Source organism: Haematobia irritans, chromosome 1 (genome assembly GCF_050003625.1).
Source record: "Haematobia irritans isolate KBUSLIRL chromosome 1, ASM5000362v1, whole genome shotgun sequence".
Lineage (NCBI taxonomy): Eukaryota > Metazoa > Arthropoda > Insecta > Diptera > Muscidae > Haematobia > Haematobia irritans.
The window spans coordinates 82,942,229-83,014,317 of NC_134397.1; the positions used below are offsets into that span (position 1 = coordinate 82,942,229).

Consider the following 72,089-nt stretch of genomic DNA (forward strand, 5'->3'; position numbering starts at 1 on the left):
GAAACTGGATGAAAAAGAATTTGAAAAACTTGTAAATGATGACTCTCTTGATTTCCAATGTCATGTGTGCGCGCCATCAATTGTAAATAAGCTCTCAGCGATTGAAGCAAAGCTTTGTCAGCTAGATCAGCTGGACGAAATAAAAAAATCTATACAATACATGTCATCGAAATACGATGAAATGTTGAAAGGAATCAAAACAAGCAAGAAAAAGATTGAACATTTAGAAAAAGAAAATAATAACCTAAAAGAAGAAGTTATGAATTTAAAATCTGCTGTTAAATTTTTGAGTGACTCTAAAGTGCAAAATGATGTTATTATCAGAGGTGTAGAGCCCGCAGAATCTGCAACAAAAGTGGTTTTAAGTATTGCATCGAAAATGGAATCATCGATAACAGAAAATGATATCAATGATGCGTATTTTGTTGGTGGAAAACAGAGTTCAAAAGCGAATAAGTCTCTCGTTGTTAAATTCAATAATCAAAAAAGCAAGAAAATGTTTATGGACAACAAAAAGAAACTGAGAGATGTTGCTGAAACAAAGAATATATTTATAAATGACTTTTTGTCCAAGGAAACTCTCGACATACTAAACTATGCCCAATCTACAAAATCTGTCGGTTTTCAGTATGTCTTTTGCAAAGGAAGCAAAGTTTTTGTGAAGAAGAATGAACGTAGAAATGCTATACTTATAAAAACCAAAGAGGATGTGGATAAGCTACTGACAAACGCCGTTGGAGTTAATAATTCGAAGAAACAAGCCAGGTTGATTTTACCAGATAATCACAGCTCTAATGAGGATGAAGAGGAGGAGGAAAATTGATTTTCTTTTTATTTCTTTGTCATAAATAAATTTTTAAAAATTATATTAAATTTATGAGTAATAATTATTTTTCTAATATTAATCTTTACAATAATTATATTAATAAATTACATACAAATTATTTTGAAATTTTGTCCGTAAATGCCAGGAGTGTTTCTTCTTTGTCAAAATTTAATAAATTCAAGTTCGAACTTAGTAGATTTTCAAGAATACCCGATATTGTAGCAATCCAGGAATCGTGGTTTAGCGAGAACTGTACACAATTGTATAATATTCATGGGTTTGAATCTATCCATTGCTGTAGGGGAGACGGATATGGAGGTGCCTCTATATATATTTCAGACAAAATTAGATTTCAAGTCCTACGGAAGGAAAGCACAGAATTTGTTGAATATATCTGTCTCTTGATACCAGAGCTTATATATAATAGGAAGCCACTGGTATTGGTAAACTTGTACCGATCACAGAAGTGTAATCGGCTGAGATTTTTTGCAATGATTGAAGATATTTTGGAAAGTTTTGGAAATCGTTCATGTTTGTTTGTGGGAGATTTTAATATTGATATGAACGTTATAAGTGATCAATCGGCTACTTTTTTGAATCTGTTCCATGAGTATGGTATGGAAAGACTGCACAACTTTGTAACAAGGCCTTGTAGCGATACATCTATAGATGGTGTTTATGGAGCGTTTACGGATGCGCATTGTGTTGAGGTACATTGCATAGATAATAGTTTTACTGACCATAACTATTTATGTGTCGTTATTAGGAATGAAGTTTCTAGGAGAGATGACAAAAGACGTACAAAGATTTATTACCAAGACTACACAGAATTTGGTAAATGTATTGATCGCGGCTTACAACTGGATTTGAGTATGAATGATGCATCACAACAATGTGAGAATTTAATAGAATGTCTGAAAAATGCAGCATCAGATAGCTTAAAAAGCCATAATACCTTACGAAAGGATATTCGATATGATATAAACCCTTGGATGAATGAGAAATTGCTTGGCTTAATAAATTTTAAGAACAAATTATTGAGAAGAAGGAGAAAACAGAAACACAATGAATCTTTAAAGGGTCAGATTAAAAGAATTGGCCATATCATTAAATACACCAAGAATAAGTTAATAGAATCATATTACAATGAATCTGTATTATCCTGTAATGGCGATCCAAAAAAAGTTTGGAGATTTCTTAACAAAGAATTGGGGAGAACCTCCTCTAGAGTATGTCACGTTGAAGATGAGAATGGGCAAACCATATTTTCTGACGAGAATAAAGCGATTTGCCATAACAACTTTTTTCATAAAATCATCCAAAGTATACGCGGTGAAATTGCTTCAAACCATAATGAAAATTTTAAAGACCTTGGAACTATCTGTTATCACAGTACAGCTTTTCAGTTTCAAAAAGTAGATTTTTCAACTGTGGAGTCGTATGTGGCTTCAATGCATAAGGGGAAGGGATCAGGTTGCGATGGTATTACTGTAAAAATGATAAACGTTCGCAGAACGTTTATTTCAATGTTACTAACGAGGATATTGAACTGTATTATAGAATCCTCTATTTATCCCGATTGTTTAAAAATTCACGAAATAATTCCTGTACCTAAGATACGTAGTGCACATAGGGTTGAAATGTTTCGGCCTGTTTCTATGCTGCCCAATGTGAACAAAATTTTTGAAAAGATGTTATCAATTCAATTACTGGACTATCTTGAGTCGAACAAAATTCTTTTTGTTAGACAGTTTGGATTTCGCAAAGGTTTTGGGACGGAAGCAGCTGTTGTTACTCTGATTAATGATATATGTAATGGTCTTGACATAGGTAATTCAGGAGTAGCTGGTGTTTTTTTCGACTTGAGTAAAGCGTTTGACTTAGTGGATCACGATATATTGCTTCAAAAATTGCCATTTCTGGGTTTTCAGACCAAATCAGTGGAACTCATTAAAAGTTATTTGAATAATAGGAAGCAATATGTAAAAGTTGGTGAATGTAGGAGTGGTACTAAGCCAGTTGAGTGCGGAGTTCCCCAGGGAAGTATTATAGGGCCTTTGCTGTTTCTAATATATGTTAATGACATCTGCAAAATAAATTTCTTTGGGAAACTTTTCATGTTTGCTGATGACATTTGTCTTCTGTACAATTATAAAAATACTACTTGTCTAAAGGAACACATTGAATATGATGCTTCATTTATTTTTGAATATGCACGTTTGAACAAGTTGAAAATAAATACGGACAAAACAAAATTCATTAGATTCAGACCACAGGCTACTAGAAATGAACCAAAGATGTCAGTTTTTATTGATGGTATCCAAATTCGGGAATCTAATTCGGTGAACTATCTCGGAATTAACTTGTCTTCGAATTTGAATTGGGATAATCATATTGATATGATAAGATCCAAGATAGCAGCGGCCACTGGAGTTCTTCGTAAATTTAAATCAAAATTCTCTACGGATACAAAACTACAACTCTATTTCTCTTTGATTCACTCCCATTTAGTATACTTACCTTTAATTTACGGGTATAAGGAAACCAAATCATTGAAGTCTCTTCAAGTAGCACAGAATAAGGCATTAAAAATTGTATATAATTTGCCAATGGATTTTTCTACAAAAACGCTATTCGAGAAATATGCTAAATCCGTACTTCCGATAAAAGGAATATATAAATACAGCATCTCAGTGTTTATGTTTAAATGTGTTAGGAAGATTGGGAATCAATGTATTTCATTCCGTAATAATTTCAATCAGACTCAATGTAACACTCGTCAACGCTTAAACTTAATAGCCTCTAGATGTCGCCTAGAATTAACGAAGCAAACGATTGAATACGCTGGACCACATATATATAACGAATTACCAAATAGTCTGAAAAATATTGCTACAATATCAGGTTTTAAAAACAAGATGAAATTGTACCTATTGGAAACTATAGAAACACTTCTTTAAAATAATTGTATACGTAAAGATCTCTTACAAAATAAATTACGGTATGTTTGTACATAAACACAACATAATATGATTAACGTAATTTTCTAAATATATAATTTGATTAACGTAATTTTCTAAAATATGAATTGTTTTTTGTTGCCAATAAGTCTCTATAAAAGCCTTTAAGGCGCAGAGACGATAAAAATGTTGTATATATTTTTAATGAAATAAAGATTTTCAATAAAAAAAAAAAAAAAAAAGTACAACATGGTACTAAATTTTCCTGGTTTTAACAACACTTCGTGGAAATCTAAAAAATAGTTCAATTTTTGCGCGCGGTAGTCCATTCTTTTTATAAAACAGTTTACTTTTTTTCGGTGTGTACATGTATTATTAGTATTAGCCGATCGAATATTTTCAGAAATATGGATTTATTACCCACACTAATTGAGCGATTTCCTCTTTTTTAATAATGGACTCAATTTTAGTGGCATACTAATTCTGTAGGTTCAGAATCAACTATAACTCCTAATATCAGACATTTCTATTCAGATTGTGATAAAACTCCCATAACCATGTACCCCTTAATGTTCTTAAATATGGAAATGCGTTTTTCCCCAAACCTATACCATTGATACCCCAAAAACAATGTTAACTAATTCGGTAGGGGTGGTTTAGGGTATGATATAATCGGCCGCCCGACTTTCTTCGTTACTAACTTGTTGAATAATGGTCTCAAAATTCATTTTTATTATTCAACAACCTTCCAATTTTTTGATTTGGTAGTAATTTTGGTAGTACTCCTTCGGTTCGGCCTCAGTTTCGGCGATCACCTCTTCATTGCAGCCAAATTTTTCCCTGCGAGCATCCTTTTGAGGTCTGAGAACAAGAAAAAGTCGGTGGGGCCAGATCTGGAGAATACGGTGGGTGGGGAGCAATTCGAAGCCCAATTCATGAATTTTTGCCATCGTTCTCAATGACTTGGGGCACGCTGCGTTGTCTTGGTGGAACAACACTTTTTTCTTCTTCATATGGGGCCGTTTTGCCGCGATTTCGACCTTCAAACGCTCCAATAACGCCATATAATAGTCACTGTTGATGGTTTTTCCCTTCTCAAGATAATCGATAAAAATTATTCCATGCGCATCCCAAAAAACAGAGGCCATTACTTTGCCAGCGGACTTTTGAGTCTTTCCACGCTTCGGAGACGGTTCACCGGTCGCTGTCCACTCAGCCGACTGTCTATTGGACTCAGGAGTGTAGTGATGGAGCCATGTTTCATCCATTGTCACATATCGACGGAAAAACTCGGGTGTATTACGAGTTAACAGCTGCAAACACCGCTCAGAATCATCAACACGTTGTTGTTTTTGGTCAAATGTGAGCTCGCGCGGCACCCATTTTGCACAGAGCTTCCGCATATCCAAATATTGATGAATGATATGACCAACACGTTCCTCTGATATCTTTAAGGCCTCTGCTATCTCGATCGACTTCATTTTACGGTCATTCAAAATCATTTTATGGATTTTTTTGATGTTATTCGGTAACCACCTCTTTCGGGCGTCCACTGCGTTCACCGTCATCCGTGCTAATTGCACCACGCTTGAATTTTGCATACCAATCAATTATTGTTGATTTCCCTGGGGCAGAGTTCGGAAACTCATTATCAAGCCAAGTTTTTGCTTCAACCGTATTTTTCCCCTTCAGGAAACAGTATTTTATTAAAACACGAAATTCCTTTTTTTTCCATTTTTTCACGATAACAAAAGTTGCTTCACAAAAGACGCTCTATCTCACAAACTAATTGACTTACAGACGTCAAATTTTGACACGAATCATTTGAAGGTTGGTACTATATAAAAATAATATGCATTTATGGTTGGTTCTATATAAAAATAATATGCAGACCGGGGACTTACCAGCCAACCTGTTATAGCTCCTACTTGTATATGTGTGTGTCACAAGATTTGCATGAATATGACCATATTACCGATCTTATAGCAAAATATCAGACATGTGGTATTTAGCACATGGTAATACATTGCAACATATCGGATCAGATGTAGACTCAATTATTAGTGGTATGCTAACTTTGTAAAATAAAGTATAGCTCCTAATATCAGGAATATCTGTTCAGATTGAGATAAAGCTCCTACAAACATGTATCCCTTAATGGCATTAAATATGGAAATGTGGTTTATCTCCCAAACCTATACCAATGATACCCAATACATGCTTATGTTTGCTGATTAAATATGGGTGCACACAGAAAACAAATTTGTTGTGCCAACCAATTTTTTTGCCAACCAAATTATTTGGTCCCATCTACTATCAGAATATAACCGACAAAATTTGTTGAAGCAACCAATTGTTGTCTGACACAACAGTATATAAAATAGTTTAAAGAACTACATTTTGGGCACATTAATAGTCTAATTGGTAATCACAACCAATAAAATTGCATTCGTTTGTTAAAACAACTAACTATTTGCCCGATAACCAATGCTTGCGAATTTAAAGAAAAAATCCGTTGAATTCATTTTAGTTTTTATTTTATTATATATTAATGTATATTGTAGTTATTGATCAAAAAGGATCTTGTAAAAAGCCTTTTATGAATGGTAAAAGATAACCCCATGAAATAGCTAAGATGGAGATTTGCAAAATCTTCAAAAGCACAATCAAATATTTCCAGTTGTTGTTGTAGTACCATATTATCATAATTGGAAGCGTTCCATAGCAAATGAATAACATGGATTTTCCCAACTTCCGCCAATTCTCACGCCCATACATTAACTTTGTTAGTTCGACCACTCACAATCACGTGATCAATTTTCAGTGTGACTTGGGATTCAATCAGACTCATGAAATTTTTCTTATATATCGGCAGCAGGGGAAAGTTGAGATTTTGAGACCGATGATGAGGCAGACAAACCTTATATTTACCTTTCCCAACCTCGGTAATGGTCACATTTGCTAAGATATCTCTACATATGTTATGGAAATTAAGAGAAATGGTGAAGAGTGAGTTGCAATCTTACTTACCTTGAAAAAAAATCTAACTTGATTTTTAAAATTTTATGTAATTAATGAAACAAAAGATTATTTGTTGTCATATATGTAGTCCATAGCAACAAGTTCCCTTTATAACTATCAAATCTGTTAAAACAACCAACTTATTGGCCAGACAGACTTTCTGTTGGGTTTGGTGACACATTGGCAAAACAAATTAGTTATCACAACAATATGGAATAAATTGAAATGGTTGCTTACTTCAATATGTAAATAACGACCAATATTTAGTCGGGTGTACGAACTTTTAGTCACACAGCTATTATATTGGTTATAGAAACCATTAAACAAGGGAAGTAACTAACATTTATTCCAAACAACTAAAAATTTTAGGTCTCCACTATCTATTCGTTGTCGTACTTGAATTCCAACCAATTATTTCTCTGGGTGTGGTTTAGGGTTTGATAGAGTTAGCCCCACCCGACTTTCTACTTTACTTACGTGGTACAATTGTTACTTTTTTTAATACTTTAAAAACAGAGTAAAAATTAATAAAAAGTTACAAATTGTCGCAAAAAATGCTAAATCCTTTGTATGGATTCATGTTCAATTCATCGTTTCTTCTCCAATTTTGCATCACTTCCGGATCCAAAAAAAATATTTCCACTACTTTTTTGGCGACGTTTCTTTTTTGCTGGTTTATTAAAGAGCTAACAAAGTGAACGAAAAACTAACATTCAGAATGTTTATGATGTTAGATATTGAATTTACAGTGAATAGAAAACAAAGATGATGACTGTAAACATATTTGGCTCGAAATGTATTAAATCTTTCCCGAATCAACCTATGGCGAAGTCAAACTAACATCAGCTCGAATACTGATTTAATTTGATGTGATTGAATACGGAAAATGTCAAGATGAGTCTTTAGAGTTTGATGCTGCAAATGCAAGAAATGGAATTCTGGAAATCTCTTCTGTAATTAGTGATGCCTCATCGAAATTCCAAAAACAGATTTGAAAGTAAATACATCTCAGCTGCTCTTGTTCATCCATGTACATGACCCTCGCATCAAACTGCTTCTCGGAGGTTGTTATGATTGACAAGCAATTGGAAGTCAGAGGACACATGTTTGTGGTTTTTCAGAGCATTTCGTAGTGTCAACTTGTCGGGATTGTGTGACAAGTATGCGCAGATGTGGTCCGTATTCATTTCAGTGGAGAATATCGATATCAAATTACATCTTTGGTTACGGTCCATAAACAATCTTATGTATGATGCTAAAATGACATTAACATTTTTACGGAAATTTCTTGGAAAACTCTCAAATACGAAAATCCATAACGCGGATGAAAATTGTAACGAAGTTGAAAGGCATATTGTGGAATTTTTTAAAAATAGAGATATGTAATTTTTTTGTAATATACACAAACACATTTTGCTTCAAGCATATATATTTTCAGGATTGTTCCAAACAAAATATTGTTTGTATTGTTCAAACATATTATGTTTCACCGTAGGGCATACACTGGTAGAACAAAATTTAATGAAATTTTCTTTGTGTAAATATATTTTTAAGGCGCCAATTAGTTACTTCCATTCTTTTACTTGTAGCATACTCTCTAGGTCTCTCTTTCTAAACACATATATGTTTATAGGCTGTGTCTAAATTAATATATGTTTGCATCCAAACATATTATGTTTACAAAAATGTTATGTCCCAACATAATATGTTCTAACATATTCACATATATGTTCCAAACTTGTTATGCTTGTTTATGAACATTATATGCATTTAAGAATAATGTGTTAACAAATTTGAGTTCCAAACATATAATTTTTACTCCCAAACATATGAAAAACAGTCTTTTTCGTCCGTGTTCAAATCCCTGCCAGCATTTCAAATTTCCATTTCATTCTCATCCCTATTACAGACTCGTAAGTGACACTACAACAATCGCCAACTGTGATGGGGGAATCATATCAAAAAGTATGAAATGTACATGAAAGTATTTTGCCGTCACTATTGTTACAATAGCCATTTTATATTTTGTGAAACACCAAGCGCAATTACCTTATTATAATATATTTAAATAAAAAACGATAATGAAGTACTGAAAACATAGTTATTTCGCTTAAGATTGTGAAAGGTATATTGGTGAAGAAATTTTGACTTTCCAAATGGAATAAGACACCCTGCCTCCATCGAGAATAGAAACACTGGCAGATAGACGCTGCAACATGCAACGGTCCGCCCGTCCGTCAGTTGAAATCACGCTAACTTCCTGAACGAAACAAGCTATCGACTTCAAACTTGGCACAAGTAGTTGTTATTGATGTAGGTCGGATGGTATTGCAATTGGGCCATATCGGTTCACTTTTACGTATAGCCCCCATATAAACGGACCCCCAGATTTGACTTGCGGAGCCTCTAAGAGTAGCATATTTCATCCGATCTGGCTGAAATTTGGTACATGGTGTAAGTATATGGTCTCTAACAACCATGCAAAAATTGGTCCATATCGGTCCATAATTATATATAGCCCCCATATAAACCGATCCCCAGATTTGACCTCCGGAGCCTCTTAGAGGAGCAAAATTCATCCGATCCGGTTGAAATTTGGTACGTGGTGTTAGTATATGGTCCGTAATAACCATGCAAAAATTGGTCCATATAGGTCCATAATTATATATAGCCCCATAGTCCCCAGATTTGGCCTCCGGAACCTCTTGGAGGAGCAAAATTCATCCGATTTGGTTGAAATTTGGTACGTGGTGTTAGTATATGGTCTGTAATAGCCATGCAAAAATTGGTCCATATCGGTCCATAATTATATATAGCCCCATAGTCCCCAGATTTGGCCTCCGGAACCTCTTGGAGGAGCAAAATTCATCCGATTCGGTAAGTATATTGTCTCTAACAACCATGCAAAAATTGGTCCATATCGGTCCATAATTATATTAGCCCCCATATAAACCGATCCCCAGATTTGATCTCCGCAGCCTCTTGGAGGAGCAAAATTCATCCGATCCGGTTGAAATTTGGAACGTGGTGTTAGTATATGGTCGCTAATAACCATGCCAAAATTGGTCCATATCGGTCTATAGTTATATAACTTAAAAAAAAGATATTCATATAATCTCATGTGTAGAAAATTTTATTATGCATATATGTATACAATATTTTTATAATATTAAATTGAGCCGACGGGCTTTTTGGGCAGCAAATAAATCAATTACTTCTTCAGTCGGCACATTTATTCGGCGATGAACCGACATTAATGCCAATCCATTGAATCTACTCTCGCTAGTCGAATTTCTAAGATACGTCTTTAATATCTTCATTGTTGAAAATGAAAGTTCGGATGAGTACGTAGTAACTGCAGGGATGGAAAATGCAGTACTATAGTACTTTTTTCAATACTTTTTCACCCCGGTCAGTACCGTAGTACCCCCGCGAATGATTTAGTACCTTTTGTGTAGACATTTTTGAGTCGATATCAGATTTATGGTACAATAGCTTTGACAAAATATTTTAATATTTTGAGAAAGTCTTTATCAACCTTATTGGCTAATAGTCTTTTACAAATATGGCAAAACAAACATGTTCATGTGGGAAGAAAATCTCGATTTTGTAAAAGACATAGTCAAAAACCGGATTTTATTGAACTTCAAGAATGTTTTAGTCGAAAAAAGAATGTGATTCTATATTATCGATTTTTTATTTCGGTAGAAAATGTTGTCTAAATTTTATTTCTATATAGAATTTTTGCAAAATTTTATTTTTATAGAAAATTTTGTCAAAAATTTATTTCAATTGAAAATTTTGTACAAATTTTATTTCTATAGGAAATTTTTGCAAAATTGTATTTCTATAGAAAACATTTTGCAACATTTTTTTTCTACAGATTTTTTTTGCAAAATTTTATTTCTATAGAAAATTTTTGCAAAATTTTATTTATATAGAAAATTTTGTCAAAATTTTATTTTCTTTAAAATTTAGTCTCTTGACAATAATTTTCCAGTGAAATTTTTGTTGAAATTTAGTAAAAAGTACCTTTCCGCTCAAAAAATACCTTTTTTGCACTTTCTTACAAATTGTATTTTCCATCTCTGAGTAACTGGCAAAGTGACCATAATTTTTAAAATAATATGCACGTTTGGAAATATCTCTTTATTGCACTCTCCTAGTGCTTCCATCGCCGAATTAGGCAGGTTCTTTTCGCAGGTTTTGCGCCATTTCATTTACACATGTGTGTTTGGCTGTTTCGTTGTTGTTGCTATGGCCAAACAAAGCGAGTCATGTTCACAAAAAGAACAACATACACAAATAAAAAGCAGAAAGACATTTTCCAAAAATGAAATTTGTGGTGCGAGAACAAAAACAATTTGATTTTTTCGACCGTCGTTTGACGGGCTTTTCAACTAGTATTCTATGATTTGTGCAAGTTTTATAGGTAAGCGTTTTTCAAAATAAAACCTCCTGCTTTTCTTCAACATCTTCGATAAGATTTTTCTATGCAGCTAAAAATATATATTTATTTATATAAAAATATTCATTCATTTCGGTGGGGGTTTGATCCCCCTCATCCCCCCCCCCCCCCCCCAAAAATACGGCCTTGTACCTTGCCATCGGCAAGTGTTACCGCAACGAAAGTAATTCGATTGTGGATGACAGTTTTCAGTAGAAGTTTCTACGCAATCCGTTCTGGAGGGTACATAAGCTTCGGCCTGGCCGAACTTACGGCCGTATATAATTGTTAATATATGAAAGAAAACAGCCCTAATGATATTATTGAGAGGCGAGTTCGGCTCGGGGCCAGTGTATTGGCCGCCTAGATCGTGCGAATTAACGCGTTTATACTATTTTTTGAGAGGCTATGATAAAGCTTATGTCTGTACAGACAAGCCCGCTTCAACTGAGGAATTGGGAGACATTTATTGCAAAGTATGAAGTATTGCTGAGTATGCCACTCTTGGACCAAGAGGATGGATATTGAGGAGAAGGCGCAGGCAACATTTGTATGAAATTATCTTCAAACATTAAATTATATGGACCGTACTATCGATTCAAACAAAGATTACATGCATTTTTCTGAGTTTTATGACTTGTTTTGTTTAATTTCCTATAGCTGTAAAATCATCCTTAACTTTTAAATATCAATAAAAACTATATTTCATGTTAGCCTGATACCGAAACAGGCAATTGACGTCCAAATGCATTATATCTAATTATACAATTATTTTTCGAGCTTTATGGACAGATATAGATTAAGGAACATGGTTAATAGAGCCATTGAAAAGAAAACGCCAGATACAAATCTATACACGGTTCGGGCGAATGAACCTTTCCACAGCCTTTAGTATAGATCTGGCTGGGAAAGATAACTCAATTTTGGGCCCTTTATGCTAACTCCTTATGGAGAAAATATATCTGTCCATAAAGCTCGAAAAATAATTGTATAATTAGATATCAATAAAAACATTAAAAACTCCTCAAAATTCTTTTGCATTATCAAATTGCTACTTATAGAATTTTTATTAAAAAAAATCCAAATCGACATTTTAAAATAGCTAATAGGCGTTTTTTCCAAATTTTGAAAAGTTTTAAAGGTCTACAAGTCCACTTTTAGATTTTCATTGCAATACCTATTCTGGAGATAACAATTAAAGATGTAAATCACATAGTTATTGAATATTTGAAGGTCTGTGCAATGTGCACTGAAAAAAAGCATGCTTCGTTCCAAAGATGTTGTCTTTACTTTAAAATTGTTGGTATTGATTCCGAGCGAAAGAAGCGGAGAACACAAATAAGGATACATTTAAGACACAATTCTCTTTTAAATTTGGGTTTTGTGTACTTGCTTCTAGGAAGCAAATTTTAATTTTTCGCTTTCTCAGCTTTTTGTCTTCATATGCTATCAAAGTCCTTTAAAAACGAGTTAACGACAACTTTATTTTCCAAGTTAAGACTCGACTTCCAGTAGAAATTATGCTATGTTTCAAGTAAAAAGCTTCTTTAAAATAAAGTGTTGAAAAACATGTCCTATATCTGAACGATTTTTTGCTTTGTAGTCAAGATGCAAAAAGACAACAAATTTAGAGACAATTTCATTAATTTAAAAAAATTTTTCTGAATTATTAAAGTCAAGTTGACCTTAGCCCAAAAATGTTTTCTTTCATGTTATGATACCCATTTTTAAGTCAAGTCACTTAATTATAAGGACAATACGACTTCATTGAAAAGTTTATCGACATTTCGACAAGGAAAAAAACTTTATATTAGAGAAATGCGTCTTCTATGCTAAGCAAAATTTGCATTCGTAAGGAAGTTTGTTTGGAAGAAAAGTATGTACTTTCTATGATAAAAGTTGATATAAAACAATTTCATAAACACTAATTGCAAAAAAAAATATGTTTTTCTACCTAATTGCATCTTCTGTCACATCTTTCACATCAACCAAAAATAGTCAACGAATCTTTTTCTATTATTATTATTTCAGTTTCTTTTTTTGTATTTTTTCTCACACTTCGACAGATAGCATAGACCTAATAGCGCTTATTTTCGTGACCTCAATTGATCAATTTGCTCAATTTGATTGAGGTATTTTACTCATATTCAACACTATTTAATTTTAATACGGAAAACATTTAACCAATATTGTTCCATAACCACCATATTTTCCGATTCAGTTTATTGTGACTTTTTGCTTTTCCACAAACTAAATCGACTGCTCCGGGAAACCGTTTCGACTTAGTTGAATACGTTGGATTGACTTTTGCGAGAATTTGAAATAACTTTTGTATGAGTAAATGCGCCCGAAGGATTACTTTAAGGGGCACGAAATTGATTTACTGCAATAAATTAAAGAATTTTAAAATTACGAAGCTTAATGTTCTTTTGTCCTCATTCGAAAATATTCGAAACTTATAAAATAAATGTCAAATTAATTAATCTATTCGTGTTCATTAACTGCACAACGATTACCATCAACCACTTCTCATAGTTTACACATCTCAAAGCTCTATCCAAATATCATTTAATCATCGTAAATATCCCCAATATCCAATTATTGTTGGTATCTCCGATAAGCGTTATTATCGTTTGGCAAATTGATTGCTTATTATATGACGATGCGCTCTCTAAATTGCTAACTCACTCATTGTAAATTTCCTTTAATGGATTTTTAAGCTTTTGCTAATTATAGGCGTCTGCTTAAAACTACATATTTTCATATCCATTCATGGGGATCAAAGAATTTGCCAAAATTTAGTCTTTGCTTAATTGCTGAGGCGTTTTTTTTTTTTTTCAATTTGTTTATTTATTTAATTATTTCTCATAAGTATAAACTACCAATAAACAAAGTAGGTAAATATAGTACTTCAAATACACAGGTTCGACATCGAACTCTCTAGTACATTACATATATGTTTTCTACATTCATTCTTGTTTTTATCAATTACTTATATGTTATAAAGTTTACATTGGAACTACTTAATATAGTGTGCAATATAATGAAAAGCTGTACAAAAACATTATTTTATTTGCATTGTAAAGAGAAGTCAAGGATTAAAAAAGAAGTAATTTTATTATGGTTTATACCACCAAAATTTGAGTATCTTACTAAAGTCTATTCTATCCTTTTTAGTTATTGTTGTATCAAATCGTAGTTCGTTACTATTTCTGAGGTTAATGTCGAAAGATTTTACATTAGGTCTTCTGAATAAATGATAAAACTGTGGAACACCTTCACTGTTTTGTATGTAGCCCATTTTGTCTAAATACAGAAAGGCTTCTGGAGGGACATATCCCGTTTCAAGTGTATTACATATATATGATTCATCAGCATAATACGGAGCCAATATTAAATTATTTGTATCATTATTTGTACATTTGAGGATATGATTCCTTATTGTTTTAATTAAAAAGTTATCTATTCTGTTAACATTCGCTGAATCATAGAGAATTTTATTGGATACAAAGTGTGTATAGTTTGTGTGGGCTGATCTGAAAAGATTTGTACATGATCTCAAACATTTTCTCTCAAATTTTCTGAGCCTTTCCATATAAGCGGGAGAAATATTGAACCATATTGGTGCACCATAGCTTAAAATAGATCGAACCATTGACTTATATAACAATAACTTTACATCTTTATTAACATGTTTAGAAAAAAATATTGATTTGTGTGCAAAGAAAGAGTTTCTGGCTTTTGTTATTTGGTATTCAATATGATAATTGAAGTACAAGAATTTGTCTAATATTAATCCCAAATATTTTACTTCTTCTTTTACAGGTATTTTTATGTCTCTCAAGTTAGACTCAATTCCGAATTTTCTCCAGTTTTTTCTAATATTCCAGTTACATTTATTAACGGGGGGACGGAAAAGTATAGATTCACATTTATTAATATTTATTTTCATGTTCCAATTATTTGAATAATTCTCTAATTTATTGAACGAGTTTTGCAGTTTGTTATTTATGTCTTCTATTTCATCTCCGACTTCGAAAATGATTATATCGTCGGCAAACCCTATAATGTTATCTATCGTTTTAAGGAGATCATGAATATAAAGATTGAATAGTATCGGAGCGTTTACGGTCCCCTGCTGTAAACCATTGACCATTTTAAATACTCTAGAGCTTGTATATCTCTTGATAGAAACAACAAACTCCTTGTTGGAAATCATATTAAATATGAGAATTACTAAGTGAAGAGGGAAATTATAATCCACTAATTTCTTAATGAGCCCTGGTATCCATACGCTATCGAAAGCTTTCTCATAATCAATTAGGCAGGCACCTGTATACATTTTTTGATTCCAATTCCATTGTATATTAGAGACCAGCAAGTTAATAGCATGAATGGTAGAGTGCCTATGTTTGAAGCCAAATTGTTTCTCGCATATCAAATTTAGCTTTTGGCAATTTTTCTGTATTAGATTGTTGACTGCCATCTCAAATATCTTACTTATATTTGGTAAAAGACTTATTGCTCTTAGATTTTTCGGATCCGTTAAATCTTTATCCTTTTTCGGTAAGATTATTACCTTGGCTCTTTTCCATTTGCTTGGGAAAAAAGCATTGTTTATCATATTATTAAATAATGTAAGATATTCGAAGACCAAAGGTTTGGGAATATTTTTTAAAATAATGTTCGGTATTTCATCCAAACCAGATGATGATTTTCCCTTTAAGTTCGAAAAAATATAAGTAATTTCGTCCCTTGTTATGAACATATTCTGGATATGGGAAGATGTTATATTATTGGATAAAAATGTATCATTAAAGCAATTAATTCTCGTAGGAACGTTTTCATAATTCATTTTTTGTTCAGAAAATGAACTGAAAAATTCTGAAACTGCAATATGAGTGATATTGGAATCATCAATATTCTTTGAAGAATAAATGGATTCCATGTAAGCTCCGATAACGTCACAGATATCTTCCTCCTTCCTAAGGATGTATTTATTTGAATCTGGTTCAGATTCTAATGATTGAGGATTAATATCAACATTATTTAACAAAAAAACTTCGTTTGCTGGTATCTTTAACAAATCTATGTTAACTGAATTTTTTTTCTTAGTCATTTTTTTAGCTTCAAAAAATATTTTGGTAGGATCTGAGCAATTAATTCTCGATAAACGGTTTTTCAAATGTTTGTTTACTGATATGCAAAAGTTATCTAGCAAAAGTTTTTTAACCAATTTAAGTCGGTTTTTTAAATATTTAAGTTCGTTTGGGGGAACAATCCTTTGAAATCTGTTGTGGTTCTTTATTATTGTTAATATTCTGCTCTTTTCTTTTTGAAGACTTTTGATAGTCGGATTTAACAGATGGTCAAGTCTTTTATGATCCTTGTGGATTGGGACGCAATTCCCAATTGCATGAATTATAATATCACTTAATCTATCTAAATGCTCCTCAATTTCACTGTTGGAGAGGTTTATATTATTTGGAATAAGAGTCTCTTTTTTTAAATTGTCCAGTATTGTTCGTTCAAACTTCTTCCAATTAGTCTTCTTGTAATCAAGTGATGTTACATTGTCTTGTTCCATAAATTCGAATGATCCTAAATCTGGACTTTGCGAAAAGACAATTTTTATGGCATTATGATCACTGTCATAATCCAGTGTTTCCAAGCAGTTTATTGAATCATTTAGTTTGTGTATAAAAAGTCTACTGTCTGCGATGCATATGTCCAAATAAGAACCACTTCTGGGATATGAAGGCCAAATAGAGGCATATATCCTACATCTGTATTGAATTTCATTATCTTTTATCCAGTCATTTAGCGAAATACCTTTATCATTGTTAGATTCATTTCCCCAACATATATGTTTTGAGTTAAGATCTCCAGCTAATATATAAAAGTTATTTAGATTATCTAATTTTAGTTGTTCAAACAATTTCATAAAATCATTTTTAAAATGTTTATTGTTGTTCCCAGCTGGGTAGTAAGCAGAAATTATAAACATATGTTTATTAGCTGACATTGGTATTCTAATAATGCATGTCTCTAACATTGTCAAATTAAGTGAAAACCTATCGAATTCCTTAAATTTTATATTGTTTCTTATTAGAATACCTGTACCTCCCCCTGTTGTACATGAGTTTCTATCTTTTCTAATGAAGTTGTAATTTTCAAAAAATAATTTATGTTTATTATTAAGTTTAGTCTCATTGAGAAGTATAATATGAGGGTTGTGTTTATTTAAAAAACATTGAAGATCATATCTTCTATTTAATCTTATAATCGAGTTTACATTAATTTGTATAATAATGAGTTTATCTATTATTAAGTTGTTGTTGTTATTTGGATTCATATCTAATTAATTTCAAGAGCTGTGTATAATGCATCAATTCTAGCTGCTTGTTTCTCCATTTGTTTTTCTAGGTTTGAAAGTTGATGTACAATGTTTTGTATTGATAATTGTAAATTTTGAAAAATATCACTAGTCATGTTGGAATTGACATTTTCATTGTTTATTTTTAATGCATTTGCAAAACTTAAATTTTTATTGACATTCATGTATTGCTGACTGCGGGATTGTCCAATTGTCTCTTTTCTCTCTTTCAGTTTCTGTTTTATTCTCTTATATGCCTCGCAACCTTTATAAGAAGCAGGGTGACCATACTTTTTGCAGAGTACACAGTAAAGTTTTTCTCTTTCATCAGCTGTGACTTTTGACATGCTGCAATTGCCAATCTCATGATTCTGATCGCATTTTACGCATTTGGGTTCTAGAAAGCAGTTGGAGGCGCTGTGAAAAAAGCCCTGGCATCTTCTACATTGTGGAATCTGATCCTTTTGTATTGGTTCCCATTTAATAACTCGGTGTAATATGCCTGTTATTGTTTTTAACTCTTTTAATGTTCCTTCGGGTTGAATTTGAACTATGAACATAGGAAGAGCTTGCCCCTCCTTTCTGGATTTGTTAGTCGAGAATGGACTTACTTTTTTGAATTTTAGAGAATCTGTTTCGTGCTTGCGAAGTTCTTCAAGAATAGTTGTTGGATTGATTTTGGCTTCTATGCCTTTGAGTACAAAAGTTTTGTTTTTTCCACATTTAGGGGTATATGTAAAAAATTTCGTATCGGTTTTTTTAAGATGTGTCTTAACACGCACAAAGTTTTCGATAGATTTAAGAAACAAAGATATTTTTTTAATATTTTCATATTGTTTTATATTAAAATCATTTATTTTCAAACCATTTTTTAGAAAGTTAATTAGTTCGTTTGCGTCCACGTTGAATATATTTATTGGTGGTATTTTCATTTTTTCTTTATTTTGTTTGTTTTGATTTAGATTTACACTTTCCGCATTTTGTTTAGCACTGTGGGATGTTGTAGGTGTCTCTAATGAGTTGTCACTCGAAGAGTGAGAGGGATTATTATATGGATGTGTGTTGTTGTTTTTAAGATGTTCTTTGAACTTAAGTAAATGCTCTTCATCACATTCGAATCCATCATCATTGGTACCGTTGTCGAGCAAAGCATAATAATTGCTCTTTAGTATTTTGTTATTGTTCTCCATAATATCATTATTTTTTCTTTTTCTGTCCACTATCAGATTTTTTGATTTCGTGTTTGAGTTGAGAGAGTCTCCCAGACTCATAGTCACATGAATTAAATCAAAGTTTAAAGCAAGTAAATTGCTTCAAAATAGTTTTTGATTTACTTTTGCACTTATTTAGGAAAAAGTTCCAAAAAAAGTGTTTCACCAAAGATTTGCACACAATTAATTCCGAATAATTACCGAGACTTACAGTACGTCTGTACAACATGACGGTTTAAACAGAACTCCTCATTGCTGAGGCGTTTTACGAGGAGCGTAATTGTTTCAAAGTTGTAAATTATGTGGAATCTTTGGAAATCCATGTGACATCATACGGTTTGGATTATCTGGCGTGTGTGTGTGTGTGTGTGTGAGTTCCATAAAAGTGTCTAAGTTTCAATAAAGTTATTTTGTGAGTGGTGTCCCCAAACATAGGTACATAAATATGTCCATATGCCCATATCAAAATTAAATCCATCACCAAATCCATTAAGAATCCATATAAGACACAAAACATTAACGAACCAAATTTTATGCCAAGTAAGGGAGAGCATTTAAATCTATTATGAGCCTAACACACACACAAGCATCCACATTCAGATATAGGCCTACACATAGCCATCCAGACAGGGCCATATTGCACCCTCGTACTCTTGGCCTCATTCACACACACACACTCACACACGCATCTCCATTCGTACCACTCTAACTCACCACACCGCACAAATGATAGAATTATGATGAGCTAATGTTTCTAATGACCTATTTTCGGTGTCAATTTTACATCCATGTTTTACAATCTGAGGAACAACTTCAGACTATAAATAGCATTTTAATTACACGGAAAAGGGACAATTTGTATTAGTGTGGTTTCTGGCCGACAAGGGAGCCGAACGAATACCCAGTACCAATAGGGGGATGAAAGGTGTCTTCTCGTACGGGAAAGAGATTCTGTGGCTAAGACGACCACAACACAAAGTTGAGCTATCATGAAATACCAATTAACGCATACAGCGTGAAATGCTATTAATATCCCTAAAATAGTTACACTCTGTGTCGTTGGTCTTTGTAGGATTGTTGACTCTAACTAGAGAATGAATTTTCTCTGCAGAGATGACAAACAGAGTTGTGTTATACGCGCAAACAAATAATTCTTTCCACCCAAACGAAATTTTAGACTAACAAAGTTCGTTTCTCATTTGCTTTTCGCTGTAAGGAAGTTTATTTGGAAGAAAAATTTATACTTTTTGTGATAAACGTTTATTATTTTCCAGGATGTAAAAAAAATTGCATAAAGTATAAAGTTGCGGTAACACTTGCCGATAGCAAGATATCTTAAAACTCCCTAACACCGTCTTCTCAATTGTAAGTTAGTCCATACGGGGTATATATTAAACAATAAAAAGGGCGATTAAATACGTATATAATTCAGTTTGACAACATTTTATATAGAAATAAAATCTTGCCAAAATTTTGTATAGTAATAAAATTTTGACAAAATTTTCTACAGTAATAAAATTTTGACAAAATTATATTAATATATAACTAACTATAGACCGATATGGACCAAATGTGGCATGGTTGTTCGCGGCCATATACTAGCGGATCGGGTGAATTTTGCTCTTCCAAAGGGCCCCGGAGGTCAAATCTGGGAATCGGTTTATATGGGGCCTACATACAATTATGGACCGATATGAACCAATTCCTGCATGGTTGTTAGAGACTATATACTAACACCACGTACCAAATTTCAACCGAATCGGATGAATTTTGCACATCCATAAGGCTCCTAAGGTCACATCTGGGGATCGGTTTATATGGGGGCTATATATAATTATGAACCGATGTGGATCAATTTTGGCATGGTTGTTAGAAATCATATACTTACACCATGTACGGAATTTCAGCTGGATCGGATGAAATTTGCTTCTCTTAGAGGCTCCGCAAGCTAAATCTGGGGATCGGTTTATTTTATATGGGGGCTATATATAATTATGGACCGATGTGGACCAATTTTTGCATGGTTAGTAGAGACCATATATTAACACCGTGTACCAAATTTCAGCCGGATCGGAGGATCCGGAGGTCAAATCTGGAGATCGGTTTATATGGACCGATATGGACCAATTTTGCATGGGTGTTAGAGACCATATTCTAACACCGTGTACATTTCAACCGGATCGGATGAATTTTGCTCCTCCAAGAGTCGCCGCAAGCCAAAGCTGAGCGTTGGTTTATATGGGGGCTATACGTAAAAGTGGTCCAATATGGCCCATTTGCAATACCATCCGACCTACATCAATAACAACTACTTGTGCCAAGTTTCAAGTCGATAGCTTGCTTCGTTCGGAAGTTGCCGTGATTTCAACAGACGGACGGACATGCTTAGATCCACTCAGAATTTCACCACTACCCAGAATATATATTCGACTTTTTAAATGTTTATACCCTCCATCATAGGATGGGGGTATATTAACTTTGTCATTCCGTTTGTAACACATCGAAATATTGCTCTAAGACCCCATAAAGTATATATATTCTGGGTCGTGGTGAAATTCTGAGTTGATCTAAGCATGTCCGTCCGTCCGTCCGTCTGTTGAAATCACGCTAACTTCCGAACGAAACAAGCTCTCGACTTGAAACTTGGCACAAGTAGTTGTTATCGATGTAGGTCGGATGGTATTGAAAATGGGCCATATCGGTCCACTTTTACGTATAGCCCCCATATAAAGGGACCCTCAGATTTGGCTTGTGGAGCCTCTAACAGAAGCATATTTCATCCGATCCGGCTGAAATTTGGTACATGGTGTTGGTATATGGTCTCTAACAACCGTGCAAAAATTGGTCCACATCGGTCCATAATTATATATAGTCCCCATATAAACCGATCCCCAGATTTGGCTTGCGAAGCCTCAAAGAGAACCAAATTTCATCCGATCCGGCTGAAATTTGGTACATGATGTTGGTATATGGTCTCTAACAACCATGCAAAAATTGGTCCACATCGGTCCATAATTATATATAGCCCCCATATAAACCGATCCCCAGATTTGGGTTGCGGAGCCTAAAAGAGAAGCAAATTTCATCCGATCCGGCTGAAATTTGGTACATGGTGTTGGTATATGGTCTCTAACAACCGTGCAAAAAATGGTCCACATCGGTCCATAATTATATATAGCCCCCATCCGATCCGGCTGAAATTTGGTACATGATGTTGGTATATGGTCTCTAACAACCATGCAAAAATTGGTCCACATCGGTCCATAATTATATATAGCCCCCATATAAACCGATCCCCAGATTTGGGTTGCGGAGCCTCAAAGAGAAGCAAATTTCATCCGATCCGCCTGAAATTTGGTACATGATATTGGTATATGGTCTCTAACAACCATGCAAAAATTGGTCCACATCGGTTCATAATTATATATAGCCCCCATATAAACCGATCCCCAGATTTGGCTTGCGAAGTCTCCAAGAGAAGCAAATTTCATCCAATCCGGTTGTAATTTGGAACATCGTGTTAGTATATGATCTTTAACAACCGTGGCAGAATTGGTCCATATCGGTCCAATAATATTTATTAATAATAAAAAATTAAGTTTCATGCGAAGTCTCCAAGAGAAGCAAATTTCATCCAATCTGGTTGTAATTTGGAACATCGTGTTAGTATATGATCTTTAACAACCGTGGCAGAATTGGTATATATCGGTCCAATTGGTCCATAGCCCCCATATAAAACGTTCTCCAGATTTGACCTCCGGAGCCTCTTGGAGGAGCAAAATTCATCCGATCCGGTTCAAATTAAGAACGTGGTGGTAGTATATGGTCGCTAACAACCATACCAAAATTGGTCCAATCACACAAAAATTGGTCCATATCAGTTCATAATCATGGTTGCCACTAGAGCCAAAAATAATCAACCAACATTTTATTTCTATAGAAAATTTTGTCAAAATTTTATTTCTAGAGAAAATTTTGTTAAAATTTTATTCGGTTCATAATAAAATGTTCATCATTGTCAGAATTTTATTTCTATAGAAAATTTTGTCAAAATTTTATTTCTATAGAAAATTTTGTTCAAATTTTATTCGGTTCATAATCATGGTTGTCACTCGAGCCAAAAATAATCTACCAAGATTTTATTTCTATAGAAAATTTTGTCAAAAGTTTATTTCTATAGAAAATTTTGTTAAAATTTTATTTCTGTAAAAATTTTTGTCAAAATTTTCTTTCTACAGAAAATTTTGTCAAAATTTTTATTTCTATAGAAAATTTTGTGAAAATTTTATTTCTATAGAAAATTTTGTTAAAATTTTATTTCTGTAGACATTTTTGTCAAAATTTTCTTTCTATAGAAAATCGAGCCAAAAATAATCTACCAAGATTTTATTTCTATAGAAAATTTTGGCAAAAGTTTATTTCTATAGAAAATTTTGTTAAAATTTTATTTCTGTAGACATTTTTGTCAAAATTTTCTTTCTATAGAAAATTTTGTGAAAATTTTTATTTCTATAGAAAAGTTTGTGAAAATTTTATTTCTATAGAAAATTTTGTTAAAATTTTATTTCTGTAGAAAATTTTGTCAAAATTTTATGTCTACTTTGTCAAACTGAATTATATACGTATTGGATCGATCTTTTTTGATTTAATATATACCACGTATGGACTTACATACAATTTAGAAGATGGTGTTAGGAGGTTTTAAGATACCTTGCCATCGGCAAGCGTTACCGCAACTTAAGTAATTCGATTCTGGATGGCAGTGTTTAGAAGAAGTTTCTACGCAATCCATGATGGAGGGTACATAAGCTTCGGCCTGGCCGAACTTACGGCCGTATATACTTGTTTAAATTTTACCTTTCGCCCGGACGGAGAATCGAACCGCGGACCATGCAATTTGCAAGCCAACACATTATCCACTGAGCTAGGTAGCCGTTATTTTCATCAATAGACAATTATCTATGTAAGTCATATATATAGCATAGCTTTCGGCGCCCACGAGCCCATTAAGGGAAGTTCAAAATCGTTGGATCCAAGTAATCGTTTTTTTTTTGAGTGCACCTACCGAATCAAATGTTTCACTTCACATTGTGCTACGATGAACCTTCATTTCACTGAAAAAACAGTGATGGAAGACAACATTTAGTTATTTTTAGAAATTTTTTAATATTTTTAGAAAATTTTAACTAAACAGTATTACAAATGCTGACTTCGCGCCGATATCACAAAAATAAGTAAATATTTTTCGACAAAATCAAGAAAATTTATTAGACATAATTAATTTTTTTTCACTTGTTAAAGAAAATTTTGTAGTTTGAAAGAAAAAATTGCAAGAATGTCTTTAGTGACATACGAAGTTCATGATGGACACATTTGTAATAAAATTTACACATTTAAAGAAATAATGAACTATTTTGTGAGAAATACGAATTTAGTAAAACTTTTTACTTCATTTGTGTATATTTTTTCCGTTTTTTTAGTTCATTTAACTAATGTACGCAAAAAAATATTAGAGTAAAGGAAACCTTCTCCATATATAATAATTCCATGAACTAAAATAAAGTTAAATTGGCTTTAGTGAAATAGAGAGTTCACTTTTTTTGACTGTTCATAAGCCCGAATTCTTGGTTCGGTTGCTTTTTAACGTCGACCATTTCAAAAAGCGTTTAACATTTACTTTGTTATGATTCTTCCCGCACTGAAAAAAAGCATGCCCGGCTTCAAAGATTATGTCCTTACTTTAAAAATTTTGGTATTGATTCCGAGCCAAGGAAGCGGAGAATACAAGTAAGGATACTTTTAAGACACAATTCTCTTTTAAATTTGGGTTTTGTGTACTTGCTTCTAGGAAGCAAATTTTAATTTTTCACTTTATCAGCTTTTTTTCTTCATATGCTATCAAAGTACTTTAGAAACGAGTTAACGACAACATTCTTTTCCAAATTCAGACTCGACTTCCAGTACAAATTATGCTATGTTTCAAGTAAAAAACGTCTTTGAAATAAAGTGTTGAAAAACATGCCATATTTTTGAACGATTTTTTGCTTTGTAGTCGAGATGCAAAAAGATAGAAAATTTAAATACAATTTCATTATTTTAAAGATTTTTTTTGAATTTTTATAGTCCAGTTGACCTTACCCCAAAAAATTTTTCTTTCATGTTATGATACCCATTTTTAAGTCAAATCACTTAATTATAAGGACAATACGACTTCATTGAAAAGTTTATCGATTTTTTTCGACTTTTTGGACAAAGAAAAAAACTTTATATTTATCGGATGAAAATTCCGATTTTTATTGTATTTTCTCAAGAAGTAAAATCGGGAAATCAGTTTTCATGGGGGCTTTATCAATATAAACCAAATAAGTTTAAAGACTTAGACGTCCGTGGTGCAAACATCAAAAAGTTTTTCAACGGTGGATTATCCAGTAATGCTGGTGACATTTCTGAGTGTTTCAAAACTTCTCTAAGTGGTTTCAATGCAATGTGGAATGGCGTTCGGACTTGGCTATAAAAAGGAGGTCCCTTGTCAATGAGCTTAACATAGAATCCGGCAGCAGTCAGTGATAAGAGAGAAGTTCACCACAGTATCGCAATGGAATGAATAGTTTAAGTGAGCCTGAAATACAGGGGTGCCATTATACCTAACCTAACCTACACGTTTTGATTCTGATTTCAACCGCTAAATCATATTAGTTATTTTGGGTCATTTGCAAATGGGTCATATCGGACGAGATTCATATATAACAGGATGGTTGATAAGTCCCCGGTCTAACAAAGAAAAACACATTTTTTTGGTCAAAATTCGTTTTTATTATTCAACATAGTTCCCTTCAAGAGCGATACAACGATTATAACGACCTTCCAATTTTTTGATACCATTTTGGTAGTACTCCTTCGGCTTTGGCTCAAAATAGGCCTCAGTTTCGGCGATCACCTCTTCATTGCAGCCAAATTTTTTCCCTGCGAGCATCCTTTTGAGGTCTAAGAACAAGAAAAAGTCGCTGGGGACCAGATCTGGAGAATACGGTGGATGGGGAAGCAATTCGAAGCCCAATTCATGAATGTTGATGGTTTTTCCCATCTCAAGATAATCGATAAAAATTATTCCATGCGCATCCCAAAAAACAGAGGCCATTACTTTGCCAGCGGACTTTTGAGTCTTTCCACGCTTCGGAGACGGTTCACCGGTCGCTGTCCACTCAGCCGACTGTCGATTGGACTCAGGAGTGTAGTGATGGAGTCATGTTTCATCCATTGTCACATATCGACGGAAAAACTCGGGTGTAATACGAGTTAACAGCTGCAAACACCGCTCAGAATCATCAACACGTTGTTGTTTTTGGTCAAATGTGAGCTCGCGCGGCACCCATTTTGCACAGAGCTTCCGCATATCCAAATATTGATGAATGATATGACCAACACGTTCCTTTGATATCTTTAGGGCCTCTGCTATCTCGATCAACTTCATTTTACGGTCATTGAATATCATTTTGTGGATTTTTTGATGTTTTCGTCGGTAACCACCTCTTTCGGGCGTCCACTGCGTTCACCGTCCTCCGTGCTCATTTCACCACGCTTGAATTTTGCATACCAATCAATTATTGTTGATGTCCCTGGGGTAGAGTCCGGAAACTCATTATCAAGCCAAGTTCTTTGCTTCCACTGTATTTTTTTCCCTTCAGAAAACAGTATTTTATCAAAACACGAAATTCATTTTTTTCCATTTTTTCACAATAACAAAAGTTGCTTCACAAAAGACGCTCTATCTCACAAACTAATTGACTTACGGACGTAAAATTTTGACACGAATCATTTGAAGGTTGGTACTATATAAAAATAATATGCATTTAATACTAGCGACGCCATCTATGTGTCAGACCGGGGACTTATCAGCCAACCTGTTATATATAAAGAAGTTAAATCATGGATAGATGAAGAGCGCTAGATCAACTCAGGAGGTGAATCTGATTTTAAGGCAAATCGGGTGAGAATTGCAAATTCTCGATGCTTAAGAGGTAAAATCGAGAGAAAAGGACCGATAATAAGCCACTCCTTTTCAAAAATGTCAGGCAAATCAGATGAAAGTCGCAATTTCCAGATGTTCAAGTAGAAGTTCGTGAACCGACAATCTTATGTCCCACATTTCCTGTAGGCACTTTTAACGTGAGCAGTTTGTTGTTTAAAGTGTACTAATTAAACGTACTCGCCTGGTTCACTTTTTCATACCTTTAATGTGGCGAAATGTAGATAGCATTCTTCGAGCATATTGCTCATTACCATAACAAAAAAATTCTGCATTTGTATTGTGGTACGAGAGTTCAATGCGATTTAGCGATATCTCCTTATTTGTCTTTATGGCGACATCCCTATTTGGTCTCTCAAAGACCCAGTGTATGAATACGTTTGCAAGGAGACTTTTATACATAGACACAAAGCCCGGTGATTGCATGCGTGAGTATAATGAGAAAGGTGAGGTGTTTTCATTTCTAGGTTTTTACACTCATGAATATCCCGATAGATTGCCGAGTTTTGTTGATGTTTCCCGTGTTATATCGCAACATATCACGGGATACAGATAAATAAACGAACCTGCATATTCACGCTGCTATTAGCTAGTACATCTTCAGGTAGATAAAACGTGTAACCAAACATTTTGCCACAAGAATTTAGGATGCATCGGGCGAAGTTGATTGTTGCGTAGTAGTAAGGAAATTAGTTACATTTGTTCAACTCTTTCTAATCCTGTGGTGGCTCCATTTACATTTGTGTTAGTTGAAATTATTTGAATTTTCAGTGGTAGACGAATGAATTAACTTCATAAACTCAAGGAATAATCGTGTTTGGGTAGGATTATAGCGATTAATCAATGATAATTAGGAGCATCACATGATTGCAAAAATTGTCTTTACTTATAGTTAGTATTTCAATAAGTGTGTTGTGGTCTTCAAGAGCAACAACCGATTTGTTTTAGTTTATGTCCGGACGGAAAATCGAAGGCCAACACACTATCCACTCAGAGTACACTAACACAGGTAAGCCCTATGATTGGTTGAAGTCGATATGCATACCCAGTGGCACATTTGTCCATCATAAATATGTCTTCAAATCTGTCTTTAAGAAGATATTGCACAGAATTTGTAGTAATCTGTAGACAATTTCATCAACAACTGTCACCACTGACATTTTCACTGTCGGCATCCTGTCGTGGGTAACAATTATTTGCCTTTGTGTCAATGGAAGCTAACGAGATGCACGATGACGCTTATGTACCTCCACCATGGATTGCGTAGAAACTTCTACTGAAGACTGTCATTCCACAATCGAATTACTTGGGTTGCGGTAACACTTTCCGACGGCAAGGTATCTTAAAACTTCCTAACAACGTCTTCTAAATTGCAAGGTAGTCCATACGTGGTATATATTAAACTAAAAAAGGCCGATTAAATACGTATATAATTAAGTTTGACAAAATTTTTTATAGAAATAAAAATTTGACAAAAGTTTCTATAGAAATAAAATTTGTAATGGAAGTACTCTTAGACTCAGTGATGGAAAAATTGACTATAAAACCAACAAGTATACACGGCCGTAAGTTCGGCCAGGCCGAAGCTTATGTACCCTCCACCATGGATTGCGTAGAAACTTCTTCTAAACGTACCAAGAGGCTCCAAAACCAAATCTCGGGATCGGTTTATATGGCTATATAAGATTATGGACTGATATGGACCACTTTTGGCATGGTTGTTAAATATCATATACTACCACCACGTACCAAATTTCAACCAGATCGGATGAATTTTGCTTCTCCAAAAGGCACCGGAGGTCAAATCTGGGGATCGGTTTATATGGGGGTTATATATAATTAGGGACTGATATGAACCAATTCCTGCATGGTTTTTGGATACCATATACTAACATCACGTACTAAATTTCAAACGAATCGGGTGAATTTTGCTCTTCTATGAGGCCCCGGAGGTCAAACTTGGGGATCGGTTTATATAGGGGCTATATATAATTATGGACAGATTTCGACCAATTTTTGGATGGGTGTTTGAGGCCATATATTAACACCACGTACCAAAGATCAACTGAATCAGATGAATTTTGGTCTTCCAAGAGGCTCCGGAGGTCAAATCTGGGGATCGGTTTATATGGGGGCTATATATAATTATGGACCGATGTGGACCAATTTTTGCATTGTTATTAGAGACCATATACTTACACCATGTACCAAATTTCAGCTGGATCGGATGAAATTTGCTTCTCTTAGAGGCTTCGAAAGCCAAATCGGAGGATCGGTTTATATGGGGGCTATATATAATTATGGACCGATGTGGACCAATTTGTGCACGGTTGTTAAAGACCATATACTAACACCATGTACCAAATTTCAGCCGGATCGGATGAAATTTGCTTCTCTTAGAGGGTCTGCAAGCCAAATTTGGGGGTCCGTTTATATGGGGGCTATACGTAAAAGTGGACCGATATGGCCCATTTGCAATACCATCCGACCTACATCAATAAAAACTACTTGTGCCAAGTTTCGAGTCGATAGCTTGTTCCGTTCGGAAGTTAGCGTGATTTCAACAGACGGACGGACGGACATGCTGAGATCGATTCAGAATTTCCACGAACCACGACCCAGAATATATATACTTTATGGGGTCTTAGAGCAATATTTCGATGTGTTACAAACGGAATGACAAAGTTAATATACCCCCATCCTATGGTGGAGGGTATAAAAACAATGACAAAATATGTAGACGATCTGTTCTATATTTTGAATAAAAATGACGTTAAGGCTACGTTATCAGCTTTAAACGCCTTTGATAGACAAATTCAATTTACGATGGAAACAGAAGAGGACAACAAGTTACCATACTTAGATACTATAATTCTAAGGCACAAAAATGGAATAAAAATCAACTGGTATCAAAAGGCAACAGCCACAGGACGATTGACAAATTTCAACTCCAAACATCCTAGACGAATTATAATGAATACGGTTACAAATTTTATATGAAGAGTACACGATATTAGCGACAAAATATTCCATAAGGACAACGGGGATAAGATAAGGACTATACTGCGATTAAATGATTTTCCGAATAAAACGATTGACGACAACATATCAAAAATGACGAAATTGAACCCAAAATTTATAAACCCTTGACATATGTCCACCAATTTTCGGAAAGATTCAAATCATCAAACATGTTTAATAAGGACAAATTTCAAATTGCACAAAGGACTCATATTACAGTAAATCAATTCTTCAGCAAGACAAAATCCAAAATTAAGAAAGAAGACAAGTCAAACGTAGTATATAAGATCAAATGCAATGGACATGATTCGGATACTTGCCAAAAAGTATATGTTGGTACAACGAAAACCAAATTAAAAACTAGACTCTCAGGGCATAATCTGATCAGAAAGCCACTGATAAGACCTTGGAGCAAAAGACGGCACTTGCAGCACATTGCACTTTAACAGGGCACAAACCAAACATTAAAGACGTCGATATTTTGACGCAAGAAAACAATTATAAAAGGAGATTTACACTGGAGATGCTACATATTATAAATGTACCTGCAGAAAGACGGTTGAATTTTAAGACTGATACGGACCATTGTGCACATATTTATAGAAATATTGTGCAAAAATATAGAAAGACGAATTAGCTTTTAGTTGTAAATATACTCTCTTTTGAACAAGTTCAAAAAAATGTAATTATCCGTGTTTTTCAAGTATTGATATATACACTGTTAGAAAAATATGTTTTTCATATGTTCCGATATAAACAAAATGTGTTTCGGGCACGATTTTAAACCACAATATATTTAAGTGCGAACATGTAATGTTCCTAAACTAACACTAAATGTTTGGGACATCTATGTTAATATGTTAGAATATATTATGTTTGGGGCATCAATGTTTCATAAAAATCATATGTGTGAATACAAACATATATAAATTTACAAATTTCGACTAAACATACATATGTTGTGATATTTTATTCAAAGCGACAGAGAGAGTATAGAGAGAAATAGAGATGGAAACCGGGAGAGTTGACGAAAGATATCAATATAACACAGCAAAAGAGTCAAAAGAGAACAATTTCTGTGAAACCGCTTGTATGTTGTTTCGGAAAACTGTTTTATGATAAGGCCAAAAATGTGATATGTTTAAGTCTAAATATTATTTAATTTGAATAAAGAGAATATACATTCTGAACCAAGAGAATAGACATTTGAAAAACAAACAGCTTATGTTTTCGCCTTGAGAGCAGCATTTTATGTATGTGTGGACATGTGTTTTGTTTATCATTTTGGCATTATGGGCACAATTTTTTTCTTGGTTCGTTAAAAGAAATCAGGGGTCTTCATAAAAATAACGAAAGGGCACTATACTCTTTTTAGAGTTGGGACAGTAAAATGAAATAAGGAGGAAATAGTGAAAAATTACACAGTAAAAAGTAAAAAAATAAAGTTTAGTTTCTCTTTATTAAAAAGTAGTCCACGAGGAGTTGACGGACACCATCAAATATAAAAGCGGGCATTAAGTTCGACTTTTACAGCTAAAACAATTTAAAAAGTTTATTTTCTTTAAAATGAATTATTAAAGAAAAATAAAAGGAATTTTAGAGCGATGGTGTTAAATGCTAGTAAAAAACTGTTCACTCCTAAATAAATTTATGTTTATATTATAAAATTATGTATGTATGTTTATACTCGACTCCACGTTCTTCTTTTGTTAGTTTTTGAATTCCTTCCAAATTTTAAAGTTTTGTACAAAAACAGTTTTTATTACAAGATTGTTATTTTTGCAATAAAAAATAATATTTTATCCAAAAAACAGTCAATTTCGTTTATATCAAGCACTGTTACTGACTATAAATCTTTAATAACACACATTTCGAAGTTTCATTTAAAAAGAATTAATATAGTATAAATATAAATGTGTAAATTAAAAAAAAAAAAAAAAAACAAAAAAATGTTCGGTCGGAGCAGGGATTGAACCCACGACCCTTTGCATGCAAGTCAGACATGCTAACCACTGCTCCACGTGGCAAACAAATGTATGTTTCTGTTAAATAATGTTATGTTTGCATGGGCTCGTGGGCGCTGCAAACTATGCTATATAAATGTAACTTAAAACGATAATTATCTACTGGTGACTATAACAGCTACGTAGCCCAGTGGATAGTGTGTTGGCTTACAAACTGTATGGTCCTCGGTTCGATTCTCCGTGCAGGCGAAAGGTAAAATTTAAAAAATTTATAAAAGTGAATAATTTCTTCAACATTATTTGTATTACAGAGAAAGGTTCCAATAACTAAAAAATTTCGTGGAAGTGAAAATTACGAGTATGTTAGGGAATGAGCACAATCGTGTTTGGGAAAAATTCTTCCAAGCATATAATATTTTTGGCTCAAAATGCTTCCAAACATATAATATGTTCACATAAAACAAACATATTAATGTTTCGGCAGTATGCAATAATATATGTGCTTCCTGCAAAATATGTTTGGAACATATGTTAAAGAAGCGATTTTTTTTGAGGGTGTATTTTGTTAATTAATGTGTTAAATGTCTTTTCTTTTTGTTTAAAGTAATTTCCCTGAAGACGAGCATCGGTTTTTATTTACATGACCTCAAGCCAAACTAAACAAATATAATTAACAGTTTAAAGGTCAACTATCAAACAACAACATTTTATAAAAACACAATACACTAAAAAAACAGTTTACTTGGATCCAAAGATTTTGACCTTCTTTTGGAGATTTTGGTATTGATTCCGAGCCAAAGATGCGGCTTCTTTAACATAAAGACATTTTTTAGCGACCTATGTGCACTGAAAAGACAGTGAACTCACTAAGAAGAAAACTTTTGGCTAATTTTAGAAAATTTTGAATATTTTTAGAAAATTTTAACTAAACAGTATGACAAACGCTGTCATCACTCTGACATCATAAACGTTAGTAAATATTTTTCGATAAATTCAAGAAAATTTATTAGACATAAATAAATTTTTTTAATTGATAAAGAAAATTTTTCAGTTTTAAGGAAAATTTCGGAGTTAAAAATTGCAAGAATGTCTTTAGTGACATACGAAGTTCATGATGGACGCATTTGTAGTAAAATTTACAAAAATTAAAGAAATGATGAACTATTTTGCAAAAAATACCAATTTAGTAAATCTTTATGCTTAATTTGTGTATAATTTTTTTCGCGTTTTTAGTTAATTTAACTAACGTATACAAAAAATTATTAGAGTAAAGGAAACTTTCTCCAAACATAATAATTCCATGAACAAAACTAAAGTTAAATTGGCTTTAGTGAAATAGAGAGTTCACTTTTTTTGAGTGTGGCTTTAAATCTATGATCAATAAAATTGAAATTAGAATAGACATTTAATTTATTGAATTTTCATTCTCTTTTTGCGGTATATTAATAAAGCTACTCACGAACAAACAATGACATTTTAAAACACCAAATTATAACGGATACTTCAAAGTAAAAAATGTTTTCCTAATTCCAAAAAAAAACTTTAAACCTACACTAAAAAAAAATTTTACTTGGATCCACAGATTTCGACCTTCCCTTAAGGTTTTTGGTATTGATTCCGAGCCAAAGATGCGGCTTCTTTAAAATAAAGACATTTTTTACGGACCTCCCTGGCTTTAAATCTACACTGAAAAAACAGTGAACCCACCAGGAAGAAAACTTTCGGTTAATTTTAGAAAATTTTGAATATTTGTAGAAAATTTTAACTCAACAGTATTACAAACGTTGCCATCAGGCCGATGTCATAAAAATAAGTAAATATTTTTCGACAAATACAAGAAAATTTATTAGACATAACTAAGTTTTTTCACTTATTAAAGAAAATTTTGTAGTTTGAAGAAAAAACTTGGAGTTCAAAATTGCAAGAATGTCTTTAGTGACATACGAAGTTCACGATGGACGCATTTTTGGTAAAATTTACAAATTTAAAGAAATTCTGAACTATTTTGTGGAAGACACGAATTTAGTTAATCTTTATGCTTCATTTGAGTATATTTTTTTCCTCGGGTTTAGTTAATTTAACTAACGTACACAAAAAAGTTTTAGAGTAAAGAAAACTTTCTCCAAACATAATATTTCTATGAACTAAAATAAAGTTAAATTGGCTTTAGTGAAATAGAGAGATCACTTTTTTTTTGAGTGTAGGATCAATAAAATTAAAATTGGATACAGATCTCATTCATGGAAATTTTTATTCTCTTTTTGCGATATATTAATAAAGGTATTTATGTACAAATTCCAATTTCAAAATCCAAATTATGCCAGGTACTTCAAAGTAAAAACAGTTTTCTTAATGCTAAAAAAACTTTAAACCAAAGATGCAAATCCTTAAAATAAGTCTTAGCCTATATTTGAAGCGTTTTTATCTTAAATTTAAAAATTCAATATGTCAGTTGAGTTAAAGACAATTTATTTAAATTAAAAATGTTTTTCTTTATTTTTAGGAAAATTTGCCTTACTTCAAAGATCTACAACTTCAGGAAAGAGACGCAAAACTTCAAGATTTGTGTCCTAAATTTAATGAAAAAAAATTTTGAAGCAAGGATTATAAACTTTCTTTTAATTAAAATGTCATTATTTTAAAGAATTTTGTTGGATAATCTTCCATATAAGGCCAACACTTTTTTCAGTGTAAAAAGCAAAATTCTCAAAATAAGTCTTAGCTTATATCTGAAGCGTTTTTATCTTAAATTTTAAGATTCGATTTTTCAGTTAATTTAATGACAATTTCTTTAAATAAACAAGTATGTACGTCCGTAAGTTCGGCCAGGCCGAAGCTTATGTACCCTCCACCATGGATTACGTAGAAACTTCTTCTAAACACTGCCATCCACAATCGAATTACTTAAGTTGCGGTAACGCTTGCCAATGGCAAGGTATCTTAAAACCTCCTAACACCGTCTTCTAAATTGTATGTAAGTCCATACGTGGTTATATTTAATCAAAAAAGATCGATCAAATACGTATATAATTCAGTTTGACAAAATTTTCTATAGACATAAATTTTGACAAAATTTTCTATAGAAATAAAATTTTAACACAATTTTCTATAGAAATAAAATTTTTACAAAATTTTCTACAGAAATTAAATTTTAACAAATATTTTCTTTAGAAATAGAATTTTTACAAAATTTACTATAGAAATAAAATTTTGGTTGATTATTTTTGGCTCGAGCGGCAACCATGATTATGAACTGAATAAAATTTTAACAAAATTGTCTATAGAAATAAAATTTTGACAATGATGAAAATTTGATTATGAACCGAATAAAATTTTAACAAAATTTTCTATAGAAATAAAATTTTGACAAAATTTTGACAAAATTTTCTATAGAAATAGAATTTGGTGAATTATTTTTGACTCGAGTGGCAATCATGATTATGAACCGATATGGACCAATTTTTGTGTGATTGGAGATCGGCTATATATAACTATAGACCGATATTGACCAATTTTGGTATGGTTGTTAGCGGCCATATACTAACACCAAGTTCCAAATTTGAACCGGATCGGAAGAATGTTGCTCTTCCAAGAGTGTCCGAAGGTCAAATCTGGAGAACGTTTTATATGGGGGCTATATATAATTATGGACCGATGTGGACCAATTTTTGCACGGTTTTTAGAGACCATATACCAACATTATGTACCAAATTTCAGGCGGATCGGATGAAATTTGCTTCTCTTTGAGGCTCCGCCAGGCAAATTTGGGGATCGGTTTATATGAGGGCTATATACAATTATGGACCGATGTGGACCAATTTTTGCATGGTTGTTAGAGACCATATACCAACATCATGTTCCAAATTTCAGCCGGATCGGATGAAATTTGCTTCTCTTTGAAGCTCCGCAAGCCAAATCTGGGGATCGGTTTATATGGGGGCTATATATAATTATGCACCGATGTGGACCAATTTTTGCATGGTTGGTAGAGACCATATACCAAATTTCAGCCGGATCGGATGAAATATGCTTCTGTTAGAGGCTCCACAAACCAAATCTGGCGATCGGTTTATATAAGGGCTATATATAATTATGGACCGATGTGTCCCAATTTTTGCATGGTTGTTAGAGACCATATACCAACATCATGTACCAACTTTCAGCCGGATCGGATGAAATATGCTTCTGTTAGAGGCTCCACAAGCCAAATCTGAAGGTCTCTTTATATGGGGGCTATGCGTAAAAGTGGACCGATATGACCCATTTGCAATGCCATCCAACCTACATCAATAGCAACTACTTGTGCCAAGTATGAAGCTTGCTTCGTTCGGAAGTTAACGTGATTTCAGCAGACGGACGGACGGACATGCTTAGATCGACTCAGAATTTCACCACGACCCAGAATATATATACTTTATGGGGTCTTAGAGCAATATTTCGATGTGTTACAAACGGAATGACAAAGTTAATATACCCCCATCCTATGGTGGATGGTATAAAAATAGTTTGCGTCTTCCACCACGACTAATTGGTCCAATTAATATTTAATTGTGATTGCTTCCATCCCAACATTAAGTAAGAAATATATTTATATATTTTAAATTTAAATAATATAATGGTGAAAAGTATAAATTAAATAATTTTTCGTCATTTAACAAAAAAAAAATATAATGATGAAATATGAGCTCCATTAACTTGGTAGGTGTGTTAACCACTAGGCTCATAACAAAACTCATAATTACAATACTACTTTTTTTTGTAAATGTATCCTAAGTAGATTCCTCCTACCCCAAAATTGGTTTCATTAAAATTTTTTTTTCTAACTTTATTGCTTTCGAATTCGATTAATAGGCTCTTCTTTTAATGCAAGCCATGTCATTGTGATGGTCCAACTCTTTGGGGTAAATATCAATTTTAAAATTCCCCTCATAAAATTCCAACTTTTGGTAATGAGATCATAAAAGTACAAAAGTGGTAATTCATCGTTGTACCATTACTGCTCCCTTAAGGATGCCGTTGGTTGGGACCATTTGTTTCTACGTAATTAAAAATCTCAGGCATCACCTAAAACAGCACCATTTAACGGACTGAGAGCGAATGCCGGTTTTTAAAAATAGGTTTTCTAAAACCGAAAACCAATTTCCGCTAACAACCAATGTACATGTACAGGAGCTATTGGTTGATCCATACGCACCACATATCACACTCAAAGTAATCATCTGCTTCATCAGCTTTGCACATCAAAACACTCTGTCATTGCCTGTGACAGAATGTCTACTGCTGATGTCCCTTGTTGCTCCATTGCCGCCCATTCATTCAGGCATTCTGTGGTGGGTCGTTGCGATGGCATGGGCGACTAGTATCTGACTGTGCCATACATAACTCGTAAAATGGAAGATGCAACCCCTCCACAAAAGAAACTTGCTTCGTAATTTACTTTCTCCTGCGATGTGTATCTAATGTCTTTCAGAGTTTGTCCACATACAAAGTACGATGTTGTTTTGGAATGGAAAAAGGACACAGTTTGTCATGGCATGGACATACATAAATAATTCGGGACGAATATTTGCCAAATAAATCCGATGAGGTTGGTTAATTGGTAAATTAGAGTGAGCAACTGTTAGTCGCGCACAGACTGATAAATGGACATTTTTTATGTGGAACATTTGGATCAGTGGCAACAGCATCAGCCGCAGCAAAAGCTGTTTGTCCAATGAAAATTACTTTGGAATCACAAATGACTATGTCATACTCTTTGCTGACAACATCATTTCTGTTTGGATAAGACGAGTTTTATAGCTCTCGCTCTGCCTTTCCCCTCATCCCTTTTGAATAATTACAATGTAATCGATATAGACACAGAGAAAATTTTATTGTATTTTATACTTAGACAATTATAATTAGAGGGCCAAACTGCAACGGGATTGGATGAAAGTTGTTCTCCCAAGGGGCTCCGGAAATCACATGTGGGGGTCGGTTTATATGGAGGCTATGCCAAAAGTGGTCAGACGTGGCCCATTTGCAATACCGCCTGACCTACGTCAATAATTATTACTTGTGCTAAGTTTCAAGCTGATAGATTGTATTCATTCGGAAGTTAAAGTGATTTCAGTAGGCTTAAGGATATCGCTGGATTTCACAACGACCCAGAAAATAAACAAATTATGGGGTCTGAGACCAATATTTCGATGAGTTACGAACGGAATGATAAATCTATGGTGGAGGGTATAAAAATGCAAAAGTTATCTCTTTGGTGTTACTGACTTTGGTTAAATAAAGAAATTGGGTGATTTCTCATTTTTAATTTTTCAAACTTCTAATTTATCAAATTGCTCCAAAAAATTAAAGTAGATATTAATAATATTGGGTAAGCTATAGATGAAACTTCGATGCATGTGAAACAATCTAATTCGGCAATTGGACGCCCATGAAGCAGTGCTGTGTGGGGCGTAATAAAAATATTCGACTCCGATTCCAGCATTTTTCACCAACCTCAGAATTCCATTCCACTATTCCACAAATTCTTCAAGTGAGAGATTCAGACACAACGGGTAAGATATAGATGAAGCTTCCATTATATGTGTGACAACCTAATTGGACAATGGGGATGCGAGATAAAATAACTCGACTCCAGAATTTAGCTCAGTTGTAATCCTCTAATGGAGAGTGCCAAAAATGGAGGGATCGTACTTACCCAAATGGTTAATATGTAGAGTTGCCATATGATGGTTGCCGAAATCCGGGACTTTGCACCGTACATTCCGGGATTTAATGGGACAAGCAAAAACAGTCACATTTTAGTTTCAATTTCATATAAAATTTTATTTATTAAGTAAAACAAAAAAAAAAAAAACATAACAGGCCCATTTTTCATATCTAATGTAAATATCATGCATTGGGCACACAAAAAACCACTTAAAATACAAAGTTAGTTTTTTCCAACTACTTTAGTTACTCCGCCTGTTTTAATAAATGATTCTTCTTTATTTTTAGTATATAAATTATTTAAAATACTAAACACACTTTCGCAATAAACCATACATACACTGAAAAAAAAGCATACCCGGTTCCAAAGATTTTGTCTTTACTTTAAAAAATTTGGTATTGATTCCGAGCCAAAGAAGCGGAGAATACAAGTAAGGATACTTTTAAGACACAATTCTCTTTTATATTTAGGTTTTGTGTACTTGCTTCTAGGAAGCAAATTTTAATTTTTCGCTTTTTCAGCTTTTTTTCTTCATATGTGATCAAAGTCCTTTAAAAACAAGTTAACGACGACTTTATTTTCCAAATTAAGACTCGACTTCTAAATAGTAGAAGTTATGCTGTGTTTCAAGTACAAAACGTCTTTAAAATAAAGTGTTGAAAAACATGTCCTATATTTGAACGATTTTTACCTTTGTAGTCAAGATGCAAAAAGACAACAAATTTAAAGACAATTTCATTAAATTTAAAAAATTCTTCTAAATTATTAAAGTCAAGTTGACCTTAGCCCAAACATTTTTTCTTTCATGTTATGATATCCATTTTTAAATCAAATAACTTAATTATAAGGACAATACGACTTCATTGAAAAGTTTATCGGCCTTTGGTCAAGGAAAAAAACTTTATAAAGGGTGATTCTTTTGAGGTTAGGATTTTCATGCATTAGTATTTGACAGATCACGTGGGATTTCAGACATGGTGTCAAAGAGAAAGATGCTCAGTATGCTTTGACATTTCATCATGAATAGACTTACGATCTGCCACAACGTCGAATTTTCAGTGAATGGGCCCTAGAAAAGTTGGCAGAAAATCCGCTTTTTTATCGACAAATTTTGTTCAGCGATGAGGCTCATTTCTGGTTGAATGGCTACGTAAATAAGCAAAATTGCCGCATTTGGAGTGAAGAGCAACCAGAAACCGTTCAAGAACTGCCCATGCATCCCGAAAAATGCACTGTTTGGTGTGGTTTGTACGCTGGTGGAATCATTGGACCGTATTTTTTCAAAGATGCTGTTGGACGCAACGTTACGGTGAATGGCGATCGCTATCGTTCGATGCTAACAAACTTTTTGTTGCCAAAAATGGAAGAACTGAACTTGGTTGACATGTGGTTTCAACAAGATGGCGCTACATGCCACACAGCTCGCGATTCTATGGCCATTTTGAGGGAAAACTTCGGAGAACAATTCATCTCAAGAAATGGACCGGTAAGTTGGCCACCAAGATCATGCGATTTGACGCCTTTAGACTATTTTTTGTGGGGCTACGTCAAGTCTAAAGTCTACAGAAATAAGCCAGCAACTATTCCAGCTTTGGAAGACAACATTTCCGAAGAAATTCGGGCTATTCCGGCCGAAATGCTCGAAAAAGTTGCCCAAAATTAGACTTTCCGAATGGACCACCTAATGAGAAGTTGATGGTATTAAATGACATATTAAAAAATGGTATTAAATAGCCTTAGAAATATATATATTCGTAAACCTAAAAGAATATATCGACACACGGTGTAAACTATTGTTTTGTAAAAAAAAAATCCTTCAATCGTAAATATTTTTTGTTGTGTATGTAGTTTGCCTGCACTTATCTGTTTTTTTGCTGATGTCTTTATGGCGATAGTCAAATGGATGTTTCATTATGACAATCGATATAGTCTAATTTAATTTTAATGAGCAAACTTCGATGTCGACCGATATTAACTCAAGCTTTATGATGCATACTCAAGTAAATTTGAGTGTCCTTTATGATAGAGTTGTAAATTTGATCTAATTTTACGCAAATATTTAACCAACATAGATGCTACGAATGATAGAAAAACGAAGTTAATGTATCGAGTGTTTATTTAAGTGCAAGATTATTTGCAATGGTAAATTGGGTTTGTGACACAAAATTCTTCCTCAAGCGATTTGCTAATCCCAAGTGGATTTTATTTATACCCTTCACCACTACTGTGGTACAGGGTATAATAAGTTTGTGCATTTTTTTATTATTGTAATGATTAGAAAAAGAACACACATTAGCTTCCCTTTTTCATTTAGATATATAAGTAATGGCATGAAATACCTATTAGCTTAAAAGAACAAAATTCGTAAATGAAGATTTTAGTAAATCTCTTTGTGTGATATTATCATGGGGAAACCACTCTTCCACTTCGAATATAATATAGAAGACTACACTGAAAAAAATATCTGCAGTTAAACTAACGTTGAATTTAACTTATTTTTATTGCAAAATTTATCTTCGGGAGTGTACTAGTTGAACTGCTCTGCTTGGAAGAATATCTGTCATCAAACCCCCTGAAATTTCAAAAGAAACTATTGTAATTAATTCATGGTGGTGGGTATTTAAGATTCGGCCCGGCCAAACTTACTGCTGTATATACTTGTTGAATAGATGATCTTGAGTTTTCAAATGGACATAAAGCTATTTGTTTGTCAGGGTTAAATATTTTGTAGTAATGGTGGTATTTTGCCAATTCCATTATTTTTCGTTTATTCAAATAGTTTGAGGTTGAATATTTGAAGAAAGGATCTGAAATAGCAAAACTTGCTGACTCATCCGCCAGGGTTTGATCAAGTATAGCGCATATCACATAGTATCCTTTTATATTTTTGTATTTATTTAGGGACCAGAAAATAGCTATTAGCTGCAAACTAGAAAGAAATTGAAATCTAATATGGTCACAAAATCCGTTTCGAGCTTGGTATTAATTATTGCAAATGAGGTTGGCGTATTACTTTTTAGCCCATCGGTATAAAAAATCTTCCCATTTTTATATTAATATGATGAATAAATACCGCTGAATTAATCTAAGAAGCAACGGTGAGGTGTCGAATTTTTGGCGAAGAAGAAAAATACTTACAGGATCCTTAGATTTGATTACATTTTTATACCCTTCACCACTACTGTGGTACAGGGTATAATAAGTTTGTGCATTTGTCTGTAACGCCAAGAAGGAAAAGTCTGAGACCCATCGTTTAGTATACCGATCGTCTTAGAATTAAATTCTGAGTCGATTTAGCGATGTCCGTCTGTCTGTCTGTCCGTCTGTCTGTCTGTCTGTTGATGTATTTTTGTGTGCAAAGTACAGCTCGCAGTTTTAGTCCGATTGTCCTAAAATTTGGTATAGGGTCCTGTTTCGGCTCAAAGACGATCCCTATTGATTTTGGAAAAAATCGGTTCAGATTTTGATATAGCTGCCATATATATTTTTCACCGATCTGGTCATAATTGGCGTGTATATCAACCGATCTTCCTCAAATTCCGTACAACCGAATATTTTATGAGTCTCGAAAAACTTGCAAAATATCATCCAAATCGGTTCAGATTTAGATATAGCTCCCATATATAGCTTTCGCCCGATTTACACTCCTTTGTCTACAGAGGCTAATTTTTTGCTCCGATTTAGTTGAAATTTTGCACAGGGAGTAGAATTAGCATTATAGCTATGCGTGTCAAATTTGGTGGAAATCGGTTCAGATTTAGATATAGCTCCCATATATAGCTTTCGCCCGATTTACACTCATATGACCACAGAGGCCAATCTTTTACTCCGATTTAATTGAAATTTTGCACAGGGAGTAGAACGAGCAGTGTAGCTATGTGTGCCAAATTTGGTTGAAATCGGTTCAGATTTAGATATAGCTCCCATATATAGCTTTTGGCCGATTTACACTCATATGACCACAGAGGCTAATTTTTTGCTCCGATTTAATTGAAATTTTGCACAGGGAGTAGAATTAGCATTGTTGCTATGCATGCCAATTTAGGTTGAAATCGGTTCAGATTTAGATATAGCTTCCATATATATGTTTTTCTGATTTCGACAAAAATGGTCAAAATATCAACATTTTCCTTGTAAAATCGCCACTGCTTAGTCGAAAAGTTAAAAAAATGACTCTAATTTTCTTAAACATCTAATATATATATATCGAGCGATAAATCATAAATAAACTTTTGCGAAGTTTCCTTAAAATTGCCTCAGATTTAAATGTTTCCCATATTTATACCCTTCACCACTACTGTGGTACAGGGTATAATAAGTTTGTGCATTTGTATGTAACGCCAAGAAGGAAAAGTCTGAGACCCATCGTTTAGTATACCGATCGTCTTAGAATTAAATTCTGAGTCGATTTAGCGATGTCCGTCTGTCTGTCTGGTTGTCTGTCTGTCTGTCCGTCCGTCTGTCTGTCTGTCTTGTCATGTATTTTTGTGCGCAAAGTACAGGTCGCAGTTTAAGTTCGATCGTCCTCAAATTTGGCATAGGGTCGCTTTTTGGGACAAAGACAATCGCTATTGATTTTGGAAAAAATCGGTTCAGATTTAGATATAGCTGCCATATATATTTATCCCCGATCTGGTCATAATTGGCGTATTTATCAACCGATGTTCTTCAAATTCAGTACATCCGAATATTTTATGAGTCTCGAAAAACTTGCAAAATATCAGCTAAATCGGTTCAGATTTAGATATAGCTCCCATATATATCTTTCGTCCGATTTAGACTCATATGACCACAGAGGCCAAATTTTGCTACCGATTTACGTGAAATTTTGCATAAAGAGTAGAATTGACATTCTACCAATGCTTGGTAAATTTGATTGAAATCGGTTCAGATTTTGATATAGCTCCCATATATATCTTTCATCCGATTTGAACTTATATGGTCTCAAAAGCCAGAGTTTTGCCGTGATTTGATTCAAATTTCGCACAAGGAGTTCGTTTAATAGTATCGATAAGTGTACCAAATTTGGTTGAAATCGGTTCAAATTTAGATATAGCTCCCATATATATCTTTCGTCCGATTTGAACTTATATGGTCTCAAAAGCCAGAGTTTTGCCCTGAATTGCTTCACATTTTGCACAAAGAGTACGTTTAACAGTATCGGTAAGTGTGTCAAATTTGGTGGAAATCGGTTCAGATTTAGATATTGCTACCATATATATCTTTCGCCCGATTTATACTCAAATTACCACGGGAGCCAAAGTTAAACTCCCATTTACGTGAAATTTTGCAGAGATAACAGAATTATTATTCTAACTATACATGTTAAATTTAGTCGAAATCCCGTTATATGTACACCAGAGTTGGGAAAATATGGTAGACTATTTCATATTTTAGACCCATTTTCAATGGGATTTTCCTCCAATTGACTGCATAGTTTCCACGGAGAATATATTTAATATGATATTTAAGTGTGTCAAGTTTGATCTAATTTGGTTCAGAATTAGATAAAGCCTCCATATATTCGTTTTTTCTGTTTATACAAATATGGCCAAAATTCCCACACTTTACACAAAATTCTTCGATAATTTCCCCATATCTTAGTCATATCCTACACACTGTAATGCCAGACTTTCCACAGAACAGTTGAGTTTTAAATAAGGCTGCAAGTCGCCCGAATTGACCAAATAATATATCACAACCCACACTTGACCACATATCTTGGCAAGATCTAACCAATATCCTTGTAAAATCGTCACTGCTGAGTAGCAAAAATTGTAAATGTTACTCAAATTGTCCTATATCTCGAATACATAAGTATCGCCTGATAAATCGCAAATGCTCTTTTGTACAATTGCCTCAAAATTTCTCTCGCTTCATATTTCCCATATTTTTTATACCCTTCACCACTACTGTGGTACAGGGTATAATAAGTTTGTGCATTTGTATGTAACGCCAAGAAGGAGTAATCATAGACCAACCTTTTAGTATACGGATCGGCTTAGAATTAAATTCTGAGTCGATTTATCGATGTCCGTCTGTCTGTCTGTCTGTCTGTCCGTCTGTCTGTCTGTCTGTTGATGTATTTTTGTGTGCAAAGTACAGCTCGCAGTTTTATTCCGATTGTCCTAAAATTTGGTATAGGGTCCTGTTTCGTCTCAAAGACGATCCCTATTGATTTTGGAAAAAATCGGTTCAGATTTAGATATAGCTGCCATATATATTTTTCCCCGATCTGGTCATAATTGGCGTGTATATCAACCGATCTTCCTCAAATTCCGTACATTCGAATATCTTATGAGCCTCGAAAAACTTGCAAAATATCAGCTAAATCGGTTCAGATTTAGATATAGCTCCCATATATAGCTTTCGCCCGATTTACACTCATTTGCCCACAGAGGCCAATTTTTTGCTCCGATTTAGTTGAAATTTTGCATATGGAGTAGAATTAGCATTGTAACTATGTGTGCCAAATTTGGTTGAAATCGGTTCAGATTTGGATATATCTCCCATATAGAACTTTCGCCCGATTTACACACATATGACCACAGAGGCCAATTTTTAACTCCGATTTAGTTGAAATTTTGCACAGGGAGTAGAATTAGCATTGTAGCCATGTGTGCCAAATTTGGTTGAAATCGGTTCAGATTTAGATATATCTCCCATATATAGCTGTAGCCCGATTTACACACATATGACCACAGAGGCCAATTTTTAACTCCGATTTAGTTGAAATTTTGCACAGAGAGTAGAATTAGCATTGTTGCTATGCGTGCCAAATTAGGTTGAAATCGGTTCAGATTTAGATATGGCTCCCATATATATGTTTTCCTGATTTCGACAAAAATGGTCAAAATACCAACAATTTCCTAAACTTCTAATACATATATATCGAGTGATAAATCATAAATAAACTTTTGCGAAGTTTCCTTAAAATTGCTTCAGATTTAAATGTTTCCCATATTTTTTTTACTAACATTGTGTTCCACTCTAGTGCACTAGCCGACTTAAATTTTGAGTCTATAGATGTGTAGAAGTCTATCAAATTCTGTCCAGATCGAGTGATATTTAAATGTATGTATTTGGGACAAACCTTTATATATAGCCCCAACACATTTGACGGATGTGATATGGTATCGTAAATTTAGATCTACAAAGTGGTGCAGGGTATAATATAGTCGGCCCCGCCCGACTTTAGACTTTCCTTACTTGTTTTTTATTAACATTGTGTTTCATTCCAGGGCGTTAACCGATTTCAATTTTAATTCTAGAGATTTTGTAGAAGTACAAAAAATTGTCTCCATTATAAGTATTTGTATCTGGAAATGCAAACCGTTATATAGCTCCTAGCAAATCTGAAGTAGTTGAGATGGTAACACCAATGTTGGTCTACATAGTGGTGAAGGGTATAATATAGTCGGCCCCGCCCGACTTTAGACTTTACTTACTTGTTTTTTTTTTTTTTTTTGTGAATATTCTAAGGCATGAATATTTTTCAAATTGTTTTGATAATAATAAAATAATAATAATAATTGATAATAATAGAACTCAAAAGTAATTTACAATTTTTCCCAGAGGAACAGACATTTTAAAAACGTCCTAATTTTTGTACATTTAAACATTGTTGCGGCAAAAGTCGGGGTTTGCCAAAACGTTTGTTATATATAACATTTTCATATGTTCTGAAAATGTTATATATAACATCAATCTGGCATACACCTTGGCACAAAATCTGTCTGTCTGTATGTTTCAATATACTCGGCTCTGGCTAATATTAGCATTTTCTCACTATTTTCTGTATGGTAAAACTGATCCATATTCACTGTTTTGGAGGTCAATTAAAACATTCTTAGATATTTTGCCAGATAAATATTTTCTAAAATTGTGTTATGATTTTTAATGCATTATAAAGCTTGTCTGAAAAGTTGGACTTAAAATACTTTCAAAAATTTTGCAAATTTTCTAAATGGATATAGCATTTTTTTTTTTTTCGACAAAATTTAAATAATTATTAATTGTTACTCGGAAGGACATTTTTGTATGCGTTTATTCAAAACAAAATTATTCTTCTTGGGACAAGATGTTGTACAAAATATTTGTGTATCACAACATAAATCGTGCCTTAGCCAAACTTCATGGTGGCGGTAAAAGACTGAAACACTTGAATTGGTTGAAGGCTGGAATTCAACTGTAAGCAAAAATCTATTTGAGCAAATGAGTCTCTATGATTGAGCAAATCACCTCTATGATATATTTTGTACCGTTCTGCATTATTATTTGCTATCTTTGATACAGTACACTGAGTTTTTAATAAAGGCTAACACTGCCATTATTAATAAAATTTCTATCCCAAATCACTTTATACTATGAAATACAGGTATAGTGATTACCACAGGGATAAACCTTTATTACCGGCTATGCGTCCTGTTGATCTAACTCCACGTCTCCATACCACGCCCAGGAATTTATCATGCACTAAAAGTGTCTACGACTCACACACCTACTACACGTTTAGTTAGTCATTGTTCCAATCATCCAAATGGAAAGCGATACATGATCAGGGTGTAATATAAAGTGATTCGATATGATTTCACTTACAATGCAAGTTCAAGCAATATTACTTAGTGATGTGGTAATTACTTCCGCCATAACGAATTGCACCTTTCTTTGTTCGGACCTTACATGTCCTTCATGAATTTCTATGGGAAACCACTTCGCTCACCCTCCTGACCGATGTGTCTGGCAATAGTCCAGCTCAACTCTCTACGTGAGACACAAAGCATAGGACAGTGCCTTAAACAATGAGAGACGTCTTTGGTTTTCTAACCGTCAACGCCCTCTGAGGGTGGTCTAAAAAAGAATTCCAGTTGTTAAAGATTTGTTGACCATCATGTGATGGCCACATAAACAAATTTTTAAACACCACTAATGCCATCCTGCTGGTAACTTAAATTACATTCATGATTACAGTGGTGTGTCTTCACAAATCCTGGATATACCTAAAGGACCGTAACATTCGTTATATGAGTCCATAAAACTCTACGTTCGACGTACTATAACTACTACTTGTCACCATAACCACTAACAACAACAAAGGCAATAACATTGACCAGAACAAGACACAGGGCCCGTAGAAAGAACACGGTAGTAGTTGGAAAATCGGCAAAAGCAACCAAATAACCAGCAACATTAATACCATTGCTCTGATGTTATGAGGCCAATTGTCACCAACTTCTAGTTAGGTATCAATCAGGGATGAATAATAGAATAAACACAAAAATATACTTTTTGACATCCACCAATTAGTACTTTGTTTAATACCAGTTTTCTTTATATTTTTTATAATTTAAAGAAAATATAAATATGACAGGAATACATAGCAATTGTAGTAAGACCAATAGTTCTTAGCAAATCATTACGTACACTAAAAAAAAGTTTACTTGGATCCAAAGATTTTGACCTTCCGTTAAGGATTTTGGTATTGATTCCGAGCCAAAGATGCTCCTTCTTTAAAATAAAGAAATTTTTTTTAGCGATATAAAGGGTGATACGGTCAAAATTTGGTCAATATAAACTTGACGTATTTCTTTCAATTTTGCATTTAAAAAAACCTGAATACCCCTCATTTTGAAGGTGTGTGTGTGTGTAGAATGTTGCTCCTATTTTGATTTTGGAACTCACTCTTCAGTTGTCAAAATGCCGTCCAAGCAAGAAGAGCAGCGTATCAAAATTTTGTTCGCGCATCGCGAAAATCCGAGCTACTCGCACGCAAAGCTGGCAAAATCGCTAAAAGTTGCCAAATCAACCGTTACAAATGTAATTGAAGTGTTTGGGGAACGTTTGTCGACAGCCAGGAAGTCTGGATCGGGGGGAAATCGAAAACCGGAAGCCGCTGAGACAACAAAGAGAGTTGCCGGTAGTTCCAAGCGAAACTCTAACCTCTCTCTCCGAGATGCCGCAAATAAGCTGGGTTAGGTTAGGTGGCAGCCCGATGTATCAGGCTCACTTAGACTATTCAGTCCATTGTGATACCACATTGGTGAACTTCTCTCTTATCACTGAGTGCTGCCCGATTCCATGTTAAGCTCAATGACAAGGGACCTCCTTTTTATAGCCGAGTCCGAACGGCGTTCCACATTGCAGTGAAACCACTTAGAGAAGCTTTGAAACCCTCAGAAATGTCACCAGCATTACTGAGGTGGGATAATCCACCGCTGAAAAACTTTTTGGTGTCGGTCGAAGCAGGAATCGAACCCACGACCTTGTGTATGCAAGGCGGGCATGCTAACCATTGCACCACGGTGGCTCCCAATAAGCTGGGTGTATGGTCTACAACCGTGCATCGAGCCAAAAAACGAGCCGGACTATCGACTTACAAGAAGGTAGTGACTCCAAATCGCGATGATAAACAAAATACGACGGCCAAAACGCGATCCCGGAGGCTGTAAATGACGATGCTGACGAAGTTTGACTGCGTGGTACACTGAAAAAAAACATACTCGGTTCCAAAGATTTTGTCTTTACTTTAAAAAATTTGGTATTGATTCCGAGCCAAAGAAGAGGAGAATACAAGTAAGGATACTTTTAAGACACAATTCTCTTTTAAATTTAGGTTTTGTGTACTTGCTTCTAGGAAGCAAATTTTAATTTTTCGCTTTCTCAGCTTTTTTTCTTCATATGCTATCAAAGTCCTTTAAAAACGAGTTAACGGCAACTTTATTTTCCAAATTAAGACTCGACTTCCAGCAGAAAGTTGCTATGTTTGAAGCAAAAAACTTCTTTAAAATAAAGCTTTGAAAAAAATGTCCTATATTTGAACGATTTTTTGCTTTGTAGTCAAGATGCAAAAAGACAACAAATTTAAAGACAATTTCATTAAATTTAAAGAATTTTTCTGAATTATTAAAGTCAACTTGACCTTAGACCAACAATTTTTTCTTTCATGGTAAGATACCCATTTTTAAATCAAATCACTTATTTATAAGGACAATACGACTTCATTGAAAAGTTTATCGACTTTTGGACAAGGAAAATAACTTTATTTTAGAGAAATGCGTCTTCTATGCTAAGCAAAATTTGTATTCGATTTTAAAGACATGAACTCTTTGACCTCACGACAATATTTTTTTCAGTGCGATTTACACGCGTTTTCCCTTGACCAAATTTTGACCGTATCACCCTTTATCTACCTTTAAATGTAGGATCAATAAAATTTAAAATAGGATACAGATCTCATTTATCAAATTTTCAAAAATCCAAATTATAACGGATGCTTCAAAGTAAAAAATGTTTTATTAACTAAAAAAAAAAAAACAAAAAAAAAAAACTTTAAACCAAAGACTCTAAATCCTCAAAATAGGCCTATATTTTTTTTATCTTACATCTAAAGTTTAAATATTTCAGTTAATCATCAACAAATCCAATGTGCGATATATTGCACAATGTCACATAGAAGTGCATTGGAAAATATCAATATATATCGTTTTAATTGGTTTAAAACCGCTGAATTAATGAACGTGTACAGTTCTCCTAATTTTACCCAAGAGAATGAAACCTATGCAAGTTTATACTCACAGAAAAAAAAGTGTCTTGTAAATTTAAGGACCATTTTGACTTCCACATAGTTCAACAAATTTACTGTAATATAGTTCATTTTTCGTAACCACAACGAAAATTAACTTAGCTAAAGGAAAACTTATAAAAATTCAGTAAATGTTTTTTAGTTCACTAACTACGAAATGGGAAGGAATTTTCCTTAAAAAAAATTCCAACACAGTAGTTAATGCATCGTTGATTCTATTATAAAAATACATGGGCAATATAAAAATCTTACTACGAAATGTGGACAATTTACTAAGAAAAAATTTTGTATGGAAAAAAATTTTTGTAGTAAAAATTAACTTAACGACATTACCGATTCGTACGATGACTACCTACAGATTATTTCCCTTTTTATTATATGTTGGAGTGTTTTTACTCACATTGAAAATTTTAGTTAAAATAGAATAAAAATTAGTTAATATAATCCTTGAAAGGTGTATATAATTTTTATAGATTCCTCATAGATTTGGTATATATTTTACCTTAACTTATAGATAGAATTCCAACTAATCAATAAACTTGCTACTGGAAAATGTGAGTGCATCATGTGAGGGAGTTTTTAGAGACATTTTGTGTATATCTCGTATGATTGTTTGTGTTTGTTATTGCGTCATTAATGCTGTTGTTGGTTGTTTTGATTCTAGAGACAATGGAATGTTCCTTGTGTGTTGTTGGTATCTTTTGTGGTGAGAATTGTTTTTTTGCAATAGCGAGATCAGAAAGGGATCGTGTGTGTGTGTGTGGAGTTGTTCTTCTTTACGGCAGGTATGTATCCCTTATGACTATTTGTGTCTTTGAGTTTTATTGTTGCATTCAGTTATGTTGATGCATTTATGAAGTGCACACGTGGATTTAATTTTGCAAAATTGTACGTGCGGTATTGGTGTTTATTAATGAAAATACATTTATTTCGAAACATTTTAGAAACTGAGAAGTGAATGATGTGATGTTAGAGGAATCAAAAACGCTTTTTATTGATAAATAACAGATTAAGGAACTGTTAATATGTTAGTTTAAAATTAGTGCGGATTTTTAATTGATTTACATAAAAAATATACAACATGAGTGGTAATAGGATGATTTATATTTATTCTACATCTGGATCACAGGTTGAGAAGCAACCATTTTTTTGAATCTATATTTTTATGTTACAGCAATTCCTACAGGTGAGTACTAAGTTCGAGTTTAGCCGCTATAATTAAAAATAAATCACTAAGCAAAGTATAAAATTATACGTCTTCGATACAAATTTAAATATAACTTGATGGAGAATAGCCCAAATCAAGTTTTTTATAAAGATTATTTTTTATAATGGATTATTTAAGAAAACTTATCATGGAAATTGCAATTTTAGCTGCTAAACTCGAACTTAATATCCACCTTAAATACTAAATGCTATACTGACAAGTGGAAATTATGTCTAATTTTATAATATTTTTTATTTCAAATATATTCTGAGAATAATTTCAATAACGTCCCATTTGTCCATGGATATGATCCCAATAATGTACCTACTGGATGGATTTTTCAATGTGGTAAGTTTTTCTATAAACGGTATTTTGTCCGTTTTTAATAAAACCAAATTTTCAATTTATTAAAAATTATTTTTTTCACTTGCAGGTAGACAGGTCTCGTAATGGTAATTTTTTGAATATTCTTACTGTTTAATACTAATTAAGCTGATATCCTTATTGGCTCTAGGAAATACTCTTGAAAACCGTAAGTTAAAAATCAATATGAACGACAGAATTAATTAATTAATAATATTTTTCTTATATTTTGTATAACTTTGCAATTTCAGATGCTTATAAGCCAAATCCGCCCAACAAAAGTTAGCCAAAATCGATGAAATTGGACAATTCAATTGAATGTAGCAACTTATGCCACATATATCTTTCATATGGATAGAAAACATGGAAATTTAAATTAATTAGTTTAGTCCTAATAACATAGAATATTAATTAATCCTAATAACATAGAACATTACTACCGACAAGTAAATGCGTCCAACGTACTAATAAAAATATTTCCTTTATTGTATATCACAAGCCATAGTTTTGTGTAATATAATATAAATTCTTTGAAATAAAATACTGGTGCACTGAAAAAAAGCATGCCCGGTCCCAAAGATTTTGTCTTTACTTTAAAAATATTGGTATTGATTCCGAGCCAAAGAAGCGGAGAATACAAGTAAGAATACTTTTAAGACACAATTCTCTTTTAAATTTGGGTTTTGTGTACTTGCTTCTAGGAAGCAAATTTTAATTTTTCGCTTTTTCAGCTTTTTTCTTCATATACTATCAAAGTCCTTTAAAAACGAGTTAACGACAACTTTATTTTCCAAATTAAGACTTGACTTCCAGTAGAAATTATGATATTTTTCAAGTAATAAACGTCTTTACAATGAAGTGTTGAAAAATATGTCCTATATTTGAACGATTTTTTGCTTTGTAGTCAAGATGCAAAAAGGCAACAAATTTAAAGACAATTTCATTAAATGTAAAGAATTTTTTTGAGTTATTAAAGTCAAGTTGACCTTAGCCCAAACATTTTTGCTTTCATGTTATGATACCCATTTTTAAGTGAAATCACTTAATTATAAGGATAAAACGACTTCATTGAAAAGTTTATCGACTTTTGGACAAGGAAAAAAACTTTATGGTAGAGAATTGCGTCTTCCGTGCTAAGCAAAATTTGCATTCGTATTTTAAAGACATGAAATCTTTGACCGCACGACAATATTTTTTTTAGTGCGATTTACACGCGTTTTCCCTTGACCAAATTTTGACCGTATCACCCTTTATCTACCTTTAAATGTAGGATCAATAAAATTTAAAATAGGATACAGATCTCATTTATCAAATTTTCAAAAATCCAAATTATAACGGATGCTTCAAAGTAAAAACTGTTTTATTAATTTAAAAAAAAAAAAAAAAACTTTAAACCAAAGACTCTAAATCCTCAAAATAGGCCTATATTTTTTTATCTTACATCTAAAGTATAAATATTTCAGTTAATCATCAACAAATCCAATGTGCGATATATTGCACAATGTCACATAGAAGTGCATTGGAAAATATCAATATATATCGTTTTAATTGGTTTAAAACCGCTGAATTAATGAACGTGTACAGTTCTCCTAATTTTACCCAAGAGAATGAAACCTATGCAAGTTTATACTGAATAACTTTTATTGGAAAATTACCCAAACAAACCTATTGTTGTCCAATTTTCATAAATGTAAACACATTCCTATCAATACGATATTTTTTATTGTATTTTTTTTTTTTTTGGATATTAAAAAAATAATATAAAAATAATATCACACTCAAAACTTTATTTCCTTAATTATTTCTTACATACACTGAAAAATAGCTTGTCCGGTTCCAAAGATGTTGTACACTAATGATTTTGGTATTGATTCCGAGTTTAATTTGAATTTATTCGTTTTTTCAGTTTTTTCTTCATGAGCTATCAAAATGGTTTAAAAACGTGCTAACGACAACTTAAATTTCCAAATTCAGACTCGAATTCAAGTAGAAATTATTCTATGTATACGTTTTTAAATTAAACTGTTGAAAAATATCTTCTATTTTTGATCGCTGTTTTGGTTTGTGGTTAAGATACAAAAACTCCACAAATTTAAACACTATTTCATTAATTTAATAGTTTTTAGAATTGACCCTAGCCTTCTTTCTTGTAAAGATACCCATTTTTAAATTGAATCACTTAACTATAAGGACAAAACGACTTTATCTGCTTTTGGACAAGGAAAACAGTTTATATAAGAGAGATTCACAAATGCTATTGTAACCAAAATTCGCGTTCGTATTTTAAGGACATGAAATCTTTGGCCTCACGACAATATTTTTTCAGTATACAAGCAATTCACATCTACTATTTGAATTTAGTAATATCATAATAACTTTAAAATATTATAATAACGTAAAAAGGATAAACGAGTCAAATGCTAATATTCCTAATAATTTACTAAAAGTGCCGTTTTATCCATATTTCGATGGAAACATGACGAAAAAAACAAGTATATACGGCTGGACCAGGCCGAAGCTTATGTACCCTCCACCATGGATTGCGTACACTGATAGAAAAATGCTTCGTAATATTAATGAATTGGCTTCGTTAATTATATTTCATTAATACAACGAAATGTTTCATTAATAACATGAAAAATTTCGTTAATATAATGAAATTGATCGTTGCATGTTTTTTAGAAGTTTTTGATATTCGTGACATTAACGAAACAGGTTACGTTAATATTACGAAATTTATTTTTAGTTTCCATTGCCCAAAAAGATGCAAAAATTTACTACAATTATTTTTTAAATGTTTCAGAGTATCCAAATATATACAAAAATGTGGAATTCCGAAAATATTTTGTTAAAAATTCGAGTTTTATAAAATTAAAAAAAATTAACGAATATTTTTCATTAATACAACGACACAATCGTTAAACTTAAGAAGGCTTCCCGCGCTTGCCTGTTTGAAAACAGACGTTGTATGTATATCCATCCATCCCTTCCGACATTGCAAGATTTGTCAGCCATAAAAATTAAATGAAAATAAAAAACAATTAAACCAGCGCGTTCCGAAAATATAAAATTTTATAAACGTTATCTGAAAAAAAAAATAATGTTATTAAACATTCGATTATGAAAAATATTTTTTCGGTTTTGCTGCGTACATTAGAGTTTTTAAAAATCGAAAAAGCAATAATCACGCACCTACTTCTTATATAGTTATTTTTTCGTAATAGTCACTTTAATATGTACACATTTATGTACAGTCTCCGCTAAGATGGGTATTTGGTTTTTTTATATACAAACTTACGTTATCAAAAGTGATACATATCTACATGGTAACGGAAATTTATCGATTTAAACATATTTGCCATCATCCATCATATGACATTCGCCCATAACATTAAGCTGAAGCATAAGATCATTTTTTTCATTGCATGAAAAATACTAATGCTCTTTCGTTTGGTATACTCACATAAGAATTTACATACATGTATAGCATATAAACGCATTCATACTCTCTGAGTGAACGACTTCTGCCAACAACAACAAAGCGTTTTGCAAGTTTGTATACTCTCCTCTAATTCTTGCTCTTCCACTACTCTTTGCGAAATGCATGTTGTTTACCGTTATACATTTTGGATATTGTTTGAAACAGTGTTGCCGCTATATATTTTTTTACTATATTTGAGATTATTAAAAGCATTAATATCGACTGGAAAATCAAATGAACTTTTCGCTTAAGGTTTTTCAATAATGGAAGTAACCCTACTATTGCGTTAATTGTTTAAGTTTAACATCTATTTTCCCTACAAAAATTACAAGAATTTATTTTGAATACTTTCCGCATGAAAACTTTAATTCGCAAAATCTTTTATTTTCTAAGAAGTTAGCATTTTTGCGCACATTTTTTTAATAAAACGATTTATGGAAAAAATATTCTTTACCACAATATTTTGGGGGGTAGGAGAGAGCACTTTTTTGGGAAGATATCGACCCCTGAAAAAAATTGTTTACAAAGGCAGCTTTTTGTTGAAATTTAAAATTTATTTAGTATATTTGAAAAATATTATGAAAAATTTTACTATTTTGGGATTTGCTTTGGATATATATACATACAGTCTATGTATTTAAAAACGAAACTCAGGTTTTTTCTAAAGAAAAATTGCGCGATGTTTTTGGCAAAAATTTTTTTTGCAACTTAACGAGAGTGGGAAGTCAGTTTTTTATTAAAGAAAACCCCACAACCGAAAAAAAGTTCCAACGAAATTGAGCAATTTTTCTTTTTAGGAAATTAAATATAGTGTAGGTTAGGTTAGGTTATGTGGCAGCCCGATGTACCAGGCTCACTTAGACTATTCAGTCCATTGTGATACCACCTTGGTGAACTTCTCTCTTATCACTGAGTGCTGCCCGATTCCATGTTAAGCTCAATGATAAGGGACCTCCTTTTTATAGCCGAGTCCGAACGGCGTTCCACATTGCAGTGAAACCACTTAGAGAAGCTTTGAAACCCTCAGAAATGTCACCAGCATTACTGAGGTGGGATAATCCACCGCTGAAAAACTTTTTGGTGTTCGGTCGTAGCAGGAATCGAACCCACGACCTTGTGTATGCAAGGCGGGCATGCTAACCATTGCACCACGGGGCATGCTAACCATTGCACCACGGTGTAAAACCGGGTATTTTTGTAAATAAAAGCGCTGAAGGCGAACATTGTTTTTCAAAAAAATTACGAGGTATTTGAATTCGCAATGTATTTCGAGTACGCTTTAATATGAGTACCATATTGCTTAAATGCGAGAGTGTCAAAATTTTGAAGGACCGGGGACTTCAACGGGTCCGTGGTTATTAAGTTATTTAAATTAATTAAAAACATACATTTTATTACCTAGTATTTGGATACCATATATTTTTCTTTTAGGAAGATTTTGTGCGTTTGGACGAAATCTAATATAAATGATAATGGAAAGTTTCGGGGCCCGTAACTCCGAAAATATGACTTTCCGACAAAAAGTAGTAATAACAATATGTGTTTAGAATCGAAAAGTCTACACGCTGGAAAAAAATATACCAATCGGACAACTTGTATTAAACTAGATTTTAGTCTTTGCCGGGAACATACAAACAAATAAAACAAAAACGTAAATGAAAACACGAAATATAGATATTTTTAACAAATTATGCTATATTTCACTAATTTCATATTATGTCAAAACATTTCAAAAATAGCAATGCTTTTCAAATAAATTTAAATTTTCATCAAATTGTTCGTATTAGAATATTTCGTGGCAACCCTGGCATTAATGTAATAGGCATGACCACGGCTGTGCAACAGCCAATTCATAATGTCAGTGTGATTTATGCAAGTTATCGGTGCGCACGTATTGTTATCCGCGAGTCTTTTTCTCCGTCGGTAAAACATAAGAAAAGTAAAAGTTTGGTTGCTCTGTGTAAGTTAGTGAGTGCAAGTGTTTTTTATTAAAAAATTAAGTGCTTTTTGTGGCACAAAACATTTGATGAAAATTATATTTATTTTAAACATTTAAAATCGTATCATTTTCTAAAATACGATGACACTTATAGGTGCTGTGAAGAGGCCTATAAAAATTCCTCTGGCTTCAAAAGGCATTGTCGCGTTAAGCATGCACAAACAAAGTTAGCGTCATCGATGGATAAAAGTGAGTCATTAATATTACTGCCTGATGACATACATAGCAATATTGGTCAAACCGCTACAAATGTTTTAATAAATGAGAAAAGTTGCAAAGATTTCGATAATGAAATATTAGAGCCAAAGAGAGACAGCGACTCTAATATAAAATGTATATCAAAAAATTTTCTCATTTTTGCAACTAAACTATATTCAAATTTTAATATTCCGAGAAGTGACGCGGAGACCATATATAAAAGCCTTTTTGAATTACTTATAGACACTCTGCTACGCCTATTTCGTGAATTCGGGGAAAAGCTTGATAAAAACCTATTTTCAGAAATTTGTATGTTACAACAGCGTTCAAAACAACGTTTAAGTCTGTAAAAACTGAACACCTAGCGAAAAAAAGGCTGATGGAAGAGGGAAATATACAGAGTCTTGAAGAGCAGGAGGATACGTCCCAGGATTATATTCACAAAGAAGGTAAGTTCAATTTAAGTTAAATTCAATCAAATCAAAAAATGTTAACATATATCAATATTAAATTAAACTCAAATCTATATAGACTAAAGTAAAATTAAAAATCTAAGTTTTATTAAAAATTAATATAGCCTATTAAAATATAGAATTTTTTAAAAATAATATTAATTTAAGTTAAATTCAATCAAATCAAAAAATTTTAAAATAAATCAATATTAAATTAAACTCAAATCTATATATACTAAAGTAAAATTAAAAATCTAATTTATATAAAAAGATAAAAATCTAAATTTTATTAAAAATTAATATAGCCTATTAAAATATAGAATTTTTTAAAAATAATATTAATTTAAGTTAAATACAATCAAATCAAAAAATGTTAAAATAAATCAATATTAAATTAAACTCAAATCTATATAGACTAAATTAAACCTGAAAATCTAAATTATATTAAAAATTAATATAGCATATCTTTGATTAAATTAAAATATAGAATTAAAAAAAATTATTAATTTAAGTTAAATTCAAGCAAATCAATAAATGTTAAAATAAATTAGTATTAAATTAAACTCAAATCTATCTAGAATAAAGTAAACGTAAAAAAAAAAAAACAAAAATATATTAAAAATTAAGAAAACTGTCTTTGATTAAATTAAAATATATAAATTTTTAAAAATAACATTAATTTAATAGCTAGACTACATTCAATTAAATTAAAAGTAATTAAATTTAAAAATTAATATAGACTTAAGTTGATTAAATAAAGTATAAACATTTTAAAAAATGTATTAACTCAAAAATATTCAAAAAACAAAAATTAATTAAATAAACCATTTTTAAATTAAAGTCAATCCTATATAGATTAAGACCAATCAAATCAAATAAAGTTAAAATCAATTTAATTTAGCGTAAACTAATTTACATTAAATTTTCTCAATAATTGTACGTACATAAAATACATATTTTTATTAAACTGGTAATTTCAATTAAGTTGCGATTAAAAAGATACATAAAACAAATTTATAGCTAAACACTGATATTTAAAATTCTCTTCAAATAGATGGATATTGATTTCTCTATTATTCATAAGGATACTGACCAAATTCTCGGCTGGACTGACAAATTTATATGCCTCTCCAACTACATGAAACAACATTTAACAATTCACGACAAAGAGTCGAAGGAAGCTCTGGCGGGAATAAATCCGAACAACAAGAACAAGAAGGTAATTATATTCAAAATTATTAAATTCGCTCCAATAACTGTTTTAATTATAGATATAAATGGCGTTGGACTAAAACTTCTCTGGAACCTTCACAGCTACCTCTTTCCCACTAAAAAATTCCAACGCAAAGACTGTGATGACAAAAAAACCTATGGTCGTTACTCCATACGTGATTCATCATCCAAACGCTTCAAGAACTGGAAGATCGGCTTCAATTCTTAAAAAGAGGGGTGAACCCATACAGCCATTTATATTGGCAATTGGTAACAGAAAATAGTTTAACATTGAAAAATATTACGTTTATTTAGATGGTCAATTGTTAGAGGTGAATATATTTTGCCGAGCATTAGACATATGCTTCAAGGTATTCCACATATTTAATGTAGAATACCCGGAAGCATGTTACCCTTTCTGGGTTTTTATTGAAAAAAATTTTTGTAATATTGCTGACAGCAAAAAAGGCTTCCCCAAAGTTTTATCACTTATTCATGAATTATCTACTGTTCTATAAAATGTATGAACCACAATTTGTATGAGGATTTTGTTTATTATTTTTTTTGTTTTGTTTAGATTAAAAATTACTACATGAAATGTTTGAAAATACTATTATTACGATTCTCATTATTTTGTGGTTTTAGATTTCTTGTAAGAAAGGGGTAATATAATTGTCATTGTAAGGAAATTTTTCTGGCGTATGAAAACAGTTTATTTTTTAAAATGAAACAAAAATCTATAATTATTAGAGGTATGATTATTTTTTGATGTATTATTTTTCTGTCGTATGTTATATTTATAAATTTATATACTTATATATATATTTTTTTGTGGAGTTATAATTACTTATTTGATTCATGTCAACAACAAACATTTTGAAGTATTTAAATAATTAATTAAGTATAAATTTCTTACCACTTAAGTACAGTTTTATATAAATGCTTTATTGTTGAGAACAATAAATGTTTTCTTAAATTATGAAAAACAATGCTGTTTGCTTAAAATGTAAAAGGAAATTAGCCCATTTATTACAAACATTATATTTTGAATAGACTTTCTTATACATTTATAATATTTAATTAATAGTGATTAATACAACGAATATATTCATAGTATTAATGATTGTCCGCTATTAATACTACTATCGCTTTCATAAATTCAATGAAATATTTTCATCGAAACAATGTAAAGTTTTCATTAAAACAATGAACATATTTCATTGGGAGATCGGATTTGTATCATTATTACAACGAATATGTTCATAGTATTAATTATTGTCCGCCATTAATACTACTATCGCTTTCATTATTTCAATGAAATATTTTCGTCGAAACAATGTAAAGTTTTCATTGTAACAATGAAGCCATTCATTCATAAAATAATTATGTTTCGTTGATACAAAGAATAGGCTTCATAATATCTATGAAATCATTCATTCGTACAACAACTATGCTTCTTGGTTACAATGAATATGTTACATTATTACAATGAAATCATTCATTCATCATTCATTTGATTTCATTGATATAATGGATTTGTTACATTATTACAATGATTTCTTTCATTGCATTTATGACAAGTATTTCATAATACATTTCATTATTACAACAACATTTTCGTTGCTTTAACGAAAAGCTTCGTTGGCTCAATTTTAATGACAAATTTCGTTAATACAACGAAGCAATTCACATTATCAATGAAGCTTTTTCTATCAGTGTAGAAACTTCCTCTAAAACCTGCCATCCACAATCGAATTACTTAAGCTGCGGTAACGCTTGCCGATGGCAAGGTATATTAAAACCTCCTAACACTGTCTTCTAAATTGTATGTAAGTCCATATGTGGTATATATTAAATCAAACAAGTATATACGGCCGTAAGTTCGGCCAGGCCGAAGCTTATGTACCCTCCATCATGGATTGCGTAGAAACTTCTTCTAAACACTGCCATCAACAATCGAATTACTTAAGTTGCGGTAACGCTTGCCGATGGCAAGGTATCTTAAAACCTCCTAACACCATCTTATAAATTGTATGTAAGTCCATACGTGGTATATATTAAATCAAAAAAGATCGATCCAATACGTATATAATTCAGTTTGACAAAGTAGACATAAAAATTTGAAAAAATTTTCTACAGAAATAAAATTTTAACAAAAATTTTCTATAGAAATAAAAATTTTGACAAAATTTTCTATAGAAAGAAAATTTTGACAAAAATTTCTACAGATATAAAATTTTAACAAAATTTTCGATAGAAATAAACTTTTGACAAAATTTTCTATAGAAATAAAATCTTAGTAGATTATTTTTGACTCGAGTGGCAACCATGATTATGAACCGAATAAAATTTGAACAAAATTTTCTCTTGAAATAAAATTTTGACAAAATTTTCTATAGAAATAAAATTTTGACAAAATTTTCTATAGAAATAAAATTTTGACAATGATGAAAATTTTATTATGAACAGAATAAAATTTTAACAAAATTTTCTCTAGAAATAAAATTTTGACAAAATTTTCTATAGAAATAAAATTTTGACAAAATTTTCTATAGAAATAAAATTTTGGTAGATTATTTTTGGCTCTAGTGGCAACCATGATTATGAAATGATATGGACCAATTTTTGTGTGATTGGACCAATTTTGGTATGGTTCTTAGCGACCATATACTAACACCACGTTCCTAATTTGAACAGGATCGGATGAATTTTGCTCCTCCAAGAGGCTCCGGAGGTCAAATCTGGAGAACGTTTTATATGGGGGCTATATATAATTATGGACCGATATGGACCAATTCTGGCACGGTTGTTATAGATCATATACTAACACCATGTTCCAAATTCTTCTCTTTCTTTGAGGCTCCGCAAGCCAAATCTGGGGATCGGTTTATATGGGGGGCTATATATAATTATGGACCGATGTGGACCAATTTTTGCATGATTGTTAGAGACCATATACCAACACCATGTACCAAATTTCAGCCGGATCGGATGAAATATGCTTCTCTTAGAGGCTCCACAAGCCAAATCTGGGAGTCGGTTTATATGGGGGCTATATATAATTAAGGGCCGATATGGACCAATTTTTGCATGGTTGTTAGAGACCATATATATATACCACCATCATGTACCAAATTTCAGCCGGATCGGATTAAATTTTCTTCCCTTTGAGGTTCCGCAAGCCAAATCTGGGGATCGGTTTATATGGGGGCTATATATAATTATGGACCGATGTGGACCAATTTTTGCATGGTTGTTAGAGACCATATACCAACACCATGTACCAAATTTCAGCCGGATCGGATGAAATAGGCTTCTGTTAGAGGCTCCACAAGCCAAATCTGAGGGTCCCTTTATATGGGGGATATACGTAAAAGTGGACCGATATGGCCCATTTTCAATACCATCCGACCTACATCGATAGCAACTACTTGTGCCAAGTTTCAAGTCGATAGCTTGTTTCGTTCGGAAGTTAGAGTAATTTCAACAGACGGACGGACGGACGGACATGCCCAGATCGACTCACAATTTCACCATGACCCAGAATATATATATACTTTATGGGGTCTTAGAGCAATATTTCGATGTGTTACAAACGGAATGACAAAGTTAATATACCCCCATCCTATGATGGAGGGTATAAAAAGATAGATCAAATACGTACACGCAAAAAAAATAATTCTTTCCTCCCAAACGAAATTTTAGACAAACAAAGTTCGTTTCTCATTTGCTTTTCGCTGAAAGGAAGTGTATTTGGAAGAAAAGTATATATTTTTGTGATAAACGTTTATTCTTTTCCAGGATGTAAAAACAATTTCATAAAGACTAACTCAAAAAAAAACGTTGTTTTCTTGCTAATTGCATTTTCCCTCACATCTTTCTCACATCCACGAGGCTTTTTAGTTCTTAACACCTTTTCCTGTAATACCAACAATGTAGAAGAAATTATACACTAATAGAAAAAATTGTGTTCCACAATCGTGAACGGACGGTGACAAAATGAAACGGAAACGTTCACAACAAATCAAAACGAAATGTTCACGATTTTGTCCACGGGCGTTCACGATTTCATGAACGGCATTCGTTTTTCTTTTTCCATAAAAATTATGAACCGAATAAAATTTTAACAAAATTTTCTATAGAAATAAAATTTCTACAAAATTTTCTATAGAAAAAAAAAATTTAACAAAAATTTTCTATAGAAATAAAATTTTGACAAAATTTTCTATAGAAATAAAATTTTAACAAAATTTTCTATAGATATAAAATTTTAACAAAATTATCTATAGAAATAAAATTTTAACAAAATTTTCTATAGAAATAATATTTTTTGTTTGTTATTGTTGGCTTCTCTTCAATCGTTATTGTTGTTTTTGATCTCAGCCATGTATTGACTAAAGTACAAGTGTAGCTTAACCAACAGAGGAAAAGTATGCTTGTCAAATTTTTTTTTTTAGGCAGTAGCCGACTATCAAACCCTTTTTCGGGAGGTTCAAGTGTAGTTCACTTTGGGTTGAGTGAATTACCCGAATTTATTGTGATAATTGGTTGATAGTTTTGCTGCAAGTAGAGGATGCTGATGAGGAATGTGGTAATTCCGAAACAGCTGTACATCCAACCATCTTGCAGTCTATAGGGCTTTGCCCAAATAAATTTGACAGCATACTTTTCCTCTGTTGGTTAAGCTACACTTGTAGTTTAGTCAATGCATGGCTTTAAGCTGAGATCAAAAACAACAACAACGAAATAAAATTTTAACAAAATTTTCTATAGAAATAAAATTTTGACAAAAATTTCTTTAGAAATAAAAATTTGACAAAACTTTCTATAGTTATAAAATTTTGGTAGATTATTTTTGGCTCGAGTGGCAACCATGATTATGAACCGATATAGACCAATTTTTGTGTGATTGGATATCGGATATATGTCTATAGACCGATATGGACCAATTTTGGTTTGGATGTTAGCGGCCATATACTAACACCACGTTCCAAATTTGAACCGGATCGGATGAATTTTGCTCCTCCAAGAGGCTCCGGAGGTCAAATCTGGGGATCGGTTTATATGGGGGCTATATAGAATTATGGACCGATAAGGACAAATTCTGACATGGTTGTTAAAGATCATATACTAACACCATGTTCCAAATTAAAACCGGATTGGATGAAATTTGCTTCTCTTGGAGACTTCGCAAGCCAAATCTGGGGATCGGTTTATATGGGGGCTATATATAATTATGAACCGATGTGAACCAATTTTTGTATGGTTGTTAGAGACCATATACCAACATCATGTACCAAATTTCAGGCGGATCGGATTAAATTTGCTTCTCTTTGAGGCTCCGCAAGCCAAATCTGAGGATCGGTTTATATGGGGGCTATATATAATTATAGACCGATGTGGACCAATTTTTGCATGGTTGTTAGAGACCATATACCAACACCATGTACCAAATTTCAGCCGGATGGGATGAAATATGCTTCTGTTAGAGGCTCCAAAAGCCAAATCTGAGGGTCCCTTTGTATGGGGGCTATACGTAAAAGTGGACCAACATGGCGCATTTGCAATACTGTCCGACCTACATCAATAGCAAATACTTGTGCCAAGTTTCAAGTCGATAGCTTGTTTCGTTCAGAAGTTAGCGTGATTTCAACAGACGGACGGACGGACATGCTCACATCGACTCAGAATTTCAACACGACCCAGAATATAAATACTTTATGGGGTCTTAGAGCAATTTTTCGATGTGTTACAAACGGAATGGCAAAGTTAATATACCCCTCATCCTATGGTGGAGGGATAAAAACCAAAAATAGCTAAAAGGGTCATGTAAAAAAGCCAGAATAAAGGCTAAAAGCTAAATGCATTTTTTCCCGCTAAACGTCTGGTGCTATGGAAACAAACATTATTGAAATGACAAAAGACATAAATGATCTCAAGAAGAGGATTAATGGGATTGAAAATCATCATGAATCAATAAGTGAACTAACAATGGAATTCATGAACTTAAATTTAAATTACATCGACAAGATAATCTATATATAGCATGTAATCTGAGAGTAAATGGCATTTTACGAGAACGAAAACCTTTACGAAATGTTGCTTTGAATCACACAAGTTCTTTCAAGCGTCGGGATTTTCTGTTGAACACTGCCGCTATCCAAGTTTACATTCTAATGATGCCTTCGATAGTTGATCAAATTTCCAAGCAATTTTGTAAATTCATCAAAACATTCTCCAAACTTCCAATGTCCCTACATTTTAAGAACTAAATTATTCATAGAACTTCTTCCAAAGTTCGCTCGTACCCACGTTCCCTAACTTGGTATCCACATACATGCAAAATATTTTTTCACAAAACGTCCTCCAAACTTCGGGCTTACTCACCTTTCAATTTTTTATACCCTCCATCATAGGATGGGGGTATATTAACTTTGTCATTCCGTTCGTAACACATCGAAATATTGCTCTAAGACCCCATAAAGTATATATATTCTGGGTCGTGGTGAAATTCTGAGTCGATCTAAGCATGTCCGTCCGTCCGTCCGTCCGTCTGTTGAAATCACGCTAACTTCCGAACGAAACAAGCTATCGACTTGAAACTTGGCACAAGTAGTTGTTATCGATGTAGGTCGGATGGTATTGAAAATGGGCCATATCGGTCCACTTTTACGTATAGCCCCCATATAAAGGGACCCTCAGATTTGGCTTGTGAAGCCTCTAACAGAACCATATTTCATCCGATCCAGCTGAAATTTGGTATATGGTGTTGGTATATGGTCTATAACAATCGTGCAAAAATTGGTCCACATCGGTCCATAATTATATATAGCCCCCAAATAAACCGATCCCCAGATTTGGCTTGTGAAGCCTCTAAGAGAAGCATATTTCATCCGATCCGGCTGAAATTTGGTACATGGTGTTGGTATATGGTCTCTAACAATCATGCCAAAATTAGTCCACATCGGTCCATAATTATATATAGCCCCCATATAAACCGATCCCCAGATTTGGCTTGCGGAGCCTCAAAGAGAAGCAAATTTCATCCGATCCGGCTGAAATTTGGTACATGATGTTGGTATATGGTCTCTAACAACCATGCAAAAATTGGTCCATATCGGTCCTTAATTATATATAGCCCCCATATAAACCGATCCCCAGATTTGGCTTGTGGAGCCTCTAAGAGAAGAATATTTCATCCGATCTGGCTGAAATTTGGTACATGGTGTTGGTATATGATCTCTAACAATCATTCTAAAATTGGTCCACATCGGTCCATAATTATATATAGCCCCCATATAAACCGATCCATATATTTTGCTTGCGGAGCCACAAAGAGAAGCAAATTTCATCCGATCCGGCTGAAATTTGGTACATGATGTTGGTATATGGTCTCTAACAACCATGCAAAAATTGGTCCACATCGGTCCATAATTATATATAGACCCCATACAAACCGATCTCCAGATTTGGCTTGCGAAGCCTCAAAGAGAAGCAAATTGCATCCGATCCGGCTGAAATTTGGTACATGATATTGTTATATGGTCTCTAACAACCATGCAAAAATTGGTCCACATCGGTTCATAATTATATATAGCCCCCATATAAGCCGATCCCCAGATTTGGCTTGCGAAGTCTCCAAGAGAAGCAAATTTCATCCAATCCGGTTGTAATTTTGAACATGGTGTTAGTATATGATCTTTAACAACCGTGCCAGAATTGGTCCATATCGGTCCATAATTATATATAGCCCCCATATAAAACGTTCTCCAGATTTGACCTCCGGAGCCTCTTGGAGGAGCAAAATTCATCCGATCCGGTTCAAATTAGGAACGTGGTGTTAGTATATGGTCGCTAACAACCATACCAAAATTGGTCCAATCACACAAAAATTGGTCCATATCGGTTCATAATCATGGTTGCCACTCGAGCCAAAAATAATCTACCAAAATTTTATTTCTATAGAAAATTTTGTCAAAATTTTATTTCTATAGAAAATTTTGTCAAAATTTTGAGAAAGATTTTCAAAATTTTATTTCTATAGAAAATTTTGTTCAAATTTTATTCGGTTCATAATCATGGTTGCCACTCGAGCCAAAAATATTCTACCAAGATTTTATTTCTATACAATATTTTGTCAAAAGTTTATTTCTATAGAAAATTTTGCCAAAATTTTTATTTCTATAGAAAATTTTGTGAAAATTTTATTTCTATAGAAAATTTTGTTAAAATTTTATTTCTGTAGAAAATTTTGTCAAAATGTTATGTCTACTTTGGATCGATACGTATTGGATCGATCTTTTTTGATTTAATATATACCACGTATGGACTTACATACAATTTAGAAGATGATGTTAGGAGGTTTTAAGATACCTTGTCATCGGCAAGCGTTACCGCAACTTAAGTAATTCGATTGTGGATGGCAGTGTTTAGATGAAGTTTCTACGCAATCCATGATGGAGGGTACACAAGCTTCGGCCTGGCCGAACTTACGGCCGTATATACTTGTTTATTCTTCATTTGTGGATTCAGGCTAATATTTTCGATATGTTTTCCCAAACTTTCAAACCAAATTTCGAATTCATTTTTCAGAAAACTTTTCTATACTTCGTATGAACTTCCGCTTAGAGCTGTGCGCGTGACACGAAATTTTCGTGACACGCGTGAATCACGTCAGTCATGAATAAAATTTGAATGTGCGTGAACTAAAGCAAAAATGTCGTGCGTGAGTAATAAAATCTGCTCGGGAATGTGCGTGAATAAAATTTCTGCATAATCACGCTCACGAAAAAAATCAAGATTTAATTCTTACTAGTATGTTAACTGAAATTGATTTTGCTGTCGAACTATGTTTTATTTATGTATTTTGTTACCTTTGCTCATTCCCTCATCCTTTAGCTCTTGAATTGTTGCTGGCTTATCGACGTACACCTTTTCTTTCAAATAACCCCAACGAAAAAAGTCCAACGGTGTCAAATCACATGATCTTGGCGGCCAATTGACATCGCCATTACGTGATTGAATTTGTTGCGCAAAAGATCCATTGTTTCGTTAGCTGTGTGGCAAGTGGCACCGTCCTGCTGAAACCACATATCGTCCACATACATATCTTCCAATTCGGGCCACAAAAAGTTCGTTATCATCTCACGATAGCGAACACCATTCACAGTAACTGCCTGACCGGCCTCATTTTGGAAAAAATACGGCCCGATGATGCCGCCAGCCCATAAGCCGCACCAAACAGTCACTGTTTGTGGGTGCATAGGTTTATCGACAATCACTCTTGGATTCTCATTCGCCCAAATGCGGCAATTCTGTTTATTGACGAATCCACTGAGGTGAAAATGTGCCTCATCACTGAAGATGATTTTCTTCGAAAATTGATCATCCAGTGTTGCCATTTCTTGGAACCATTTAACACGTTGTTGGATTGTGTATCTCTCCAAATTGAGTAAGTCTGAAATAGAGAAATGTCAAATAAAATTCGGAAAAAACATGGCGTTTAGGTGTGGTTCACGTTCAACATCGGCCCTTGCAATTTAACCACCCTTTACTATTTTTATACTATTTTGCATAGGATGGGGGATATATTCACTTTGTCAATCCGTTTGCAACACATCAAAATATTGGTCTAAGACCCCATATAGAATATATATTCTGGGTCATGGTAAAATTCTGAGTCGATCTAGCAATGTCCGTTCGTCCGTCAAGCTAATTTCCGAACGAAACAAGCTATCGATTTGAAACTTAACACAAGTAGTTGTTATTGATGTATGACGAAAGGTATTTAAAATAGGCCATATCGGATCACTTTTACGTATAGCCCTTATGCGAGGGCGGTTCGGAAACTTCTTAGCCTATCAATGAAAGAGAATAGGTAGTTTTTCAAAAATATATATATATTTTTTCAATATAATCTCCTGAAACTTCAATACACTTACTCCAACGCTTTTCTAGCAATTCTATCACTGGATTAAAATAGTTTTCCTCAAGGTCTTCAAAATAGTGGTTTACAACTGTAATAGCCATTGTTAAAAGTCAGGACGTTTTTCTCGAATTTGTACATTTAATTGATCCAAAAGGTTGCAATAGTACTCTGAATTTATTATTTTACCCTCTTGCAGATAGTCACTCAATAAAATACCTTTGAAGTCCCAAAAAACCGTTGCCATAACCTTACCAGTCGATTAAATTGTTTTTGCCTTTTTTGGGGCACTTCTTCCAGCTTCAGCCCATTGTTTGGATTGTTGTTTTGTCTCTGGAGTATAGTGGTCGATCCATGTCTCATCAAAATTTATGAAACGACGTTTAAAATCCATTTTATTTCGCCTAAAACGATCCAAACAAGCTTGAGAAATGTTCATTCTTATGCGTTTTTGATCGACTGCTAACAAATGCGGCACCCATCTTGCAGAAAGCTTTTTCATCTATAGTTCTTCATGCAAAATTAAATGGACTCGATCATTTGAGATACCCATGATATTAGCAATTTCACGCACTTTTATTCGTCGATCATTTAATACCATATCATGCACTTTGGATACAATTTCTGTTGTTGTTGCTGTTTTTGGACGTCCACTACGTGGTTCATCTTCAATGCTTGTACGACCACGTTTAAATTCTGCAACCCAATTTTTGACTGTTGCATATGAAGGAACACTTTCACCTAACACATTCACCATATCATTATGAATTTCTTGTTCCGATAAACCTTTTTTATGTAAATATTAAATGACAGCACGCATTTCTAATTTTTCCATTGTAAAAAAATTGCAGATGCGTCTTTTTTGAACACATATTTCTAAATGAAGGAGTTGCCAGATCGAAACAAAATTGAACATGTGTTCATAACAGAAATGGATGTTTCCAAATCACCTAACTTTCTTCTGTTTATACCGCGCTAGGCTAAGAAGTTTCCGAACTGCCCTCGTATATACTTGTCCTTTGCTCTTCGAGCCCAAAAAAATGCGTAAAATAGTAATTCTACACGTCATTCGAATGGCAGTCGTTGCTTAGAATAGATGGAGGAAGTAAATTAATAGGGTTTTTTATTTCCTGGAAATAACAGACCATAAAATATCATAATATTAAAGATATTAAAGATTATAAAATGTGAGAAGGTGACAATGTTATTTTGGTATGCGGAATTTGCAATACAAATATGGTTGCATGCAAATATTACATGGTCGACGTGAAAATGTACGGGATATTTTTCGATGACCAATAATAAGCAAAAACAAGTAAGGAAAGTCTAAAGTCGGGCGGGGCCGACTATATTATACCCTGCACCACTTTGTAGATCTAAATTTTCGATACCATATCACATGTGTAGGGTGCTATATATAAAGGTTTGTCCCAAATACATACATTTAAATATCACTCGATTTGGACAGAATTTGATAGACTTTTACACAATCTATAGACTCAAAATTTAAGTTGGCTATTGCACTAGGGTGGAACACAATGTTAGTAAAAAATAAATATGGGAAACATTTAAATCTGAAGCAATTTTAAGGAAACTTCGCAAAAGTTAATTTATGATTTATCGCTCGATATATATGTATTAGAAGTTTAGGAAAAGTAGAGTAATTTTTACAACTTTTCGACTATGCAGTGGCGATTTTACAAGGAAAATGTTGGTATTTTGACCATTTTTGTCGAAATCAGAAAAACATATATATAGGAGCTATATCTAAATTTGAACCGATTTCAACCAAATTTGGCACGCATAGCTACAATACTGATTCTACTCCGTGCGCAAAATTTCAACTAAATCGGAGTTAAAAATTGGCCTCTGTGGTCATATGAGTGTAAATCGGGCGAAAGCTATATATGGGAGATATTTCTAAATCTGAACCGATTTCAACCCAATTTGGCACGCATAGCTACAATACTGATTCTACTCCCTGTGCAAAATTTCAACTAAATCGGAGCGAAAAATTGGCCTCTGTGGTCATATGAGTGTAAATCGGTCGAAAGCTATATATGGGAGCTATATCTAAATCTGAACCGATTTCAATAAAATTTGGCACACATAGCTACAATGCTGATTCTACTCCCTGTGCAAAATTTCAACAAAATCGGAGCAAAAATTGGCCTATGTGGTCATATGAGTATAAATCGGACGAAAGATATATATGGGAGCTATATCTAAATCTGAACCGATTTAGCTGATATTTTGCAAGTTTTTCGAGTCTCATGAAATATTCGGATGTACTGATTTTGAAGAACATCGGTTGATAAACACGCCAATTATGACCAGATCGGGGATAAATATATATAGCAGCTATATCTATATCTGAACCGATTTTTTCCAAAATCAATAGCGATTGTCTTTGTTCCAAAAAACGACCTTATGCCAAATTTGAGGACAATCCGACTTAAACTGCGACCTGTACTTTGCGCACAAAAATACATGAACAGACAGACAGACGGACGGACAGACAGACAGACGGACATCGCTAGATCGACTCAGAATTTAATTCTAAGACGATCGGTATACGAAACGATGGGTCTCAGACTTTTCCTTCTTGGCGTTACATACAAATGCACAAACTTATTATACCCTGTACCACAGTAGTGGTGAAGGGTATAAGCCCTGAAATTTTCCTATCGGGATCGTACCATACAGACTCATCGCAGTCTGTCACCGTAGTCGACACTACCGCAACCACCTACAATCACCAACAAACAAACAAAAAAAAAAGAAAACAACTCAATGGTCTATAACATCGACATGATTTTACACTACAAAGGCGTCAATAAAACATCCTCAAACCACATTTGATGAAGCAAAGAAGCCGCACTGAGCACGTCAACCATAAGCCGCCATCACACCATGTGACTATGTAGCACGTGTGTCACATTGCCTTTACAAAAATGTGAGCCGTACACACACGCACACACTCACACCCATAGATACTCTCGGCTGAACAGATAGATGGGGAAACAGATTGACTGACGGACGGATAGGCAGACAGTTATATGTTCTGCTATATCGAGACGAAGACTAAAGCCCACATCCATGGATTACCAAGT

At 33.3% G+C, this 72,089-nt stretch overlaps 1 protein-coding gene across 1 annotated transcript; it reads right to left on the bottom strand.

The window, feature by feature from the left end:
- Nucleotides 1-6,357: 6,357 nt before the first annotated feature.
- Nucleotides 6,358-17,279, bottom strand: LOC142227004 (uncharacterized). Its single transcript, XM_075297310.1, has 4 exons — nt 16,688-17,279; nt 15,457-16,273; nt 6,590-6,758; nt 6,358-6,438 (listed from the first exon to the last, which is right to left on the bottom strand). Exons 1-4 carry the CDS (start codon nt 17,277-17,279, stop codon nt 6,358-6,360), a joined length of 1,659 nt encoding a protein of 552 aa, XP_075153425.1.
- Between the last annotated feature and the right edge of the window lie 54,810 nt (nt 17,280-72,089).

Coding starts and splice junctions, on each gene's coding strand:
- LOC142227004 (XM_075297310.1), bottom strand. CDS start 17,279: ATGTCAGCTAATAAACATATGTTTATAATTTCTGCTTACTACCCAGCT. Junction 16,274..16,687: donor GGAGCATTTAGATAGATTAA/GTGATATTATAA, acceptor CTCAATCATTAG/AATCTGAACCAGATTCAAAT. Junction 6,439..6,589: donor TGAAAATTGATCACGTGATT/GTGAGTGGTCGA, acceptor GTGCTTTTGAAG/ATTTTGCAAATCTCCATCTT.